The sequence below is a fragment of the Artemia sp. Qi Xiang Cuo genome, chromosome 14, assembly GCF_049724085.1.
Source record: "Artemia sp. Qi Xiang Cuo chromosome 14, ASM4972408v1, whole genome shotgun sequence".
NCBI lineage: Eukaryota > Metazoa > Arthropoda > Branchiopoda > Anostraca > Artemiidae > Artemia > Artemia sp. Qi Xiang Cuo.
The window spans coordinates 51,478,007-51,550,095 of NC_142807.1; the positions used below are offsets into that span (position 1 = coordinate 51,478,007).

Consider the following 72,089-nt stretch of genomic DNA (forward strand, 5'->3'; position numbering starts at 1 on the left):
GCCAACAACGAAAACCTAATACCGATTGCTTTCGTGATAGGAAATTTTCAGTACGAGAGTCAATAATAATATTGTCATAAAAATGATTTCTATTTTAGTAATATCCTTAAGATACTACTTTGATTACGACAAATTCGTCATCTTCTCAAATTCATCATCTTGATCAAAGTAGATCAAGGTCTGCTTTGATCTTGTGTCCCTTCTCTGAAGCACGACGTAATATTATTGAGGTTAAAATTTTTTGAAACTTTATATTATCGTAAACACATGAGCTCGTAATATCAATTATATTATGACACATACATTCTTTTAACATTTTTTAAAGTTCTAATCGAAACTAATGATATTGTCAGCGGCGTTGGCTGGGTTTAGTTCTTACTAAACTGATGTTAAAGCGGCAAAAATAAGGTTTATTTACAATAAATATGATTTATTGCTTAAATTAAGGTAATGCATTTGGTAACTGGAGGGTAATAACATAGTTTTGCTCAAAATAAAATTAATTGGACTTCTAGTTTAAGCAAATTCAAAATTATATACCACAATTGTAGTGTAAACATTGTACAATATGATCATTTGAATTCTTATGTAAGTAATATTTACATCGAATTTCAATTCGCAAAGTAGATGTCACTAGTGAGCAACCTACCGGCAACATAAAAAAGGCAGAAAACTTTCAGCAAAGAAAGTTTTTCAGCAGTGTTTTAGTAAAGAAAAGCCTGCCTTCTTGGTGGTAGGTGCAACGCTAACTATATAGTGCCGTTGGAGAGGTGGTGCCAAACGTCTGTAACGGTGACGTCCGCTTAGTTATTCTTCTTGTCTGTGCATTCTGAGATGATAAAAAGGATTTCCTCACCAGTAATTTTATTGCGAAAGGGCCTCTCTGGTGTATTTTTCGTAATCTTTGTTTGAAAGATGTAAAATAATAGTTCAGTTTTTAAAAAAAATATTATAACATATTCATGTCCTGTTCATTTGTTCATAAAATCTGTTATTGTAGAAGAGGGAATTTTCATATTAAAATGTGTTTTTCTTTACTTTTCATCATATTATATACGTTTTTAGGCATCTAGTATTTGTGGTGCAGGCTAAGTAATAGAGGTAAATAGTTTTAGTTGTTCCCAGTAAACAGTTGTTTTATTTTCAAAGAGAAAAATCTGAATTATAGATAAATCCCCTTTCTTTGGTTAGAATCCAACTATGAAACTGAGTTAAAGCTCGGGGGAAGAACTCTTAAATAAAACGTATGAATGTTTATAGTAAATGGAAACATATTCATTCTGCTGTCTAAAAAGCCATTTAAATAGTTGATTTATTGTTGAATGTAGCATTACGAGGTTGATTAATAAATTATTTGAATTGTGGTAACTAATTTGCGGATAAAGGAGCTTAACCGAGATCTGCTGAAAGCAGCCCCTTATCTGAACTCAGCTGAGAGTGTGTCTAAGGTGCAATTCTGTTTCAAACAATTGTAGAATCACTTTATATGTATAAGCCATTTGTGTAAAATATTGCAATTCTAACTCTTTAAATGAAAATAAATATTTATTAGCCATCCAGAAGAAGTGTAACTAAATATTTCGTGTGTTGAAAAAACTTGATTAGCCTTAGTAAAATTACCTTAAATTACGCTTGCATCAAGTTAAAGCTGGGCAGGATGTAGATCCCCTAGATCTTAAAAGAATAAAATTTTTATATTATTGAAAAAATGCCATCGTCCTCGTATATTCTAAAAAAATCCGTTTTTTGAATAATCATTTTAAAAAATGGACAAAATCCTTTCCCTCACTCAACATTTTCGTGCATTGGCACCGCTGTCAGCTTAATGTGCAATCGTCTTCTTGATTTTTTTCTGTAGCTGAAGATGTCTTGTAAACAATAGTCTGTGTGGTGCTTGTGTAATTTCAGATCACCGTCAACAAAGAAGTAGTAACCAGCTTGAGATAGCACACTGGTATTACTGACTTTTTTACCATGGTGAAGGACCTTATTCCTACTGGACTGAACTCCATACTCCAGTGTTAGCTAAAAGTTAAGGTTCCGTTAGGTATTTAGTAAATTTTACACGTTTCAATGGAGTGAGTGAGTTCAACCAGCTCCCAGTAGTTTGTATGAGAGGTCTTTTTTGTCATGACGTCAAAGGGGATTTCATTCATAAGGCAGATGAACAATATTGCTCAATATTGCTTGAGAAACACTGCAAAGCACAATTACTTCATGGGATGAGATTTGTTCTACATGCTCATTAAAAACAGATGCACTCTACTTTTGACCTAGAAAGAAATTAATCCAGCGTCAAGTTTTTTCATGGATTATTATACTCTGCAACTTCAAGCTTAATTTCCTGTGGTAAAGGTGAGCTTAACGTTGCTCAGTGACAGAGCTATAGGCATCAAGCACGCTTGTCAATTTAATCTGAAACCATGTTGAGATGGATGGGAGTTTATTCAGCTCCTGATTCCCATTAGTGTATTGTTAAATTGTTCTCTATGCAATTCACTTGGGGAATTTGAAGGCTCTTTGTGAAGCCACCATCCATTAGTATCTATAAACTTAGTTGGATGCGTTTACTTATTAAATTAATCGTATTTTAAAAAAAACAAAAAAACTGTCATACTGACATTTGGCTAGCGAATCCAGACCTTTTGATGTAGATTTTTTACTTGGTTTAGGAACTAATATCTCAGGGGCGTGATGACAGGGTACATAGGAGTGCTGAAATTGGTTTTAAAGACAAGGATCACCATCTGCTAGCGTCTAGGGTTAATCTAAAGATGCGGTTTCAGAAAGGTAACTATCTTCCGGGGAACTTATGACGCTGGTAGACTCCAGGGTAAGAATTTGAGAGAAACTTTCCAGGGACAGTTGAATATTAAACTAGATAGGTTACAATTTGGCAATGTAAAAGGTGAATGGAATAATTTAAGGAAAATAGTTTTTGAAGTGGCAAATAGTCTCCTAGGGAAGAAAGTTGGAAACACGGCTAGGGATATTAGTGAAAATACTTTAAGTCCAGTGGAGAGGACGAGGGGCTTGTACAAGAATTATTTGAAAGATAGATCAAATGAAAATAAGAGGAATGTAAGGAAAGTAGAGAAAGCATTAAAATATGAATTAAGGAGAAGTGAAGTGGCCATAAAGTGAAAGTGACAGTGGTCATGAATAAGAACGGGTTAAAAATAGGAACGGGACCGCAGTTATTTGTCAGGAAAGGGTCAAAGAGATGAGGGCAGAACGTTTTGAGGATGTGCTAAACTATCATAAAGCTACTGGAAATGATGTATAAAAAAAATTAAAAAGTTTGTGACACTTTGGAAGGGAAACATTACTAATGATTATGAATCAATTTTTGAATTTTCGAGATTGGAGAAGTACCCAGAGATTTTAAGAAATCTGTATTTAAACCTCTGTTTAAGAAAGGTCACAAGAGTGTGAAAATTATAGACCCATTAGCTTGGTTTCTTAGAAATGCAGTAGATAAACGATTAAGAGAAGAACTGTTGGACTTTAGGAAGGCGAGAGGAGGTATCGACCCAATGTTTACTGTTACATTAATGATTGAGAAGTACCAGAGCCGTCAGACCCCTTTAGTCCTAAGTTTTATAGATAATGAGGAATCCTTTATAGATAATGAGGATCCAGCCCATAGAAGAGCTATAGCGTAAATATTATCCTTGTATGGTATACCAGAGAAAGACAATAAAGTATTTAGTTCTATACACAAGAATAGTATTGCTGCAGTTAAGGCAGAAAATGAGGTCAGTAGCTGGTTTCGTATTGAACCAAGCGTTAAACAAGATTGCGTACCAAACCCATTTATATGGATTATTTTGATGGATATTTTCGTAAAAAACAAGGCAAAGCCCGCAGGAGAGCATGGAAATAAATAGGAAGTTAAACTCACCAATGCTTAGATTATACTTATGTTTGAAAATGTTAGCAAAATAAATGATTTTTTGGAGGTTTTGAGAACTCAGGGTGCAAGAATATGCCTGATAATTAATGTTAAGAAGACTGTGCCGCTTACACTGGGAAGAAGTAATGGTCAACAGATGATTTTGGGTGACGGGAAGATTGATCAAGTGGGTAGTCTCTTACCTAGTCATCATTGTTAGTAGAGATAGCAGATGCAGTAAAGATGCTAAATGCAGAATAGCCCAGCGCTGGGTGTTTTTTCACAGATGAAAAAAAGTCCGAAAGAGTTGGAAGATAAATCTGCAAACCCAGATTAGAATATTATATAGCTACAGTGATGACAGTGTTCAAGTATAATTCTGAAGTGTGGGCGGTCCCAAATAAAGAGGAGGATTTATTAGATGTTTTCCAGAGAAACTGTCCACGGATTGTGTTGCTTTGGGCACCCATCTGACTGACCGTATTTCGAACAGTTAACTGTATGAAAAAATTGATTCTATCCCGCTTTCTAGGACTACAATGGCTTAAGGGTTAAAATAGCTTGGACACGCTCTGCAAATGAAGGATGAAAGATTGCCAAAGATTATCCTTTTTGGATAAACGTCTGGGGCTTAAAAAAAAGCAGGTCATTTCCATATTGGGGGGGAGGAGAGATGAGGTCGTGAGGAGGGAATTAAGGGAAAATGGAACGTTTTCAGAGTATGTAAAGAAGAAGATTTTAAGTATATTGGGATAAAGGAGGAGTGTGCTTAGCTATGTTGGCCTTAGGTGACAGTGCTGCAGTGAAGTGGTAGCTGTAGTAGTGGTAGTAGTAGTAGTAGTATTTCTATGCAATATTAGGACTTATATTTGATATACCTAAAAAATATTATTCTTTTAAGCCTAACGTGAGATGAATATTATTAATTTTAACAAGTATTAAACTAACGTTCCATATCTTTTTGTCAGGATTTGTGTTGTTGTTTTTGCTCGAGCTTGAGTATCAACTTCTGTTTTTCGTGGGAAAAAGCATTAGGGTGAACGACAATCTTGTCTTCGATAGTCACTTCCCAACATCGAATCTTCAGTATTCTGAAGATCCCGAAGGCTTGATTTTTAAAAAGCGTATCATTTTATTGGCCGAAAAAAAATCCCAGTCAAAAATCCTTCAACCTTAAAAGCTTTATGGGTTTGTGGAACAAAAGTGTCTTTCTTCTTTAAATCAAAGAACTTATGAAATCCTTGGATTTCTTGGGGTTTCCCATCTTTTCACGAAACCAAGTTGGTCTTTCCGAGATCTCCTCAAAAATTATCGCTGACGAAAATTAATAGCTTATGTTTATTGCTATTGCGCAGGTATCTATTGACACTAATTTTCTAAGCAATATTGGAGAAGCGAATTTTCTTTCCGGGATGATGAAACCACTAAACTCCAAATATTGTTTTTGGTATTCATGCAATTCTCTAAAACTAATCTATAAAAATAAAGTACTGTATTTATTTTAATTAACCATATAATTTATTTTTCCTGGAGCAAACAATCTATTAAGCACTTCTTAATACTTCAAAATTCTTCGAAAATTAAGTGTAAAAACCAAACGTAAAGGTGATATACAAAAAGTTAAACACTGCTGTTAATCACTTTCTGGAACTCAACTAACATTCTTAAAAAATATTCAAGATTTACTATCCTCTTGAGAAGTTAAAGATAGAATTTTTTAACGCTTAAGCGTTTATTATAATTTAAAGTGCCTAATTTAAAGTGCTTAAACTACTGTTATAGCAACCATTAAGCATAAAGAAATTGAAATGACACCTGGCCTGCAAAACAACAATTTAGATGGCAGCAAAGTATTCAGACCAAACACAGAAGTAACAAAAAATAATAGGCAATTAATAATTTACGCCATTATTTTTAACCCCTACTCATGGCTGCAGCTAGGGGTGGAAAGGTAGTTTGTACCCCCTAAAGAAAATAATTCACTTCTTTAGAAAAAAACTTGAAACTTATTATTGAAGGTAGATTTTTCCTTCCTCCCAGATGGTCGGTTTCTCTGAAGTTCCTATATTCGAAACAAAATCCTTATAATCATGAGAGGGACACCCCTCCACAGCCACACACTTTTTACGCTAAATTGTCAAGTTTTAACCCCAATGTTTAAAAATGAATAGTCCAACACAAGGACAATAGAAGTTAGATAAAGTATTGTTCACAACGCGTGAAAAATAAAAGAACTTCAGAGGCGCATAAAGTTGAACAATAAAATTTTCATTTCAGATGTTTTAAATGGCGATTGGCTGTGAAGCAATTGCAGTTCCTTTTAATTAGTTTTTTAATTCATAAACGCCTTCAGTAATAAGCACATGTAAATGTTAGCGTTCGTTTTAAGTTTTAACTTCGCTCATAACTGCAAATTTCGACTATTTTGGATAAAATCGCTATCTAAATTTTTTTTTCGGGTGCCTTGGGCGGTTAAAGTGAGCCGGGTAGCAAAAAATGGTGCAGGAATGGAGCTGGTTGTCCTCCAATAGCTTTTTACTCTTAAAAAGGCGCTACAGCTGTCACTTTGCGATCGAAATAGGCCATCTAAAACTTTACGGCCACCCTTTCCATACGAAGTGGCTGAGGAAAAAAGTAATCCATAGAAGGCATTTAGCTATTTAATTAGTCAGCGTTAGAGCGCTAACTCTGATAAAAACTCATGTTCTTACTAAGTGGTTTTGCTTTACGTTATTCAACTTTTTGGTTTCTTCAAATTAATCTATTTGCTTTAATCGTTAATTTGGGTTCTTTCTTTTTTTTTTGCTAATTTAAGCTTTACTTTTTCATAAGTAAAACGTAAGATTTCTTCAAATATAGCCCCGATCCTTTTTTCTTTTTATATTATTGTAAGTAGTAGGTAGCCTACTATTAGTAGACCTACCTAGGTAACCTACTAGTAGTAGGTAACCCTAACAACACCCAGTCACAGTCTATGAAAAGAAAAAAAGAGAAAAAATTATACAAATAAAAAATTATAAAAATCACCTTGTAAAAATGAAAGATAATTCTAAGGACTTCTAGTATCTAAAAATATTATGGCATCTACAGCTCAAAATAGGTGCAAACCAAAGTAAAAAATCTTTTAGGTCGAAGCGAGCCTTAACTTTCCATATTCATGTCTAGACAGTCTAGATAAAATTTTTAGAAGAACCTGGGAGGTGGACTTTTATTAATCATGGTTGTAGAGAAGTCGAGCAAAAATAGGGAGGAGAAAACTGTCTAACGATAATGAGGAAAAATTGCCACTTGTAGCTGATCCATGAATGGTAACTATTATTTTCATAATCTAATAGTAAAAGTTGATTTCGAAAACAAATATATGTGAATTTCAAAAAAAGAGCCTAGAATTCTTCTACAGTGGCAACAAATCGAAATAAAAACTGCTACATCGGAATGAAACTATGAAGGGGGATTACAAGGGGTCCACCTTGAAGAACAACAAAAATCACTTTTTGCATGGGAAGCACTAATGTGCCTCCTTTTTTCTTGTTTACTTTTCTTTCATCTAAAATCCAATCGTATCAAACCAGTGGTCGTAAGTTAATAGGAGGAGGTTTATTTGAAATGAGTTACAAATGTCTAGCACCCTTTTTAAGTTAAAAAAAAAAAAGATAGATCGTGCTATATTCATTTTGTACTACTGAACATGAATCTTTGTCCAAAGAGGGTCAGAATTCCAAAAAATGAAAATTCGAAGCTAGATAACCTGATTTTCATGGTCCAATACCTTAAAGGGTGGTTTTGAGCCCCCAGTCTTGAAAAACTGCTTTAAACCATAACTTGAAGGCTGTAGTGAGCTCGAGGTTCATTTGTAAGTCCCCAGCTGATAATTACATGAATGCTGCAGTGAACACTATTTGTTTTTGATTAGTCATCAGAAGATGATGACTTTTTTAAGTAGGAAAAGAGATTGTGCCAGAATAAAGTGATATTTTCTGCCATTTCATGCAACGAATTATCAAGTTTTTCCCTAAGAGGGTCAAAATGCCAGGAAATATAATTCTAAGAAAGCCGATTAATTCCTTCATGGCTCAAAACACTAAACAGGAGGTTTTGAGTCCCCCATCTTAAAAAACTACTGTAAAGAGGTCTTTTCTGCCATTTTACGCCACAAAGCATCAATTTTTGCCCAAAGAGGGTCAAAACAACAAGCAATGCTAATTGTAATAGAATCGATCGCTTTTTTATGGTACGGAATATGAAACAGGAGTTTCTCACACCCCTCCCCCATGAAACAGCTCTAAAGTATGGCTTTATTGCAGCGGTGAGTTTCTTGTTCAAGTCGTCAACTGATGCCGACAGGAGTGGTGTTGTGATTACCCAGGTTTTCGATGATTTGTCAGCAAATGATTACTTTTCTAAGAAACTAAATAAAAAACACGTTATTTTTTAACTGAAAGTAAGATGCAACATTAAAAAATAAAACGAACAGAAATTATTACGTATATGAAGGGTTGTCCCCTTCTCAATACCGTGATCTTTACGCTAAAGCTCTTAGCACTTTTAAAAAAGCTTCCTGTTCTAATTAGACGAACCCGTGTTTCAGTAGCGGCTCTTAAAAAATGGGGCAAGCAGTGAAACTTTAGCGTAAAGTGCAAGGTAATGAGGATGGGGGAACCCTTCATATACGGAATAATTTCTGTTTGTTTTGACTTTTAATGCTGTTCCTTACCTTTAGTTAAAAAAACTTACTTTTTCTATTTAATTTCTTATCGTTTTTCAAATAAAGCCGGTAAATCTGGCTCACCCTCCAAGAAATATAACCCCCTCAAGGGAGGAAACTCCTGCGTGGAAATTTCATTCAACGTAAAGTGCACACCCCCCTGTAAAATTCCCTCCAGACAGTTAAATCCTCGCAGAAAATGCCCCCCCCCCCGTAAAATTACTTGCGGACGATTCAGCCTGAAAAATTATCCTTAGCATACTAGTGTCTCAATCGCTCTGGAAATGCCCCCTTGCGTGGAATTTTTTTCCGGAATCAACACACGCGGAAAATAGCCCCCAGACAATTCCCCCGTAGCATCTCCACATACAAAATTGAGTTGATAAAGAGAATGTAAGACGATTAAAAATAATTTCGTCTAGGAATTCTGTCAAATCCCCCCAGTGAAAAATTTCCCCTGAAATATTCACTCCCCCCGGAAAGATCCCTGCCCAAAGTAACCTAACCTGAACCTAACCTGAACTTAACCTGAACTTAACCTAACCTGAACCTAACTTAACCTAACCTAGTCTAACCTAACCTGGAAATCCACTCCAAGCTTTTAAATCCCCCCCAAAAAATGTATACTTCCCATTAACAAATACTATACGTAAACAATGGGCAAATTTCATAACTTATATGCCTCTTCTCACAGACTTTGGGGGTTCATTATACCCCTAACGACATAATTATTTGATCTTTCAACTATACCGAACAAATAGCTATCTCAAAATTTTGATCAGATACCTATGGGAAAAATGGGATGTGGAAGGGGGCCATTTGCCCTCCAATCTTTTTTGTCACTTAAATAGGGCACTCAAAGTTTTTATTTCTGTCCGGATGCATCCTCTCCCGGCCTTCTAGGGCCATTATTTAAATTTGATCTCCCCCGAAAAAAAACAAAAAAAAAAAACAAATAAACATGTGATTGATTTTCATCAAGATTCCTTGAATTTTAGGGGATGTTTCCTCCCTATCTCAAAAATCAGGCAAAGTTTCTCAGGCTCGTAGCTTTTGATAGGTAACACTAAACTTGATAAATTTTGTATATATGATTATTATATATTTTATATATTTGAACTTTATATTTTGAAATTTTATATAATTTAAAAAATCGAAGTTTTTCTAAGGGAAGTAAAGAGCGAGGTTAAAATTTAAAACAAATAAAAAGTATTGCTTCACAGTCTATCTAACATATATCGATAAAATTAGTTCAAATAAACCAACTGATGATATTTAAATATATAAAAATAGCTCTTTACTGAAAACAATCTCTTTTTGGTTGTGACAAAAAAATATATTTTATGATTAGTTTGTAGACAAAATTCGAAGTGAAGCCATCTTGATAGTATTAGGACTATGGACTAGTCTTAAATTTTTTATCACGACTTGATATTCTCCAGTGTATAGAGAGAAATAATTGGATTTCTGGAGCTCATATTATGGTTTATTTGTCCTTCATTTCGAGTAATACTAGAAAAAGTTTTCATAATTCAAAATTGCGTATTACTAACAATCGGTATTATGGCTGGTGAGACCATGATATTATCTGATAGATCAATCCATTATTTTGGTATGCTGTTCATTACCTTCGCGGTCATTAAAATAATAATTATTTTTTGATTAAGTTTTAAGTTAATTGTAATTGTATACTGAAGGGCACTGATACCAAGGCCGATGTAAGACTATGAAAAGCGTTATAGATTAGCTTGTCGTTTGTCAGGCTACGTACTCACTTTTGACTCCTAAATCAACGTTCTTGTTTTCTATACTTGGCTGGTTTTCTATAATTAAATATCATCAATAGGTTTACTTCAACTAATTTTATCGACACATGTTAGATAGATTGTGAAGCAGTAATTTTTGTTTTTCTTAAGTTTCAACTTCACTCTTTACTTCCCTAAGTAAAACTGTTAAACTTTTCCCTGGAAAGTATCCCCAAATTTTTTTCTTTTAATGGAAAACTCTTCCCGTGGAAAATCCGCCCCCCCCCCTTTGGCATTCATACCTGACCAAGCATATGGACAAGGCCCCTTTGGTCCCTTCCTAAACCAAAGAAAGGCAAATAACTTTCATAAATTGTTTTACTTTTTTTTCTCAATTTATTTCCAAATGTAAGCTTTCTGAAGTTTCATGCGTACGTGACTGATGAATCTATGAGTTAAAACTCATACTAAAAATAAGGGCGGCAATGACGAGACCTAATGACAAGGTGTTTTTATTGTGGAAAGCTCATTTAGATCTGGTGCAGATCTTAATCGTGATAAAACACAATTTTTCTTCCGATTATCCTTTATTTGAGGCTAAAACGCCTCTGGATTCTGAGTTCTTTCTAATCATCAATATTATAATTTTTCCAAAAAATTAATTATACATATTTAAATCACTGGGTGCAACTCCTAGGAGGACTGGGGCTGGGGCTAAATTGGAGGCGATCCTGAAAATCTGCTGAATGTAAATTTTTCGAATTTAATAAGTAAGAATTTTGCTATTGCGGTGTTTAGTTCAGAAGAGTGGATCAACAACACTTAATTTTTTAGAAATCAAAACTAATAAATATTCATAAAGCATTTAAAGGATATCTTACAGGAAGAGGGGAAGAGAATTGTTTTGCCTTGGGTCCTGTCATGGCCCTCGACGATCCTGTATGTATATACATGTTTATACGATTGAACTTGAGGCTGAGACTTAACTAAAATAATGATTCACAGGATATCCAGGGCCAAATCTAAGGACTCCTTAAGGATCAAATTATAAGGATCATTTTCCAAAGATCAAATCTAAGGATAACTCCAAGATCCGAAATCCCTTAATTTCGCATTTCAAGCAAAGATCAACTAGATTTTTGTTTTATTTTCCATGTACAATCTTCTAATACAGACATTCAAGGTTTGGTCTGAAAAAATAATGCAAATAACAGCATAATTGGAACTGTCCTCACTCAAAAGGCTTGGACTCCTCCAAAAAAGAATCACTGCCTTCCCGACTGGTCACTACTGACCATTCTTTATGAGGCTTAAATACTCTCTGAGTAATTATTTTGTACATTTTAAGATGGTAATTTAGAGCGTTATTCGACTAGAAGGGAAAGCTAAAAATCAAAAGAAATTTTCTCTTTTACAAAATGCGCAAAAGGAAAGCCTAATCATGGCTACAAAATAGAGCACGCACAACAACTTTTTTTGGGCCTTAACATCTCTATATAAAAAAAGAGACCGTTAGTATATATGGATCTTGTATATCCTTGAACTCAAAACCCTGTTTTAAGAACAGCCTTAAGGCAGACTTGACAAGTTTTTTTTCCTAGGGGTCATTGCCATTTTCTTTTGTTGCGTACTTGATTGAGGAAAAATTATGATGGGCCTTAGCACCATAACGCAAGGAAGTAGCAAGGGCTGCTCATTCTCACCGCCTGGTATACATCTTAAAATCTGGTGTTACGATTTCCGAATCCTGCTACCCAAATGCATTATTTAAAGCACAGGTATAAACGAATAGTTTGGATCAAGCAGCGTATATACAACTGAATTTCCCTGGATACTCCCCACCCCACAAAAAGTCTCCCGCGGATGTTTCCTACCAGAAAATTCCCTCCGAAAATATCCGTCGGTGAAGATTCCCCATGGAAAAAATTTTCCGACGGAAATTCCCCCTTGATTATCCCCCCCCCCCCGTGGAAAATTCTCCACATATTAAAATTGACCAGCCAAAGGGACATTAAGACAAATAAAATCAATCAAACAGTTCGTGGTAGCTAACTGTAAGTAAGGAGCAACGCGGCTCAATAGTAACCAAAACTGTAAAAAACAGAATTTTGATATATATAGAAATATCAAAAGAATCGTCTTATTGTACTGATTCCCAATATACAAGATTCATTAAGATTAGTGGTACCCATCAAATTTTACACGGCTGAGAAAATTTGCTAAATTTTCAAAAAAAGGGGTAAACAACCCCTAAGAGTCAAAGAAACTTAATGAAAGTCACACCTTCAAATTCAGAATATCACAGAGCCCTACTGTAGAGGTTTCAAGCTCCTATTTGCAAAAATGTAAAAAAATTTATTTTTTGCCAGGTCACGAGTCACGAATGCGTGTTAATTTGTTTTTTCCCCACAGTGATCGTATCAAACCAATGGTCCTAGAAAATCGGGAGAGGGCTCATTTGAATGGAAATTAAAAGTTCTATTGCTCTTTTCAAGCAACCAAACAGATTAGAGGGCAACTATCCCCCCTCCCAATCCTCTTTTGTCTCCAAAATCATTCAATCCTCATTTTTTCCAAAATCTTGAAATACCCATTTTATTCAGCATACTTGAAAGATACTGTGCTGGGGCTAAGATTTAGTTTGAGGTGTAATAAAGCAAGGTTCGACCACTTTCGTAGATCTACCTACAAAATTGGTATGATATAAAACATGGTGCTATGCGTCTCCTCCCCTCACCTAAATTATTTTCTTCTCTGAAAGTTCCAGGGAAAAATTCTCCCGACATGCAAAATTGATCTTCCCGTATGCAAAATTGAGCAGCCAAAATGAAAGTACGGCAAATAAAAATAATAAAGAAAAGGAGGAATTTTGGCGTATTCCAAAATATGGCGTATATGGCGTATATATTGGCGTATTCCTATATTCCAAAATATGCACAGGTATACAATTGAGAATATCATAATGCATTTATTTTTTCCTTTTATTTATTTTAATAATTTTTTTCGTGTTTTTGGGGGTTGAATTATCATAGCAGGGTAAGATAAAGGTTAAAGAAAATAATTTGAAAAGATGAAATTAGTGATAACTGCAGAAGAGTTGAACTATGATGAAAGTGTACAGAAAAAACAGGATGGAACTAAGAAGAACGAGTAATTACTTCCAGTGGGCTTGGTCTGCATGAATTATTCTTAAGGGCCTTCGATACCTTAAAAACATTTTGTTATTCTCGGCATCAGTTAACCGTATCAACGATCAAGGGCCAGTTATCAAATTGTCCCACCACAAAAGGGAACTCCTAAAGCAGCTTTAGCAAAAGTGAATCTTGAATATATAAACAATTCGAAAAGCTAACTAGAGTTTAATTTAAAATAAAGTAATCAAAGAGCTGTCGTTTCAATATACTTGCAGCATAAAATACGCTCCAAGCGTCGCGAAGGTTTTCAATCAAGAATAATAGTACAACAGGGAACTTCCAAGGCTTACAAATTACTCAAATGATACTTCCTTTGAGCTGATTTTTAACATTTTCTAAGCAAGTATGATAGAATCTTTTTAGGGACTGTCCTTTCTTTAACTTTAAAATGAAAATTTCTGCTCCGTTGAACCTGAAAAGAACAAAATTTACACTTTCTAATCAAGAATGTTTCATTAAATCTGAATATTTATAATTCTATTACAAAACGGGGGGAGCTAAGATGTTTTTCTAAGATTTCTATGAAAGTAAGCATCGGATATTAGTTTTTCTTTATTTATCTGGATCACTTATCCAAGCCCTACAAGCTATGGTAACACTACCCAATCAATTATTAATAATTTGGCCACACAAACTAAATTAAAGCTTATAATGGATGAAACAGGGTGATTTTTCAAGATGCTGCTTATTCTTAACTTATTGCATTCGATACGAACTGACAGATTCTAATTGACATCCGTTAGGACCATGGGAGTTATATAGCCTCGGAAAGAACTGATAGAGTCTAGTAGCCTACAGCACTATCGGACCCCCCTCTCCTATTTATTGAATCACGGAGCCTGATCATAAGAACGGGTAACGTAAGCAGACAAGTGCACATGACGTCCAAGACATGTCTGGTATACAGATAAAATCGGATGCGTACTTAAAGCCTCCATTACATATCCTCCTGTAAACAAGTCCTTTTATCTCCAAATTGTAACTATTTACAATGAAACACAAATGGCTTTATTAACTTTGTAGTTGAAGCAGAATTAAAAGAGCATAAGCACATCGCGTCCTTGCAACTGACCTTATAAGAAAAAGCTAGTTAGATTTTTTCTAGTTTCTAAATTGCGATTACTTCAACTAAATATTTCTATTTGCGATTGCGATTATAACTAGTAACTAGTTATATATTCTACTTGAAATATTCTTGAATTACTTATAACTTATAACATATAACTAGTTGCGATTGCGATTACATCATTTCTTGATATTTCTTAATGGACGAAAAGTGAGTAATAGCATTAGATTAGACTGATTTTCTTTGATTGGTTCTCTCTGGTCACGTTAAAATTTTTCTAGAATCTCTGGTTTTCACAAAAGCTTTCATGATTCAGGAATAAGAATATCAAATTTGAAACGAGTCAGAAATGGAAGATTAGAATTTTTCTCTCAGAAGCCTACCAAATTCTAAAAATGGCATTTGACAAAAGCAACGAACAATTAAATTAAACAAAATTATCTACCTTCGCAAACTAAACATTTATTATGTCAAAAGTGTGTGGGAGGGGTGGGGGCCTTGTGTTGGCCCAATTCTGGATGGTCCTTTGCTATTTTATCTATCTAAGTTTTTCAAGAAGTTTTGTTAACAGTTGTTTCTTTTTAATTAGAATCGAAATTTTGTCGTTCAAAACATGAAGTGATAAATGCAAAATTACTCTTCTATTTAGCGGTGCAAGATCAAATTCCGTAATGAACATTTTGTGCTCAACAGACCGTCAAAGTGCAGCCTGGTGTTATGGTCAATTAATGTATCTTCTTCTTTTAGGAAAGAAGTTTTCTATGAGGTTTGTGTTCGCACTGAAACAAGATATTTTGTGATAAGCCTGTAGCTGTAACTTGCAGTAAACAATTAGATTCATTGGTCTCAGGCCTGCCCATTCACCGAGTCCGAATTATGGTATTATTTATGCTTTTTCTTAGAAAAGGATCTAAACTTGCTTAAAAAATATGAAAATTGTCCTTTTATCAATAGTTTTCAGCCAATATTCATCGTTTTTTTTATATAAAGCACCTTGTGTACCAAATTTCAAAGATACATTTCGTTGGAAGGATAGAACAGAGTCTCAGCTATAGAATGATTGCAAGATTGACGTGTCTCGTTGATGTATTACAACAGTACAAGAGCGGAAAAATAACACACCAAAAATTGAATCATAAACCTAAAGTCAGCTGACATCCATTGATAACCTATATTGATAACCTTTACTAATACTTCGGTTTTATGGTACAATACATAAGATCGTACTTGCAACTTATTTAATTAATAAATTAGGGATTCACTTTCATATAAAAACAATAATATTTTTACAGTTTCAAATTAGCATGCAGGGAATCCAATATTCAATGGTGTGCATGTTATTAAGATAGTCTTGGTTGCCACCTGGGTGGTAATACTAGACACGGCGGTAAGTGTCTGAGTTACAGTGGATATTAGGCTCAGAAAACGTGCATCCTCTGGCTTAGCTTCTACTTCTGCTTCATTTTCTTCATCAGGCTGGGGGGCTCTAAAATAAGAAAAAAGCTGAAATCAAAGGTCTAAGGTCATTGAATTCCATGAAATTAGTTTAGATTAAATTAATTTTTGAGAGGAAAGACTTGAACCCACCTTTAAGTAGTTTTAGTATCCCCTCATTCACAGAAGGAGAAAAATATTTTACAAAAACATCATTATAAACAGCAATATAAGCTGCACACAGACCCTAATTGATGTGGCACAATAGGCTCAAACACTGTTAAAATTCAAATGAAAAAGACAAAAGGTTATCGCTATTTTTGTTGGTATTACACTATCTTATATTATCTACATTTTTGTACCATCCGGTTTGGCCAAAAGTATGTTTACAGAACACCCCTTGGCAAAACTTTATCTGAGTTTTGTCCAATTATATTTATTTTTCCAATACTAATTTACAAAGATATTGCTTTTGGAGAGAAAAAATGGCTAGGAAAAATATTCCAATAGTTGGCCAAGACCGAATCACCGGTTATACTTTGAGCTAAGTCTGGAATCATAGCCATTTTGATCATAGTTGAGCTATGGGTATTTGGAGTTATGCTATGCGATGGTTAATGGGTTTTAAACGTTTTTTTAAAGTCTTGTTTTGCTCGCTATCAAAGAAAGTATCATTTTGTTTTCTAATTTGTTTCCAAATTTATTTTCTACAAAACACATAATAATATAAGCACAATAATATATTTATTGTGATTACCTTTAGTATTTTTCTTGTGCTTGTTTCCTTTTTACATTGCGCCACTATAAAGTGGAGCATCTTTAAGGTGAGCAGTAAATTCATTCATTCATAAGGTATACGGAAAACGTTTGAAAGTACAACATACACTTGAAAGGAAAAACGGAAAATTTATGTCATTAGACATGCATTGGAAAACGAGAAAGACTTGCTATTTCCAAGATATTTGTTAATTATATGAACCTGTTCTTAGGGAGTCAGCGATATACTGCGATATCTGATTTCCGTAGTTAAACTATGATTGTGTACTGGACTAACGCAGTTTTTTTTTAGACTGTAGGCTACGAATGTGAATGGTAAGCTGACTCTAATATTTCTTTACTGGAAAAAGCGTTCATTGGTCATATTTGAAATTTGTAAAGCATGTATATTCAATGAAAATAATCAAACAGTTCGTGGTAACGAACTGTAAGTAAGGAACGACCCGGCTCAATGGTAACCGAAACTCTAGAAAACGGAATTTTGATACCAATAGATACATAAAAAAAAATCAAATTTTAATGTTGATTACAAATATGTAAGTTTCATCAAGTTTAGTCCTACCTATCAAAAGTTACGCGCCTGAGAAAATTTGGCTGATTTTCAAAAAAAGGGGGAAAGACCACCTAAAAGTTATAGAAACTTAATGAAAATCACACCATCATATTCAGCGTATCAGAGAACCCTACTGCGGAGGTTTCAAGCTCCTATCTACAAAAATGTGGAATTTTGCATTTTTTTTGCCAGAAGAGAGATCACTGAAATGTGTTTATTTGTTTGTTTGTTTGTTTTTTTTTTTTTTTTTTTTTTTTTCCCAGGGGTTATAGTATCGACCCAGTGGTCCTAGAATATCGTTGGAGGGCTAATTCGAAAGGAAATTAAAAGTTATAGTGCCCTTTTTAAGTGACCAAAAACAATGGAGGGCAACTAGGCCCCCTCCCACGCTCATTTTTTTCCCGAAGTCACCCGATCAAAATTTTGAGATAGCCATTTTGTTGAACAAAGTCGAAAATCTAATAATTATGTCTTTTAGGATGACTTAATTCCCAACAGTTCCCAGGGGAAGGGCTTCAAGTTATGAACTTTGGCCATTGCTTACATATTGCATTGGTTATTGGGAAGTATACAGACATTTTCAGGAAGGATTTTTTTCTGGTTGGGGGGGGGGGCTGGAGGAGGGGGTTACTCGGGAGGATCTTTCCGTGGAGGATGTTTCTTTGGAATAAGGGACATTTCTATGAAGGGGGGGCCGGATTTCCAAGCATTATTTAAAAAACGATCAGAAATTAAATTAAAAAAAAAATAAGTTTTTTCAACTGAAAGTAAGAAGCAACATTAGAACTTAAAACGAACAGAAATTATTACGTATATAAGGGGGCTCTCCCCCAAGTCAATACCTAACTCTTTACGCTACAGTTTTTTTTAGTGCTTTCAAAAGAGCTATCTATTCTAATTAAACGGCCTTTGTGATTCAGGGGTTTGTGAATTAAAATTTTTTTTAACTTTTAACGTAAAGAGCGTGGTATTGACTAAGGGGAGAACCCCCCTCATATACGTAATAATATATACGTAATAAAAAAAACAATAAAGAAAAAACAAGCGATACGGCTCAATAGTAATCGAAACTTTTAAAAACTTTTTTCAATAAATTTATCAAAAGAATGGGCTTATAATGCTGATTCTAAATATGTAAATTTTATTAAGTATAGTATTACTCATCAAAGGCTACGAGCCTGAGAAACTTTACCGGATTTTTTAAAGAGGGAGGAAACATCCCCTACAAGTCAAAGAATTTTAATGAAAATCACACCGTCAGATTCAGCGTATCAGAAAACCCTATTACATAGGTTTCAAGCTCATATCTGCAAATATCTGCAACTTTGTATTTTTTGCCAGAAGAAAAATATACGAATATAGAAGTTCGTTACGTAAGTTAATTTGTAAATTACGTCAGAACCAAATTTGGAGACAGCCATTTAGCAAAAGAAAAGTAAAATTTTTATGCAAATTTGGTTTACTTATTCAATGACGGTGAGCCAAAATAAAAGCTGAATTAATTAAAAAACGATCAGAACATAAATAAAAAAACAAGTTTTTTAAACTGAAAGTAAGGAGCGACATTAAAACTTAAAACGAACAGAAATTATTCTGTATACGAAAAGGGGATGTCCACTCCTCAACGCCTCGCTCTTTACGCTAAAGTTTTTTATTGTTTAACAAAAATAGAGTGGTGAGAAAGTAAAACTTTACCGTAAAGAGCGAGGCGTTGAGGAGGGGACAGCCCCTTTCATATACAGAATAATTTCTGTTCGTTTTAAGTTTTAATGTCGCTCCTTACTTTCAATTTAAAAAACTTGTTTTTTTTATTTAATTATTAGTAAGGGCTATGACGTAAGTTAGAAAAATCGGTTTATTGCAAGTAATATCAGTGTTTCCAACGTAATTTCAAAGTCAGAGATTCAGCATAAGAACACACACGGCTTATGCGGGTATATCCCCTCACCTTTATCGTATCTTTTTTTTTCCTTCATTATATTTTCATCTTGTCGTTTCGCCCTCTGTTACTCCATCTTTATCTTTTTCTTATTACATTGGTCATAAACTAATTAATTAATAAATCAGTTATTAATTTCTCTGTAAGTAAGTAAAGCAATCGGATTAATGACGCTTCTTAACTACTAAGGTTCCTTCGTCGACCCTGCAGTTATTTTTTTTTTTTTTTTTATCAAATATTCTGCATTTTTGTGTGATGCCGCTATTTCTTAAACTGCGTATAACAAAATATTTCCCCGTCAAACTATAGTTCTGAGGTGGAATTTTTCGCAAATCTTTTTTATACATAATTATTTAGTATATATAAATCGATGGAATTCAATAGAAATATTATAGTAATGGCCGTCTAATGTTTTGTTTGACAAGTTATATCCTTTGGGTCCTGCAAAACAAATCCTTTATATTGTGGTTTTTCCTGTAGGTGCAGATATGAGATTGATTTTTGAGATGTTTCGTTTGTCTTTGATTGTTTGGTCCCGATTCTTTTGAGAGTAAAATGATCATGAAAGAAATTCACTAAATATTTGACAGTGTGGAGTCTTTTTTAAATTTGGAGTCTTCAAGATTTATGCCTTTTGCTGTCAAAGTTTAGCAGCTTTGATCTCAGAACAGAATTTTTGTTATTATAAGAAGAGCTTACACTGGGACTGGATCATTTTCTGCTTCAGCATCAGCTTCTTTTTCTTTTTGGATAGATGCTTCTTGGATCACAGCAGCTTTAATCTTTTCACCACCCTCAATTGAAGAAATCGCTCCATCAACAGGATGTTCGAAAGCCCAGCGCCTCTTTCTACAATTTGAAATGGAGCCAATCGTAGTTTCAAGACCTGGGTCAGCTGGATCGGCCTCAACTGTTTGGGTATATGTTCCAATATTTGGTATCTTGACGAGCTGGGCAACTATTGAGAAGCAGAAAGTTGATGCGGCGACACTAACTGTTGTTGTTGTCAGTACCAAGTTTGTTACAGTTTTTGTGTTGAATAGAAATCGTTGTTCATTAGCTGGCTCACTGAGAGAAGAGTCCAACTCTGCGCTGACCAAAGCAGCAAACAAGAGGAATGTAACCAATTTAAGCATCTACAAAAAAAAACTATTAAAACTTCATCAGCACAAACCTCAAGCTATTTCGCTGCTGGGTACTTATGTGTTAGCCAGTACACACTGGAGAATTTGGATCTATAAAATCAGACAATAACCGGTTTATTGCTATTTATATACGGAGACAATTAGCTTCGGCTCAGAGGAAAACTACATTGTAGCTATATTTCGATAAATATTTAGTTGGTATTCTGGTTAGGTTAGGTTACATTTTGCCCGCAGCCCCGCTGTATTTATCCTCCCTCCCCCTAATGTGCAAATATAGAGCCCAAATTATCTATATCCTGTCTATCTCCAAAGCGTCTCAGTTGTTTCAACCCCGTACCTGTAGATCCAAATTCTCGAGTGTGTACTGGCTAATAGGTAAGTACCCTCTGCTGATTTCCCTCAGTTCCAAGACCAAACGAATACTCTTTTAGCTTTGAGAGACATCAGCTTAAGCAAACACCTTCTCAATTTAAGTGAAAACTAACATTATAAATGAAACATTCCTGGCCTAGAGAAATTTTTAATAATATTTAGATCGGTTCGGATTCTTTTTTTTCTTAGATATTAGATGTTCCCTCCCCCGGAAAACTCCCCTCCAGAAAATTTATGCCGTGAAAATTTACCCAGGCGGAAATTTAACCCAGGACAATTCCCCTCCCGTGGAACATCCTCCCCGGAAATTCCCCCGTGAATAATTTTCCCCCGCGGAAAATTCCCACTCGGATAATCTCCCCCACGGAGAATTCCCCCAGATGCAAAAATTGAGCAGCCACAGAAACAGTACACAATGGGTACCTCGAAGTGTCAATAAGATGCCCTAAAGGGTAACAAAATGACCAGATGTCTGATTTTTAATGAAATTGAATTAAAAAAGACAAGTTTTTTTAAACAAAAAGTAAGGGTCAACATTAAAAAGCAAAACGAACACAAATTATTCCGTATATGAAGGGGTTAACCCCTCATCAACACCTTGCTGTTCATGCTAAAATTTATAGCGCTTTTGAAAAAGCTTCCTATTCTAATCAAAAGGTCCTTGTGTTTCATGAGCCGTCCTTAAAAATTTGGAACAAACAGTCAAACTTTAACGTTTTTCGTTTTGAGTTTCAGTATTGCTCCTTACTTTCAGTTAAAAAAATTGTTTTTGTTTATCTAATTTCCGATCGTTTTTCAAGTAATGCCGTAAATCTGGCTCACCCTCTATGAAAAATTCTCTCCCCTCACGGGAAACTCCTCCGTCGAGATTTACTCCCACGTAAAATAACCCCCCCCCCTTAAAATACCCTCCGAGCAATTCCATCTTCGCAGAAAATCCTTTCCCCGTAGAATTTCTTGCGGACAATTCAGCCTGAAAAATTCTCCTTAGCATACTTTCATTTGAAAAAGACTTTAATTTCTAATCATTTTCCCCATCACTCTGGAAATCCCCCTTTTCGTAGAAATTTTCCCCGGAAATCCAAACACGATCAAAACAGCCCCTGGACAATTTCCCCCTGAATATCTTCACATGCAAAATTGAGGTGGCAAAGAGAAAGTAAGATAAATAATAAAAAATTATATAGGAATTCTGTCAAATCCCCCCAGTGTAAAATTTCAGCTGGAAAGTTCACCCACGGAAATTTCTCTCCCCACGGGAAATTCTACCTATTTAAACCCACCCCGAACACAATATCCCCTTACCCAAAAAATGTATGTAAGCTTCCCAATAACAAATACTATACGTAAACAATGGGCAATTTTTATAACTTATAGGCCTCTCCCCACGGGCTGTGGGGTGTCATGTTACCCCTAAAAGCATAGCTATTGGACCTTTCAACTATGCTGAACAAAATAGATATCTCAAAATTTTGATCGGACGACTTTGTAAGAAAAGGGAACATGGGAGTGGGGCTAGTGGTTCCAATCTTTTTGGTCGCTTAAAAAGAGCACTAGAACTTTTAATTTCCGTTCGAATGCACCCTCTCCCGTTCTTCTGGGGCGATCATTTTGATACGATCACCGTTGGAAAAAACAACAAATAAAAACGCATCCGCGATCTTTCTTCTGTAAAACAAAATGCAAAATTCCCCATTTTTGTATATAGGAGCTTTAAACTTCTACAGTAGGGTTCTCTGATACGCAGAATTTTATGGTGTAATTTTCAGTTGACTTTTATGGTGTAATTTTCAGTTGACTTTCAGTTGACGATTCCTTGACTTTTAGGAGGTTTTCCTCCTTTTTTTTATAAATCAGACAAATTTTCCCAGGCTCGTGACTTTTGATGGGTGACACTAAACTTGATGATTCTTATTTATACTGGATCAGCATAATAAGCTGATTCTTTTGATATATCTATTGATATCAAAATTCTGTTTTTTTTACAGTTTCAGTTTATATTGAGCCAAGTCGCTCCTTACTTACAGTTCGCTACCACGAACTGTTTGATCTAACTAGCCTTTTTCATTAACAAAATTGAAAAAAAAAGCTTGAAAGAAATCAAACAGTTCGTCATATTTCTGAGCAAAAATGAGAAAATGGACAGAACTCTATCTTCCAAATAAGCAAGCAATAGTTTAAGTAAACCAAGAATAAAAATCAAATAAAGGAAAACCAAGAATGGAGTTTTTATAAGACGAACAAAATACGGGACAAAGCAAGACCAATATTTCGTGAGGACAACCGCTTCCCTTCTTAACGAGGGGGAGGTGCCTCAAAGGGTGCATTTTAATGCCAAAACATCCTAAATTTCATTTTAGCCATCAGATAAATACAAAATAATTTCTAAGGAAGGGGGGTAGGGGGTAGAAATTGATATATAATACATATTTACTTCCGGGAATATTTCTATTCTACGGAGTTATTATGAAAGTAAAGAGTACGTTAAATCTCCAGACGAGCAGAATTTACTCAGGATAAGACGGAGTTTGTCCTATTCTCATCCCAAAACTACCCCTAATGGTCGTGAAACTTCGGAGTATGTTCATTCGATCGAAAATTGGAAGTTTTAACTTTTTTTTAAAGTTGAAAGTGACTGGAGACCAACCAGCCCCTGTCCCAGAACAATTTTTTTTTTTTTTACCTGGTCCTTTTGTTACCCCTAAGGACATCTGAAAAAAAATAATAAAAAAAAAGAAAAAAAAAGAAGGACATCTGATCGATATTTTGAAGCACCTATTTTCTTACTTTCTCTGAGGCTGCTCAATTTTGCGTATGGTGGAATTTTCCTTCGGGGGGGGGGGGCATTTACCTGGGGAACACCAGCCCCTCTTTTCTTGCTATCAGCCTTCATTCAGTTGAGTATCAAATTGAGCAAACTGAACTTTAAGCCTTACAATAAGAAAGACGGGAATAATTTCCAAGCTACAGTCCAAAAACAAAAAGAGCCATAAGTATCCCTGGTGTGGCGACTTAAGTCTAAGAACACCTGTATATGCTTGAGATCTTTTTGGTTGATTTGGTATGCAGAGCTTTTCTAGTTTTCACAAAACGTAGATGTTTTTTAGAAGCCCTCCCTTCCCACCGAACATCTTTGCAACAAAAGGTTCTTCGATCCGTGCGAACCAAAATCTCAAGATTTTTTATGTATTTTTTTTTTTTTTAATATCTTATTCTTTCCATAAAACATGTCAATTTTTGTGTTTCACCTAATTCCAGCTCCTCTCACCGCCTTTATGAGCAATAAAATGTTCAGGATTGTTTTAGTAGGTGAAGTGTAATTTTAAGATGTCCTCTTCCTCCTGGCGATTCTGTTCACCATAACCATAAACATAGGTGCAAACATGGGTTCACATACCCTAAACATAGGTGCATACTACCAAAAGTTATTTTTTCAAGTTCATAAAATTGTTTATCGAGAGTATAATTGTTTCATATGGTGTTAATTATCAACCCTTTGACGACAATAAGTTTTCTATCCAATTCTGTTGTTTTTCCAGTTTTTCCGCATTTTCTTCGGGTCTGTTTAATTTTTCTATCTATTATCTGTCAAAACTAATCTTCACTCTAATCAGTTTGAAAAGGATCAGTATTCAAGAAATAACAATAGACTAAGGTATCGAATGATATATCAAATTATTTTTTTTATATATTTTGGATGGTAGGCAGTAATTAGTTTTTCAAAATGAATCTTAGTTAAAAATGTCTTTGCTGAGAAACACAATTTTTTGTATTGCTGATTCAAATAATTATTATCCTTTACTATCCTTTTAAGCCATTCACTATCTATTTTGCCGGCCAATATTTTTTATCAAATGGAAATTGTTTCAGTTTTTACTAATTTCATTTTGTACAGTGAATAGGAAATACCGAACTATTAGGGAGACATATTATAAAGTAGAATTTTTTTAGACACAATTTTCAAAATTGGAAGTATTTCATACCCCCCCACCACCATTTTAAGTTTAATTCATTGATGATTGTTAGTTTAAAAAAAATGTCAATCGTTTTTGGGTAATCACGAAGACGTAAAAGAACCAAGATATTTTGGCTTTGACTTGTATTGTTTTTTCCGTGTCAGGTCACTAAACATGGGCAATGCCTCTGACACGCTCCTAAATTTTTAGCAGCGATACAAGGAAATATTAAACTACCGTACGTGAAATTGATTTTTCATGAAGGGAGAAAATTGAAAAATTATCCAACGGATTTTAGCGGCTGTTAATGACCGGTTATCTTGGAAATTTTCAGAGGCAAAAAGGCAAGTTTCATATCAAAAGTTCAAACATATGATAGTTTAGTCAAGCAAGTAAAGATATCCAAGGCAGAATTAAATAAAAATTTAGCCTGAGAGCCAGAAGAATTAATTCAGCAAATCAGACCATAAATCAAAGGATGGGACCGAAATCCCAAAATATATGACATAACAACTATTAATTTACCTTAATCATGGACACACCAATGACGGCTACCAATTCTCCTACACACTAATAATTTTCAAATTTGAGACATCAACTGCCCTCCCAAAATTAAATTCTTACCTTCGGTTGAGGCACAGAACAACTGATGTTCTTTGAAAAAAAAGAGACTAATATATGTTGCCTAAGAACTAATATATCCCTATAATGACGTCAAAACCTGAAACTTAACATACTATCACTAATTTTTTATAACCTGTTTTATTTGCTAGAGATAGTGTGTATGTGTAGTTATTAATAGGTGCGCATCTTCTGATCTTAAACCCGTAGATTTGAGTTCGTCTCATTTTGGTGTAAAAGAAAATAGGCGGCAATCCTGATCATTTCCTGCACAAGTTTTACTTGTACAAGTTTTCAACCACTTAATTTCAACAAATTTCAAAGTTTCCTCTACAAAATTTCAACCCCTTAATTTGGTATCTATTTAGAATCAGCAAGCAAAATTTTGGTTTGTTAGCTTTTTTAGGGTGGGGGGATGCTTCTATCAATCAGGTATAAACATTCAAAACTCCAAATAGAATTGCTCTGATAATTCAACACAAACAACGCAGCACCCTAAATTGCTTATGGCAAGGTAGTTGCAAATTAAATAAAGAGAAAAAGTTTCTGATAAAAGGGAATAGAGTTTCAAGTTATTAAAAATTGTTGCTTCTTTGTTTATTTAGCACATATCTGTAAAAGTGGCAAACTAACGCGTGATATTTCCTTGTACCTATAAAATTTTGAAAACAAGCGCTCTACTGAAAATGAAAAGTCTACATAACAAAACAGAAACGTCCTTTTACATAAACCGTGAAGCAATAATTTTTTTTTGTTTCATTTGTACTTCGCTTTATACTTGAATCAGAAAGACTTCGCTCTTAAAAGTAATTTCTGTTTATTTTTATGTTTCTTAATTATACATAAAACTTTACAAAAAGATCTTTGTCTAACTAAGGCGAAGACAATAAATGAGCTAACATGAGTTTTTTTTAGAATGCGAACTCATCATTAAAATCGTATTATTATGAAGAATATAAGGCTGAAACATGAAAATTGTACAAATTCGTGGGGGTCTTCGTTTTCCCCCTGCCCCAAATGCTGGGACAGTATGTGACGTCAAAGCCATTGACTAATTCTGGATGGGGGAAAGAAAACCCTAAGTGCCAAAAAAATCGCTTGGTCACATGTTTTGATGTTACTATAATGTCCAAGTGGTGCACATCAGAATTTCAAGCTCTTTTTCAAAATTCATGAATAGCTGTTTTTGTAATTTATTTTTAAAGTTAGGATCAACCTAAATAGTATTTATCATTATTTCTGAATAAGTGCATTTGAGTTAAAATGCTTTTTCATTAGGTGTTTTTTTTTGTTTTCAAAAGGTGGTTTTTAGTTATCACCCAATTACGGGACTTGGAAGGGGAGTATACGAAAGGGGCAGCTGTGAACCTTTAGGGAAGGTTTTTCATCTCAATAAATGGCCCCAAGAATTTTTATTTTTGTTGCCATATGGCACTTGCCATCAGGCATGTTATCTAGAGGAATTTGCAAATAGCATGTATATATTATCAAGAGCTTTGAAACGAACCATTAAACATCTCTCTACAATGCTGCAGTCGCCTGTTAGTTCTGCTAGTCAGCATACGATTTATGAAACTTGCTAAGGTCAGGGAGGGCAGTTATGCAAAAAGCAAGATTCGAAGCCTTCTGTTAATGGATTTCAATCTTGAAAATGAGAATGGCACCCTTTTCATGACGCCCAGTCCTTCTACTCGAGAAAATCCGAAAATTTTTCGATTTGTGGTCCTCTGTAACACTTAAAGATGGTGTTATCGGCACTAATATATAAAAGACACGTAGATTCTAAATGAGTCATCAAACATGTCTGTAAGATACGTTTATTCCTGCCAGCTAGCATTCAATTCTTATTAGAAAAAAGTAGACAGATCAGTACTGCCCATCCAAATAAATGATTTTCCTTGTAGTTCAAGCTGGGGAAGGTTCTTCCCCTCTATGGTGTTCTTAACCATTATGATTCCAATGGAGCACTTCTTATTTTGATCTGCCGCAGCTTTTTTGAGGTTCCAAGCTCTTTATCGAGATTTAAATTTGTTTTCACAGTTAACTTTTAACCAAAATAATAGGTACCATTCCTGCCTGAATCAGCTGAAGATGGTGTTTTTTTCGATAGAGTTTTTTTTTCAAAACGCTGATTTAAAGTCTATGGGCTGTGATTTACTCTATACTAGTTTGCAGCTATTGCTGCAACCATGAACATCCTATCGAACTCTTGCACAGACCGGGACAACGCACCCATTCCTTTCCTATTGACATCTTGTTTGGATTATAGAAATTGTTCTCGATTAATGTATGTGCTTAGTCGAACTAAATTGGGGAGGCTTAAAATTTTTGATATAGTAGTATTCTTCTTAATTACTTTTGATAGAGAACACTATTTAAGATTTCAAGATACCTCCCTTGCCCGTAAAGAAAGGGAGAGGGTTTCAAAAGACACAAGAAAACAGAAGAGTTCTGCCATGTTAATTTCTAATCCTCAGGTATTAAAAACACTTTTTATCACAGGCTGCGCAATAAAGCCACCTAAGTTGAGCAAATTGGGCTCAACGAATTATTTTTTTATGGCACTTTGTATGGAAGGAGTCATCGTAGAAACTTCAGAAGGAGCTCATTTGATTGCAAAATGAAAGATATAGCGCCATTATAAGACTGAAGAGTTATTGGTGCGTAGATATCCCCCTCCCAACCACATTTACTCCCAAAGGCATCCAATCAAAATTTTCAGATAACCATTTTATTCAACATAGTTGAAAAATGGAGTAGCTATTTTTCTGCGAACGTCAACCACCCACCCCTCCCCCACAACTCTTGTTATAAGGGTTATAAGTTCTGCCATTAATATATTGTACTACTACTAACGACTCACCGCAGCACCAAGCTACCTGAGGCCGACACGGCTTCGCACGCTCCTCTTCTATTCCAATCTAAACAAAGCCTTCCTCTTTACACCCTCATAGAAAGTTCCCATTTCCCTCAAATCTTTCTTTAAGAAATCCTCCCACCTCAACCGCGGAGGACCTGCTTTCAGTTAGCCCAAGACGGTTGGTCAAAAAGAGCAATTTTCTGAAATCTGTCATCATTCCTCCACAGAATACCCCATAGCCATCTGAACTTCTCTCATTATAGCCCTAGAAAGCGGGATTGAGCCACACTTTTTGTACAGTCTACTGTTTGAAATGTGGTAAGCCAGTCAGGTACCCAAGACAATCCGTAGGCAATTTCTCTGGAAAACCACTGTCATAACTACAGCTTCCAATATTCTAATCTTTGTTCGCAGACTTATCTTCCTATTCCTGTACACCTTTTTCAACTGTGAAATAACACCCTAAGCCTTGGCTATTCTACTTATAACATCCTGAGGGCACCCTCCGTCTTTACTAATAATAATACCAAGGTAAGTCAAGCTGTCCCAATTAACTTCATTACCCATCATCACCTATTCATTTTGACTTGTTCCTAGCCTTAGCAACTTAGTCTTCCTAACATTCGAAGACTGAGTCTTTCTAACAATAATTTCTAACCTAGTCTATCCCCCTGAACTCGCAAAAACCTCTAAAAGTTCATTCACCTTGCCCATACTTTCATCTAGTATGCTTAAATCATCAGCTTAATCTAAGTCCAAGGAAGTTTTTTTTTCCTCATTTGATTCCGTATTTTCCATATGCATTTCTTGCGTTCCTTTGGACAAAGTATATCAAAATGATCCATATCAATGGAGAAAGAACAAAACCTTGCTTAACTCCTGATTCAATACGAAACCAGCTACTAACCTCATTTCCTACCTTAACCACAGCAGTGTTATTCTCGTACATAGCACTAATCACTTTAATGTATTTGTCGGGTATACCTTAGAAGGAAAAGACCTTCGATAAAGTTCTTCTATCAGCTGAATCTAACACTTGCTCATAATCTATAGAAGTGAGGATTAAAGGTGTTTGATGACTCAGGCACTTCTCAATTATGTTTGACAAAGAAAGAAAAAATAATAAATGAATAAAAATTTAAATAACCTCCACCAAGCCATCTTCAGTGCTCAAAAAAGAAGAAAAACTAACCATTTCAAGAATATCTGAACAGAGAAGAAGAAGTGTTTGAGTGTTTATTCTACTGTGTTGGTACTTACTTGAAAAGGTTACGTTAATTAAAACACCCACCAAAACAGACCAAGCCCAGAAAAATTATCCGTTGATCAGTATCCCGTGGGAACACTGTGTCGTTTACTGAGCTGTAATTTCCTCGAGGGGCTCCACTCCTCAAGTGGGAATAGAGTTGATCGCAAGGTCCCCGTCTTGCGGGTACCCCGACAGGGTTGAGATAGCCCTTTGTAGAGGCCGTTGTTCATAATTAAGGATCTTACATCCTGCTGGAGTTGTGTTCCTATAGAGAATCCTCCCACGATGGTGTTCTGTGTCACCATGCAATTTAACCCATGGTTGATAGAAGGTTTGTAATTCACGGGACATGTCCACACACCGGTGGGCCCTGCTAAGTGTACATTCGGGGGGCCTTCTTCCACCTCCGTCTTTTTTTACGGCCACCGGGAGAGGGCTCCCCAGTTTCTGGTATGAATTCCCAGGGAAAAGCTCCCCCATGGTCCAAACCTTCTATGGAGGTACCCTACATATCTGTATTGTGTTCCCCTACCCGCCAACTGGGGATGCTCTGACTGGCTTGGGGGAGGCCATTGTCTACATACAGTATGTGCTATCAGGGGCATCTTCGACCCTTGGTGTTCAAAAAGACCAAAGGCAGTCTGGTAAATCTGGTAAATTATTCAGTGAATATCGAGGAGAAAGTTGAACTAAATCAAAACCAAAAAGTTTGGTGTTGAACACCAAAAGCCAAAATGTGCATGTACTACTAATACTACTACTGCTACTACAACTACCATCCCTGCTACCACTGCTACTACAACTCCTACTTCTATTGCGAATACCACTAATGCTGAGAACATTACGGTGAAAATTTCCAGAAATATTGAGGAGGAATTGGAGCAAAATCAAAACAAAATGTCCATACAGACTGCCAAAATGGTGTTTTAGCTATATATTAGGAACGGGTAAGAGTATCAAGATGAAACTAGATGAGGAGTATCTAGGTGGATCTCTATCAGTTAACACTAAGACCTGAACCCGAAGACCTTTTAGCTGAAACTAAAAGTGTATGTGTCATTACATGCCATATTCGACCCATTCAAGATGAATAGTTGTAGCAGAAGAATTCTTTTTATTTGCCACGACATGAATTGTTATATTGCTGCTCTGAGCCCCCATCAAATAGTTCAAGGATTGGATTATTACAAGGAGAGTACTACAATGTCTGGTTATGGTCTTGGTAGTTCATTTTCTGAGCTGTTTCATTCTGCCCTATCCCTTGCCAATAAATATATTGTACCAGCTGCAACAGAATTTTCTGCCTCAACTCTACAAGACTGGTGCTCAGGTAAAAATTTCAACGAGTGTCTTAAGAAAAATGTTAGGTCTTCAGCAAGACCTGTTGGTGAACAATTAAAATCTTGTCAGGACTCAAGGGTTTAAAAATGGCAAATGGTCGTTGTTTACTCATTAGCCTCAACCCAGGTGAGAAGCAAAGGACATCATCTTCAACAACAACTCTGAAAAAAGTAACAAGAAAAAGAAGAACAATAGGAAAAGATTGTCAAATAAAGGAAAGATTTCTTTGAATAAGATGACTTATCTCCCTAAAAAGATTCACATCCATCGATTACTTCATCATTAAGTCTATTCAATGCTGAAGATGTTGATGTCATTGTCGAACCTGGCTACTCTGAACAATTTCATCCTCAATAAGTCCTGTCGAAAATATACACTTTCAAATATATACCAATAAAGATTATTTCATTTATTTATCTCCAACATTTATTAAGTCAAATGTTATAGTGAAGAAGAAGTCCGACAGTTAAACTCCTATCGTTGTCGAAGGCCTATCCCATGAAAATTGTATCCTACACAATTTGCTTGAACAAATTAATGTGAACATTAATGGAACATTGGTGAACACTAGCAACAATTTATAAAACTATACAAGCTACATTCATTTTATGTTGATGACTCTGAATTCATACAATGAATTGAGAGGTTTGGTGATGGACTTTGAATATAAACCAGATTTGAACATTGATGTTCAGCTAATTGAGGCAATGACCAAAGAATATCATTTGGTTGGTAAATTAAATCATGAATACTTAATATATACCAATGGTTGCCTCTCAACGTTAAATAAAAGTTATCACTTGCCTCAAGTAATTCCATTTTGAGAAAATAAATGTTGCAGCAACTAATGCAGCAGTCACTCTCACCTCAGCAATAATGTGAATTAATTAAAGTGAAATAAATTTCACAGACATAATTCATGTCTGAAAACAACAGGTTATGATCTCCATCGTTTCGGCAGTGGAAAAACTGAGATCCAACGGTAACAGTATCAAATTTTTGGTTCGTAACACAATCGCCAATCACTGTCACATTGCCACTGATTCTCGTAGTCATACTGATCCATCATTTATCAATGGAACAATTCCCTCAAAACTCGTCTTGGCGAGTGCTAGAAGCACCTGGTGAGGGCTGAAGAGTACTATTGCCGTTGGATTCTGGACCACCTCCCCCCACATTTCCAAATTTTGCAGTTATCCAATCTTGTGTGCAAGGTGAATGGCATTTCCTTGTACAGTTGATCTTTTTTTTTTAATCCTACACAACCCTGTGTGAATTGAAAATGCAATCGCTTGATCATGATTCACTACTCTTTTAAAATGAAATAACCGATTAAATGTTTTCAAAAACTTATGGTATCATTGTATTGGACTCGTCGGGTAGGACTCAAGATATCAGTGTTTTTAGAACTGGGAACGTGTGCCTAGAGTCCACACGCCTTGCCAACGCCTTGACCGAACGCATTACTTTAGCATAACTAATTTAATTTGAAACCTGCTGGGAGATCACCCCTAATGGCAGTATTCTACTAGACTTTGGGCCATGAACACAAATCAAAAATCAATGAATTTAAATTGATTCCATTCAGATCCAAATATAAATCCTATTGTGTACCCTCGGATTTCCTAAGTTATAACCATACCATTATCATTGTTAATAACAGTCCGTAGAACATAAATACTGGTCACTGGCTGTGTATCTTTCAAACAATGAAAGCTTGTTAGGTTGTCGACAAAATGTAAGATTAGATTGCAAGAGTGCAAGATACGTCGACACAACACTGTGGTTTTCATGCACTGTTGTATTTGTTTTCAGATATCCTAGCTATACTTACAAAGAATTTCTCATCATTGACGTGGAAAACCCTTGCCTGAACGATTTCATGGTTGAAAATAAATTATCCTACCTGTATAATATTGATCTCAGTGTCCTAAGAATAAAGTGTTCTAATAATATTTTAAATTAGTTTATTAAAAAAATTGTATATACAAAAAAATGTCTTTTTTGTTTTCTTGAATAGATTTTATTTAGATTTCTTCTTCTATGTGTAATGTTTATCATCATCGTCGAAAACAACTAAAAGTGGTAGATGACCTAGATTGACTTTGTATTGATCTTTTAGCAAAAAGTCGGGATCACATTTCCTACAATATAGTGTAACTTCACCTTTATGGTGTCTCTTTGTGAAGTCAATGATACTATTTCCATTAATATTGTAAAACTCACGTGTTTAATTTGCTTATTTACTTCAATATCACACGAAAAAATTTCAATTATAGAATCACTCTCCATAACTGCCAAATAAAAACCTGTAGGCTTATAATAATAACACCCATTGTCTTCAAAACGATGACGTAAAACCCATACTCTCTTGTTGTTCCAACAGTTAAAGTATCGACCAAATTCTTCCTCCCAAAAAAATTTAAAGCCACGAAGATACCAGCCTCTTAAAAATAGACTAAAAGTCCGTGTAGAGTTTTTTTCCTAATCACATCAGGATAGGTATTTTCCCACTGATCACACTTATCATAGTGACAGTTGGAATATTGGGTTCCTGTGATATGAGGACCACAAACTTCTTCAATACAGGAATTACATCCCTAACTGCATATCTTCAGTGTAGCTTAAATGGATTGCATACTTTACACTTCTCATTATATTCCTTTGCAATAATGAAGCCCTCACTGGACGACTAGCTGCCCAATATGTACAACGATAGAGAACATGTGTGGTAAATTTTTTTTCTATTGAAGCTAACGCTGCTAATTACAAACTAACTAGCATCAAAGGAAGAATATTCTTTTACTCCGAGTACCCGCTTAAGGTGATCGTCTATTGGTTCCCTAGAGGGATGGAGGAGGAATAAACGAGTGAAAACCAGCTAAAATAATCTAACCAGAAAAAAAATCTATTCTAAACATAAATTTTATTCGAAAAACAATATATATATATATATATATATATATATATATATATATATATATATATATATATATATATATATATATATATATATATATATATATATATGGTAAAGCTTCTAATTAAGTCAATTTGGAATCAATCTTAATTAAACCTTGTATCAGTATATGCTAACTGAATAAAAGTCTTGTGTTATAGCCAACCTCTCTTCAATCTACATTTAGTCCCTCGAAAATACCCAGCTGGTACGCCTCATTAGTTCGGTCATAGCCTAAGGCACGCTACCAAAGTTTAAATACCTTAGGGTCAGAGTTTATCTCCCTTATAAAGGGAGAATAAAGGCATCTAGCACTACACCACTTAAATGCCAGAGAAACAACATTACCACAACTGGTGGCATTGCGGATAAACTGGGTCAAGAGGGCTAGATAAAAATAATAGATTGAAATAAATTGGCTTAGCCAGAGGAAAAAATGACTTCCCTGTCAACGGTACTTCAAATTGTAAAAATTATACCCGAATACGCGGGAAATTCAGATGTAGATGAACTTATCGAAAAGTTGAAAAGTTTCGACGAACTAACTGAATCGTTTGAGGATAAGGCTAAAGAAAAATGCGTTGCAGCCAGATTAACGGGAAGCGCCCTTAACCATTTTGAGGCAATTAAGGAAAAAGAGCCCAAAAATATCAGTACTCTAATTGAATCTTTTAAAACAAGGTTCATAGAAACAAGCATCTCCGAGAGGCTAAGAACAGAGGTAGTGACATTCAATACCTTAACTAGTATCAGGGAATATGCCGACAAAATTTGTAGATCTGTATGCTTACAATTAGAGAAAGGCAGAAATGACGAGACAGTAGAGAAAGTACAATTACATACTTTTACCCAAGCGTTACCAAAAAAGCTATTAAGACTAATATTGTCACGGAAACCTGAAAATTTAGAGCAGGCTATAATCCTAGTAAAAACAGAAGTAAAAATTGACAAGGCTATGAAAGAGTTTGATCAGATGTCAATAAATAACACAGGAACCCAAGAAATTATAAAATATGAAAGGGGACAGAAGCGGGTGAACTTTGAGGAGCCAAATCGGGAACCAGAAAGGCGCAACGGAGGCCGAGGGTCGCCGTCTAGGGAAATAGCTGACAGATTCCACGACCTCGAAAGATTAGCAGCCAATAACTATAGAAAATATGGGCACCCTTCCATACCAAAGACAGATAGTTGGGGAACCAACAATGACAGATCAAAAATATTTAGAAGTAACCAGGAAACAAACAAACAATTTAAGAGAAAATTTAATTGCTATTATTGTGGCAAACCAAACCACTATGCAGCAGATTGCTGGCATAGAATACGCAAAGAAGGCCAGACGTACAAGACAAGACCCCAGTTCAGAACGCAGGGGGGGAGGGGGGAAATTTAGGAAGGCAGGGAACAAATAATACTTGGCAAACACCTAATAATATTCCTGAATTTAGGCCTAGAAGGCAAACGGTTAACAATACCCAGGGTTAGAGTAGCAAAGCTGAAGAAAACTTGGATAACCCCAGAAACTTTTGGCCAAACAGTAGACATTTAAAAGGAGAAACCAACCTCTAAGGGTCAACAGAGCTTTTTCCTTTCAAAGACCCCTACATAGTTTAGGATGTCGCGATACAAAAACAAATAATAATAGTCTACCGATTTTGAGTTGTTTTAAAATTGAGTGTTTTCAAAATTTACCATGTTTACTAGATACAGGTGCATCTAAATAGTTAATTCGAGAGGAAGTTTTTAAAAGGTTTCCTCCTAGTGTCAAAAATCGCGTAAGCATATGCCAGAATACTCTGACATCAGTGACAGGGCACAGGCTGACAATTTTAGGGGAATGTCCATTAAAATTTAGCAAAGGGGATAAACAAATAACAGTAACGGTGATAATATGCAAGCAGCTATCATTTCTTTGTATTCTAGGAGTAGATGCTATCAGGAAATATGGGATCGTATGGGAACCCATAACTGATACAATAACCATAAGCCAGGCAAATGGAACTAATAGGCAAATTTGCGTAACAACAGATAAAGAGAGTCACGATTCGAATTATAACCTGAAAATAAGCGAAAAAATCACAATAGAAGGGGGAACAACAGCTCAGGTTCTAGCGACATTAAATACAAAAGAAGGAAAGGTTAAAACAATGGACGCCATGATAGGAGGATACACCCTAAGAGAATACCCCATGATTTTCTTGGAAAATCAAGTTATTAAAATTGAAAATGGTATCACATACTTAAAACTGTCAAATTGAAGTTATAATAAAGTACAACTGAACCAAATAGAACTTGGGTCAGTGGAAAAGATTTCAAATTCAGAAATAAAATCTATAAAAAGTTCAAAATTAAGCATAAATTTCACTAGCTATGAACAAATATCCTCATTAAAACCGCAACCACAAGAAAAATATGGAATGGCGAAAACTGATTTTTTGCAACAATTTGATTTAAAACATTTACCGGAAAACTTAAAAACTCGGATAGAAAATATTATTTGGGATTTTAAATGGACGTTTGCAAGACACAAAGCAAATTATGGATTAACTCACTTAATCACGCACAAATATCAACACAGGGCCCTCCAATTAAAAAGTCACCGTATAAGACACCTTATCATTTAAAACCATGGCTGGAAAGCCAAATAGAGGAAATGGAAGATCAGGGAATAATTAAAGAAAGTGTTAGCTATTGGTGTTTTCCACTAGTAATAGTCAGAAAGAAAGATAACACCTGGAGATAATGTATAGATTTTAGAGCACTAAATGCTGTCACAGTAAAAGACGTCATGAAACTACCAAGAATTGATACGATTTTAGATTCGTTGGGAGGTAAAAAATATTACACTAGTTTTGACTTAATAGCAGGATATTGGCAAATCGCTTTAGATGTAGAAACAAAGCATAAGGCAACAGTAATCTTAGATGATGGAAGAACGTTCACATTTGAACGTATGCCTTTTGGCTTATCATTTAGTCCAAATTGTTTTAGTTGACTAATGAATTTTGTGTTAAAGGATAACAAACAAGGAAGGAAAAGAGACACCTTGGCTTATTTAGATGATGTAATTTTGTTTAATGAAAACCTGGAAGACCACTTGGTCGGACTCAGGAAAATACTGGAAAAGTTTGAAAAAGCAGGCTTAAAATTAAAACCAGAAAATTTAAAAATAGTAGTGCCAAAACTAGTTTTTCTTGGACACCTGATAAACCAAGGTACTATTTCACCAAATCCAGAAAAGTTTACAGTCATAGAAAATTTACAGCCTCCTAAAGATAAAAAAATCCGGAGATCAGTTTGTAGTTTCTTAAGCAATTTCAGACGATATATTAAATATTACGCAACCATAGCGCAACCTTTGACAAACCTTTTGAAAAAATCAGGTAAATTCGAATGTCCAGCGGACACAAAACAAGCGCTGGCTGAAATAAAAAGGCAATTATTACAGGCGCCAATACTTAAACTACTAGATTTGTCACAAGACTTCTGTTTACAAACAGATGCTTCGGGGTACGGTATTGGAGCCATATTATTAAACATAAATTCTGAAGGAGCAGAATCAATACTCCAATACGCCAGCAGGTCACTGTCTGAGACAGAAAGAAAATATTCAACAGTTGAAAGGGAATGCTTAGCAGTTGTCGTTTTTACAGAATATTTTCGACAATTTTTACTTGGAAAAAATTCATTTTACGCGTAGATCAAAAATCCCTAATTTGGCTATATACGATGCAAAATACTTCAGCGCGGCTGACACTGTGGATACTGCGTGTACAAGCATATTCGTATACCCCAATATATATATAAAAGGCCGTATAAACATTTTACCCGACTATTTGCCATGAAATCCAGATACGGAAGGAAATTTGATAACAAGTATCCAAAACGAACTGGAAGGACTCGAAATACTATCTAACGGAAATATTTCGAATCATCAGGATAAAGATGATTTGTGTTTAGCAATGAAATCCGTTTTATCAAAAGGAACGGAACTGCACTTTAAACATTTTTTGAAGGACTTAGATAATTTTGATCTTGATGAAAGTAAAAATCTTTTGGTAAGATATCACAGACTATCGCAAGAATATAAAAAAAAATGACTTAAAAATTATTCCAGTAGTTCCAAAATCACTGTAAGGAGAAGTTTTACAGATGGCATACGCAGCGATTGGCTGTCACATGGGAGAAGCGAAAACTATTGGGAGGATAAAATAAAATTTTTATTTTCCAAAAATGTACTCAAAAGTAAAAGCTTTCATACAAAGCTGCTAAGTATGTGCCAAACAAAAGTTGCCACCAAAAACCCATAGGGCTGAATTAGGTCTCTACCCCACCTCTTCAGGGTTAGGAGAATTAGTGTCAATAGACATTTGGGGAACAGGAGGAAGTTTACTAGTTTCCAGGAAAGGAAACAGGTGTGTACTAACCGTAGTTGACCACTTTAACTCATACTTATACGCTTTTCCAATTAAAGACGAAAAGACAAAAACAGTTTTAGTCAACCGCCTCTTTTTGGAACACGGAATTTTTCTTAGAGTTTTGCTTAGTGATAATGGGCCATGTTTTAGAGCCAAACATTAGACGAAATTACGGAATATCTGGAGGTAAAACGACGGTTTACCTCGTCTTATATGGCAGCCACTAATGGAAAGGTTGAACGCAAACATAGGGAGTTAGCTTACATGCTGGAGATACATGCAAGAGAGGAAAGTAAAAATTGGGATGAACCTTTACCATTCCTAGTCTTTGCAATAAATACGGCTTTTTCGCGTTCTTTAAAAGAAACGCCGTTTTTTTACAACATCTAAGAGATCCCAGAATTTGTTTAGATGAAATACAAAATAATAAGATATATTACAACCTAGACCAATATAAGCAAGAAATGGTGTTGCGAATGAAAAAAGCTATGGAACAAGTTAAACACAATCTGGAAGATGCAAAAACAGAACAAAAAGAAAAATATGACAGAACAGGCAAAAATAAAACAAATTACTGTTTAGGAGACTTGGTTTACGTATACAAAACCAACCTGGAAGGGACAGAAAAGTTAAAACCGAAATGGGATGGGCCCTACAGGATTGTAAAAATTCTACCAAATAACTTAACATATGCTCTAAAGAATTAGTATAATGAAAAGGAAGAAGTAGTACACTATAATAGAATGAAAAAAGGATTTTTCTTTTCCAAACCTTGGAAATCAGAGCCTATTCCTTTAGACGAAGAAATAGAGGAAACAATTTCACAAGTATATATCAGAAGACCATGTGAATTTTATGACCTTTTTAACGACCACAAAGGTTGGCAGGAGTGGAGGGAGTATTTAGCCCAGTCTTGGCTACAAACTCTCCACAACAAACAAGAGAAAAAGGGAAATAATTGATGCTCGTTAGAAACTAGCGATGAAGAGCCTCAAACACAACATTATGGTTTAAAACATTATAAATCAAAGGTGAAATCCAAAGAGGAAGAAAAATTGGAAGGAACCAATGAATTATTCGATTTTCATACATTAGACTCACCTACAGTCTTAACACAAAAATGGCTTTTGGAACAAACGCCATCTACCAGACGCGAGCTAACAGAATGAGACACCAATAATTTTTCTACAGAAACAGATGTAACTAAACCTGGGCCATCGTTAAGAAAACCGTCCTTAAGAGAGAAACTATAGAGAAAAGTAAAGAAACCAGAAGGAAAGCCACAAGTTCCTTCTTCAGCAGCACAAGTAGCTAAATCATTAGTGAAAAAGTCCAAACATCATGAGAAACAAAGACTAAAGATATTTGACGAGGCAAAAAAACCACGCTCGAATTCCAAATCTTGCGAACCAAACTATAGAGATCACGGAAAAACTTGCAAATATTATAATGAAGACAAACAAAAATTTTGAACCCAAAATTCAGACCAGGAAGCGGAGAAAGGGAGGACAAGCGTGGCCCCCAGCCGATTAATATTTGAATAAAATAATGATAACGGAAAAAAATAAATAAAAATAAAACGAGTAACGAGCCTCTAAAGAAATATTTATATTTTAATAATTTCAAAATTTCTTTCATTATATATCAAATAAATACGGCCTGATAGTAGAAATCAAATAGAGTAAAGCCAATAGTCTCTTATATCCCAATTAGTTGACAAATAGATTGTGCCTAGAAAGCCAACAGAAACCTTATCACGGAAACAATTACACAGGGCGTTAATAGGTGACTCGTAGCTTTTAATGGGTGTAGTGAAACTAATTTGATTATATGTCTTTAGAATCAGTATCCAAAAGCAATTCTTTTTATATTTATATTGAAAAAAAATACTCTTGGAGATAATTTAAAAAAAAAACGAAAGAGGTTAGTCTACTGAAACAGGGTCATTGGAACCTAGCAAATTGGGAATGAGCTATATCACTGCTGGTCTCTCGTTGTTAAGTAAATGCGAAGCATCTACTGACCTTTGACTCTCTGAGGTGGCACTTTCAGTCGAATTTGGAAAAAAAAATTGTTTTTGAAGAATTTTAAAATAAATATAATGGGAAAGACAGCAAGAGTTTAAATTAAGTACGCACTAGATGTACAAGCTAGCTGTAATCTTATTAGAATTAGTTATAGCGGGATATAATAAAAAAATTATTATTAGTTACACAAGGTGAAAAGGAATAAAAAATTTAAAAACAATAAATAAGCGCAATAAAGATTTAAGCAAAACTTAGAACAAGCTTAGAAAGCCAAAAAAGTGCTAGGTAAAAGAAACGGAAAGCAATACAACAATAAATTATAACCTAAAAACTTACCAAGAGGTGAAAGCCAACGACAAGTTCATTCGAAATAACCAAAAATAAATCACATCTTCACAAGCAAACCACAGTAGTTCAAGGTAATAATTTTAACTCTAGCGATGTATTGGATCTGAGAAAACGAATTGGCACAGAAAATCCCTAGTTTAAACAATTGGCTTTCACCTGTGCCAACCCAAACACCCAAATCCCAATCCGTTGAACCCTAACACAAACTAAACCTATCCGCTTTTTCTTTGAAAATAAAATATAACATTACAAAACAAACAAAAACTTGCAGTAATGAACAGAAATTCATTCATACAACGTTCCCAGATTTAAGCTTATCAATAAACCACAGATAGTGGAAATTGCATTCAAAGCTATGTAGCCTTGCAAAGAGAATTGTTGTCTCTCTTTGGCAAATAAAATAAGATCGTAATTAAAATTAAAATAAAATCTGTAACCAGTATGTTGTAAAAATTGCATTTTTATGAAGAAATGAGAACTACAATTTCGGGACAAAACTTAATTAAAAGTGTTCTAAAAATCAGCTGAAAAAAATACAGTACTTTTCAAACAAGAACACTTTTGGACGAAGAAATTTAAATAATGTCACAAAAGTACAGGTTGCGAAATTAGAGACACCCCCCACCTCCTAAAAATAAGGAGATAATGAATTTGACCATAGATGGGCAATCAGCATAAAAACTTGTTAGAGTTATTGAAAAAACATGAAACATATAAATATAGGCTTAAAAAAGACCTATTTTACTGAAAAAGCGGAAAAAGACTTGAAAAAAACCCTTAGGCTTCTTTGAAGTAAAGAATCAAAAAAAAGAGAAGGGTTCAAGTTGAAAATATAACCAGACAAAATTAAAGGAGAAGAAACTGAATAGAGACAGTTAAACTCTGTTATATGCACATATTGAACTGACCGAACGAGACTAGTGTGAAAATTGGACTAAATAGGTACAAAATAAGTAGCATTAATACTACGGAGCCACCGTTACAGTGGTTAACTCGGGCAGAGATTAATAGAAATATTGGAGAAATGCTCCGAGTAGACGGGAAAAAAAATTTGCTGTTTTATGTGGGAGTCGTTTTCGAAAAAAAGCTAGCAAGGCATAGAAAATTAAAAGTAAGGCACATTATAGCCTTAAGAACCTAAGTTGAAGTCGAAACCTAAGACAAGACCACTAAAAGTTGGGAAGTTAAAGTGAAAATAATCATTGTCCCTTGTATATCTAAAAATAAATTACAGTGACCCATGAAGTCACGGGTGGGCTGAACTCTATCTATGATAATTTATTAAAATCTGACAGAGTAAAGCTCAATTCACCCAATGTAGTTGACCATTGTCCAAATGTTATATCATTGAACGCTAATGAACCGAATCTAAAAAGGTCAAAGAGGCTAGCTTCCGCCTTTGCTTTGAAAAGAATTAGAGATTTAAACAATATATAGTTTTATTTGATTTAGTATATAAACTTTTGATATAAATTGTTCTAGTTTAGTTTTACTACTGATGACGGTCACTGTATATGTGACAGAAATATCTGGTATTTTTTGTGAAATTTATTATAGACTGTCTATTAAAAAGGATTTTATCCCTATATTGGACTTTTATTTTATCGTCATGGAAAGGCAGTGTGGTCTCCGAAATTATCTACGTCATAAGACGCAAATACAAAGTTTCGAAATATCACTTTTTATTAAGATAAGGAACATATCCTATTAAGTTTTCTGCTTAAAGGGAAATTGAGAAACCACCACTTCCTAGCTAATTGTTTTGGTTGGTTCAAGGAGGGTGTGGTTGGTACAAATATATTAGAGGTACATTTTATGGGAAGGGGGAGACCGATACTAACTTTATGCCGGACTGACCTTTGGTCCGTTGTTTTAGAAATACTTTTAAATCTTGTCGGATCATTTCAAGTGTCTAAGTATCTTATTATATATTATTCTAGTTCTCTGAGACTTTTGGTCTACTTGGGACAACCCATCTCAGAAAAAAAAATATTTATTATCAAACCTTTTATCAGTATATATTAACTGAATAAAACTATTTTGTTATAGCAAACGTCTCTTCAATCTATATGTAGTCCCTCGAAAACAACCAGGTGGTACGCCTCATTAGTTTGATCATAGCCTAATACACGTTATCAAAGTTTAAATACCTCAGGGCCATAGTTTATCTCCCCTGTAAAGGGAAAATAAAGGCATCTACCACTACACCACTTAAATACCAGAAAAACAACATTACCATATATATATATATATATATATATATATATATATATATATATATATATATATATATATACTGTATATATATATATATATATATATATATATATATATATATATATATATATATAACTAGTTTTAAATTGGGATTAATGCTTTTTAAAAGAATAGTTAGATCTTAACTGTAATTCAATTTGAAAGGTTTCGGTATTTCGGTGTCCATCGTAAAAAATCTAGGAATGGACGAACTTATGGTGGAGGAGCAATTTTTGTATCTGAGAAATTTCTGTCTAAGCATAAAGTCAGACGGCTGAAGAGCGTTTCTTGTAATTTCAAATGGATAAGAGTCGAAGCCCATGGAAGGTTTATTAAGTTTTTGTGCGGTTTATATCCCTCCAGAGTCAAGCTCGTATAACGAGGAAGAAACGTGGTGTATATTAGAGGAGGAAAAATGTAAATTTTCTATTAATTTTTCTTCCGATTCCTTTTGTCTTATGGGAGACTTTAATGGTTATGTTTGGGTTGCTCCTAAAGTTTTGATGTAACCTCATGCCTGTACGGACGAAGCTGCTTGGGAGGTTTGGGATGATTTCGTAATCCATCTTCCTCCGAGGTCAAGTAAGGACCATCTTAGACGGAAGAATAATTGGGGTCGTAAAATTTTGAATTTCTGCGGAAGGGAAAATATCGTTATTTTGAACGGAAGAGTTGGAAAGGATGGAGGTGTGGGATTTTTACATGTTTTTAAGGGGCTTCTCCAAGTATTTTTGATCATATTTTAGTGGATGTTCCTCTTTGGCGTTTCTGTATGGATTTCGAGGCGATGGCAGTGGTAGGTTTGGATCACTTGCCTGTTAAGGCTACTTTTAAATGGGTTAGTTCTAAGAAACTAGCGGCTAAAAATGATAGGAAGAAAAAACGCAGGGAAAATGAAGATATAGGGATTAGAAAGGCACTGAAAGTTACAGGAGAGAAAGAGAAAGATTTTCAGAGTATGATGATGACTGAAGAAGTTCAACAGGAATTAGAGAAATGTCTGGTTTTATTAGGTGATGGAAAAATAGGAGTCGTTAGCATTATCTTATGATGTTGTATATGAGGTAGGTTAAAAGTTAGATTGCAGAGTTAAGAATGATATTAAGAATGGATATTTTGATGGTGATTGTGAAAGGAAACGCCAGGACGTTTTAGAGGCACTGCAGAAAGCGAGAGATAGCATAGGTAATACGGAAAATACTAGATTATATATGATTATAAGTTGATTCGGAAAAAGCATAAGAAAATGTTGAAGATTAAGAAAAAAAAGCATGAAATTAGGACAGGAAAACAACTGAAGAGAGAGTATAGAGAAGGGGATATTGGGACCTTTTGGCGTATAGTTAAGAAATCTATAGGAGGAGTAGAGGTTTATGATGGTATATCAGCGGTAGATTCTTGGCCTACATATTTAGAGGAGAGAGAAAGTGAAGTGATTAGGGACCGAGGAGGAACTAGTTTGAGTGTAGATCTGGTATCTGCAGTAAGTGATGTAGTAGATAGGCCAATGAAAGAATGTGATTATGATTTGGTTACTCCCATCTATGTAAGCGTAGTTTGGGAGACAATGAAAGGAATGAGAGGCTGGTCTGCTCCATTTATAGATGGAATACCAGTTAAACTTTGGAAGTGGGGACGGGTGTCAGTGCTGCATGTTATAGCAGGGACATTTTCCGGTACATTGAATAGTGCAAAATGGCGCTTGTCTTGGGCTACGCCTTTTCTAGTTCCATTATTTAAAAAGGGGTATAGATTAGACCATGGGAATTATACAGGTATAAGACTAAGTAATGTGCTTGGTAAGGTTTTTGCAAAGCTATTATGTCATAGGATAAATAGTTGGATGGACAAAAATACAACTCTATCAGATTCGCAGGCAGGGTTCAGAAAAGGCTATAGACTTATAGATTAGATTGTTATTTTATTAGGGATGGTTAGGAAGCAAGTTAGGATAAAAGAGGGCAGGCTATTTGTTGCATTTTTGGATTAAAAAGGGCTGTTTGATGGAGTGGATAAATGTTTAATGATAGAGTCGTTGTTAGCGCTAGGGCTACCAAGCACATTTGTTAAGATTAGAGCATCTATGTATAGTATAGTTAAGACTGTAGTTCGGGTAGGTAAGGATTTCTCCAGGGTCATTAGGAGTAGACTTGGTGTTAAGCAGGGACGTACAATTTCCTCAAGGCAATTTTCGTTTTATATTAACGATTTTGAAGAACATTAGATAGGCAGAGGTGCCCCAATAATTAAGCTTTTAAGAGCAACTGTTATTACATTACTTTTTGTGGACTGCATAGCATTAGTAGCAGAAAGTAAAGAACGTTTGCAGCAACTGTTTTATGTAGCATCTTCTTATTTTAGGAACAAAAAACTAGTACTAAATAGAAAGAAGTCATTGGTTAGGGTTTTTGGGAAAAGTGGAGAACAAATAGATTCTCAGTGTCAGTTTACGCATGAAGATAAGGACACTAGACCGTGTAGATGAATTTCAGCATCTTAGGTTGTAGGCTATTGTCAGATGGGAAATGGAAGAAACATCTTAGAATTGTAGAAAGTAAGGGGAATAGTCTACTAGGAACGTTAAGTAAAAGTAGTTTTAAGGAAATTAGGGACGTATGATTGCTAAAGTGTATTTTTAGTACTAGGTTATATCAGCTTTGCATCACGGGGCGGAGCTTTGGTGGTTTGATAGGGGAGTAACCTTAGAAAGAATACAGTTGAAGTTTTTTAAGCCTATCTTAGGCCTTTATAATAAGTTTAATGGGTTAGTGCTGATAGGAGATTGAGGAATAAAGTGTATGAGACAGAGTAGGTTAATTAGTATGGTTAAGTATTGGGGAAGGGTTTCATTGATAGATGATAATAGGCTAGTTAAAAAGCATTCTTAATGACGCTTCAAGATAGAGGGTCCGATTCGTGGTCAAATAGGTGAAGATTATATTAGACCATGCAGGGCTAGGTAATTTTTGGAATGAGGAAAAGGGGATAGGAGGGAAAGTAGGGACTGTATCTAGGTTAGTTGCTACTAGGCTAGAGTCTCAGGAAGTTCATGCAAAGCTGAGAAAGCCACCTCGCCGTCCCTTAGGCTATATGCGAAGATCAAGGAGAACTGGGGCGACGAAATTTACTTAAAAATGGGATTGGCTTTGGAAGAATTGGGTAATATTTTTAAGGTGGAATTTTACGCCTACTGGAGAATAAATGAAGTATTAAGAGAGGTACATATTGAGGAATGCTCCTTGGAGGTTCCCTGTTCGGAGATATGGATGAGTCTTTGTGTCATGTTCTAGGGGAATGGGGGGAGTTGAGGGACTTGCGCTTTAAAATATTTGTTAGGGAGGTCGGAGGCAGGGATTGGATTTTGGAGATTTTGAGAAGTAAATGCTACTTAAATATAAATAATATTGTAAAGTTTTTCCGAGTAGGTATAGGGTATTGCGATGATTTTCTGAATTAATCACTTTTAGTGTCTTCTCAGTCTATGCTTTGTTGCTGTATTGTTTCGCCTATTTTGTGTATGTCACCATGGCCAAATTGGGATTTTCGTGTAAATAAATTTATCTATCAATGTATCTATATATATATATATATATATATATATATATATATATATATATATATATATATATATATATATATATATATATATATATATATATATATATATATATATATATATATATATATATATATATATATATATATATATATATATATATATATATATATATATATATATATATATATATAAATAATTTCTGAGACCACACTGGCTAATCATGATAAACAAAAAATCGCGAAGAAAGGAAACGAGGACAATTAACAGCCAGTGAAAAAATTGAAAAATTATGCAAATATTTCGGTCAAGACCTCCGCTTGACCGTCCTCAGTGCAGAATAAAACTGATAAAAATATAAAAACCAAACCTTAAAATAAAAACACGAAACTAAAATTGGACGACCCTTTCCTAGTAACGGTGAAAGGGTAACTGAATAAAAAACACAAGTCTAAATGGCATTTCAGAATTTCATTTTGCGTAAAGCACTTTTAAAGGCTGATCGCTTTCCAGTTTGATTGTTATCGGAGACTCTATTCGATTGCACAATATAACTTTGTGGATGTATGTAAAAACGATCAGAATTAATAATTTTGTCATAAATGGGACTTAGAAAAATTTCTCCAGTGTCTCTATTGAGAGCTACCTTTTCGTGAATGTGCTTTTTTATTTCAACTGCCTCCCTGAAAACTTGCGTGAGACCCTTAACGGGGGCAACGATAGAGGCCTCGTCAAACAAAATGAAATGGTGTGGATTCTCGTACACATGTTGCGCCAAGGCGGAATCAAAAACCTCAGGCCTTTGGCGTAACCTCATTGCCTTGTCAATTGAGGACTTGTGCTCAGATAACCTCTCCCCCAATTGCTGTTGGGTTCTACCAACATAAAAACAGCCACAAGAACAAGGAATTCTATAAACACCACTACCCAGAATGGGGCTGGTTTTATCTTTGCCGTTGTTAAAAAATTTCTGTGTAATATTTGAATTTTTAAAGGCGACGCTAAGTTTATGTTTTTTAAGGATTCTTTTCAATTTGTCACTCAATTTAGGAATGTAGGGTAGAACAGTGAAAAGTTTCTTATCATCCACCAATGGGACGGTATCTGTTGGGGCTTGTGGACCTGATGCCCTCCCCTCTGCCTTTTTTCGTCTTCTGTCTATAATGGTCTCAAGTAATTTTATAGGGTAGCCATTGCAAAATAAAATGTCCTTAATATAGTTCAATTCTGAGACTATGTGAGGCTCCGAGCATATTCTTATTACTCGGTCAACCAAAGAAATAACAACTCCTCTTTTTATGCAGGGAGAGTGGTTGGAGGAAAAATGCAAATACCTATCGTTATGCGTAGGCTTTCTATAAATAGAAAATTCAAGGTCAGGAGACTTATTGAAAATTAAAACATCTAGGAAAGGAAGTTTGTGGTTATGTTCTAGTTCTAAAGTGAACTGAAGGTTAGAGTCCAAAGTGTTTAGATGAGTTAAGAAGGAGTTAAGTGACTCTCCTCCGTGCTCACACAGAGAAATAACATCATCGACAAACCTACCCCAGAAACGTTTTTTTATCTGAAAATTTTCCAGAGCAGAGATTTCTATGAATTCCATATAAAAAGTTGCCAAAAATGGTGAAAGACTTGTACCCATGGGTAAACCCCTAATTTGGGTGAAAAATTGATTATTATATCGGAAATATGAGGAGGAACTATTGCAAAGACGGACGAGACGCATAATAGTTTCTATGTCCAGTGTTTTGTAGTCTATTTGATCAATATTATCTTCTAATTTCCTTTGAAGAGCTAGTTCACATTTTTTAATGTCGCAAGACGTATACATAGAAATGGCATCGAACCTGGCCAAAATTGTATCTTTTTTTATTTCAATGTCTTTTAGTTTTTCAACAAGGTGAACTGAGTTTCTTATGTATGAAGTTTGTGTTTGCATAAGGGGGCGAAAAAGGGTTGACAACCATTTCCCCAATCTGGCAGTCGGAGAGCTATAAGAAGCCACAATTGGGCGTAGAGGGACTCCATCTTTGTGGATTTTTGGGAGCCCGTAGAATTTAGGAGCTGAACAACCTTTAGGGTAAAATAATTTATACATTTGTGGAGTAATAAGTCTTCCAGTTTGCAAAATTCCTAGCTCCTTTCGTACTAAACGTGTGAACTTATAGGTGGGGTCTGAATCTATGGGCTTGTAAGTATTGGTGTCGGATAAAATATCTGTAACTTTTGTATTATATGAATTTTTATCAATGATAAAAATTTTATTTCCTTTATCAGCACTGGTTATAATGATTTGTGGGTCTTTTTTTAATTTTTTGAGAATTTGTGTTTCCTGATTTGTTAACCTTTGGGAATATGGAATGAAATCAAGAATATTCTTAACCACCTCTCCTTGAAGTAAATCTGGATTTTCCACAGCACCACGTGAACCAAATATACCCGCCTCCACATTGGAGACTATCTCTGAAACATTCACTTGTGTTTGAGGTAGGCAAAATTTAGGTCCCTTGGACAAAACATGGGTTTCTTCCGGAGTAAGAATTTTAGAAGAGAGGTTCTCAATGGCCGGACCAGGACAAAGTCTCGGAAGAAAATATCGGGAATTCTGAAATTTTTCGTACTCTAATTTTTCAAACTTTTCTGATAAACGAGCCTTAGCCACACACAAGTCGTGGCGGAAAGTATTCTGAGCTATTCTAGATATCTGCTGAAAATCCGTCGGTGAAAGGTTTTGCTGTAGAAATTGTCGAGTTTTTGAAATTGTATTACTTAGGATCTAACGATCAGAATTATTAATTCTGATCGTTTTTACATACATCCACAAAGTTATATTGTGCAATCGAATAGAGTCTCCGATAACAATCAAACTGGAAAGCGATCAGCCTTTAAAAGTGCTTTACGCAAAATGAAATTCTGAAATGCCATTTAGACTTGTGTTTTTTATTCAGTTACCCTTTCACCGTTACTAGGAAAGGGTCGTCCAATTTTAGTTTCGTGTTTTTATTTTAAGGTTTGGTTTTTATATTTTTATCAGTTTTATTCTGCACTGAGGACGGTCAAGCGGAGGTCTTGACCGAAATATTTGCATAATTTTTCAATTTTTTCACTGGCTGTTAATTGTCCTCGTTTCCTTTCTTCGCGATTTTTTGTTTATCATATATATATATATATATATATATATATATATATATATATATATATATATATATATATATATATATATATATATATATATATATATATATATATATATATATATATATATATATATATATATATATATATATATATATATATATATATATATAGATACATTGATAGATAAATTTATTTACACGAAAATCCCAATTTGGCCATGGTGACATACACAAAATAGGAGAAACAATACAGCAACAAAGCATAGACTGAAAAGACACTAAAAGTGATTAATTCAGAAAATCATCGCAATACCCTATACCTACTCGGAAAAACTTTACAATATTATTTATATTTAAGTAGCATTTACTTCTCAAAATCTCCAAAATCCAATCTCTTCCCCCGACCTCCCTACCAAATATTTTAAAGTGCAACTCCCTCAACTCCCTACATTCCCCTAAAAAATGATGCAAAGACTCATCCATCTCTCCACACATAGGGCAACTGTAAGGACCATCCCTCAATCTATCCCTCCCTAAATATTTCCTAAGTTCTCCAAGAGGCATAAAATTCCCCCTTAAAAATATTACCCAATTCTTCCAAAGCCAATCCCATTTTTAAGTAAATTTCGTCGCCCCAGTTCTCCTTGATCTTCGCATATAGCCTAAGGGACGGCGAGGTGGCTTTCTCAGCTTTGCATGAACTTCCTGAGACTCTAGCCTAGTAGCAACTAACCTAGATACAGTCCCTACTTTCCCTCCTATCCCCTTTTCCTCATTCCAAAAATTACCTAGCCCTGCATGGTCTAATATAATCTTCACCTATTTGACCACGAATCGGACCCTCTATCTTGAAGCGTCATTAAGAATGCTTTTTAACTAGCCTATTATCATCTATCGATGAAACCCTTCCCCAATACTTAACCATACTAATTAACTTACTCTGTCTCATACACTTTATTCCTCAATCTCCTATCAGCACTAACCCATTAAACTTATTATAAAGGCCTAAGATAGGCTTAAAAAACTTCAACTGTATTCTTTCTAAGGTTACTCCCCTATCAAACCACCAAAGCTCCGCCCCGTGATGCAAAGCTGATATAACCTAGTACTAAAAATACACTTTAGCATTCATACCTCCCTAATTTCCTTAATACTACTTTTACTTAACATTCCTAGTAGTCTATTTCCCTTACTTTCTCCCATTCTAAGATGTTTCTTCCATTTCCCATCTGACGATAGCCTACAACCTAAGTACTGAAATTCATCTACACGGTCTAATGTCCTTATCTTCACGGGAAAACTGACACTGAAAATCTTTCTGTTCTCCACTTTTCCTAAAAACCATAACCAACGAGTTCTTTATATTTAGTACTGGTTTTTTTATTCCTAAAATAAGAAGATGCAAGATCTAGCAGTTGTTGCAAATGTTGTTTACTTTCTGGTACTAATGCTATGCAGTCCGCAAAAAGTAATGCAATAACACTTGCTCTTAAAAGCTTAATTATTGGGGAACCTCTGCCTATCTAATGTTCTTCAAAATCGTTAATATAAAACGAAAATTGCCTTGAGGAAATTGTACGTCCCTGCTTAACACCAAGTCTACTCCTAATGACCCTGGAGAAATCCTTACCTACCCGAACTACAGTATTAACTATAATATACATAGATGATATAATATTAACAAATGTGCTTGGTAGCCATAGCGCTAACAACGACTCTATCATTAAACATTTATCCACTCCATCAAACAGCCCTTTTTAATCCAAAAATGCAACAAATAGCCTGCCCTCTTTTATCCTAACTTGCTTCCTAACCATCCCTAATAAAATAACAATCTAATCTATAAGTCTATAGCCTTTTCTGAACCCTGCCTGCGAATCTGATAAAGTTCTATTTTTGTCTATCCAACTATGTAACCTACGACATAATATCTTAGCAAAAACCTTGCTAAGTACATTACTTAGGCTTATACCTCTATAATGCCCATGGTCTAATCTATCCCCCTTTTTAAATAACGGCCTTAAATTAAACGTAGACCAAGACAAGGGCCATTCTACACTATTCAATATACCGGAAAATGTCCCTGCTATAACATGCAGCACTGACACCCGCTCCCACTTCTAAAGTTTAACTGGTATTCCATCTATAAATGGAGCAGACCAGCCTCTCATTCCTTTCATTGTCTCCCAAACTACGCTTACCTTGATGGGAGTAACCAAATCATAATCACATTCTTTCATTGGCCTATCTACTACATCACTTACTGCAGATACCAGATCTACACTCAAACTAGTTCCTCCTAGGTCCCTATTCAGTTCACTTTCTCTCTCCTCTTAATATGTAGGCCAAGAATCTACTGATGGTATACCATCATAAACCTCTACTCCTCCTATAGATTTCTTAACTATACGCCAAAAGGTCCCAATATCCCCTTCTCTATACTCTCTCTTCAGTTGTTTTCCTGTCCTAATTTCATGCTTTTTTTTCTTAATCTTCAACATTTTCTTATGCTTTTTCCGAATCAACTTATAATCATATATAATCTAGTATTTTCCGTATTACCTATGCTATCTCTCGCTTTCTGCAGTGCCTCTAAAACGTCCTGGCGTTTCCTTTCACAATCACCATCAAAATATCCATTCTTAATATCCATTCTTAATATTCTTAACTCTGCAATAACTTTTAACCTACCTCATATACAACATCATAAGATAATGCTAACGACTCCTCTATTCTTCTATCACCTAATAAAACCAAACATTTATCTAATTCCTGCTGAAATTCTTCACTCATCATTATACTCTGAAAATCTTTCTCTCCTGTTACTTTCAGTGCCTTTCTAATCCCTAAATCTTCATTTTCCCTGCGTTTGTTCTTCCTATCATTTTTATCCGCTAGTTTCTTAGAACTAACCCACTCAAAAGTAGCCTTAACAGGCAAGTGATCCGAACCTACCGCTGCCATCACCTCGAAATCCACACAGAGACGCCAAAGAGGAACGTCCACTAAAACATAATCAATCACACTTGAAGAAGCCCTTGAAAAACATGTAAAAATCCCACACCTCCATCCTTTCCAACTCTTCCGTTCAAAATAACGATATTTTCCCTTCCGCAGAAATTCAAAATTTTACGACCCCAATTATTCTTCCGTCTAAGATGGTCCTTACTTGACCTCGGAGGAAGATGGATTACGAAATCATCCCAAACCTCCCAAGTAGCTTCTTCCGTACAGGCATGAGGTGACATCAAAACTTTAGGAGCAACCCAAACATAACCATTAAAGTCTCCCATAAGACAAAAGGAATCGGAAGAAAAATTAATAGAAAATTTACATTTTTCCTCCTCTAATATACACCACGTTTCTTCCTCGTTATACGAGCTTGACTCTGGAGGGATATAAACCGCACAAAAACTTAATAAACCTTCCATGGGCTTCGACTCTTATCCATTTGAAATTACAAGAAACGCTCTTCAGCCGTCTGACTTTATGCTTAGACAGAAATTTCTCAGATACAAAAATTGCTCCTCCACCATAAGTTCGTCCATTCCTAGATTTTTTACGATGGACACCGAAATACCGAAACCTTTCAAATTGAATTACATTTTCCAACCAAGTTTCAGATAATGCTACAATATCAAACATGCACTGTGATACCAATAGACTATTAATTTTCATTTCACTCTATCCTTGAATGTTCCAATGCACTATATTCATTCTTTCCTGCACAACGCCATGTTTATTCTTCTGGCACTTTGATCTTGGAAAGATGGTTTACGAGGTGCGACCTGCCTTTCATTTATTGCGGCCCTATCTCAAAGAAAAGGTGGCTGTGCCTCGCACCATCATTTGGGCTAATAATTTCAGAATTTCCTCTCTTTGGAGTGCCCCTTTCAACTTGTGGTGCAGCAAAAGAAATGGGTCTTTTATGCACTTCGATTACATTTTGCAGTTGTACAGGATCACTAAATGCGCTACCGAATGACTGCATAGATGTGGCGCTTGAGTTCGATAACTGCAAATCCGCCCTTGGTCTTCCGTCATCTATCAACGTCACGTTTTAACCTCCAGCAGCCAATATCTGGTGTACAACTGGACACTAGCAACTCGCCTTCTATATTCACCACCAGGTACTGTGCGCTCCTTAAAAGCATCAGTTGCGAAATTGTATATATAAATCTTATTCTCTACAAACAGTTTCATACCACGCAACTTAGCCTCTTTTCCCGCTGATTTTGCTGCCTCATGGGTATTTTTCATTTTCTTTCCCGCAAGCAATTCTATTTCTGGGTAGTCAGGCGTGATCCAAATTTTTGCCTGTCTAAAATGTGGACCTGATTACAGAACAAAATCACGGCAAAAAGCGCTCGTAAATTTAACCAAAATTGGGCGGTTTTTTATTACATTTAATACGGAAAACATCTTTTATGTTGCTAAGGTGTAACGAGGCGTTCGGAATAAAGTGGTTACAAGTGGCAACTACATCTTCAACTAATGTCTGTGCTCGTCTTGACGGATCGAAATTGAACAAAATCATATTTGTCCTGTTTAAATCAACCTCCATATTATTCATTTTAAGTCGCGTTTTCTCCAATTTTATTCTCAGAGAATCCACTTCTCGCTGCGTATTTATGTTTTCTGCCTCTACTTCAGCAATCGCTCCCTCCAGCTTAGTTGTTAACTGTGCCAGTCCCCCGTTTATTGCCGCTATTTCTGATGAAATTGAGTCTATTATTGCTAACTAACCATTCTTTAGAGTGAACATCGCCATTATTCGAGATTCCACATCATTTGAGATATGTTTATCCCCTGGATTCTGGTCTTTTGTAAACATTCCTTGGAATAAAATGAACAAATTCAAAGTTCTGCTTATCACAGGTCTTGCCAATATGAATGCAATTATGTGCCACTATAATATTCATTATTGCCAAACCGGCAAGCCGCACTTGGATATCGTATGAAATTATCTCAGTTTAAGAAAGCCAAAAGTTCAATCAGTGCATTAGACGGAAATTCCAGTCAATTCAATTTCTCCAGTGACGTCGCATATTCCACTAGGTTACAGATACTAAATAAATATTTTAAATAGTTTATAAGACGAAAAAGTGTTCTCACTATTTCGTAAGTTCTGAAAGAATTCAGTATCCAATTAAATCAGAACAAAATCCTCTACCAACAACTAGTTTTAAATTGGGATTAATGCTTTTTAAAAGAATAGTTAGATCTTAACTGTAATTCAATTTGAAAGGTTTCGGTATTTCGGTGTCCATCGTAAAAAATCTAGGAATGGACCAACTTATGGTGGAGGAGCAATTTTTGTATCTGAGAAATTTCTGTCTAAGCATAAAGTCCAACGGCTGAAGAGCGTTTCTTGTAATTTCAAATGGATAAGAGTCGAAGCCCATGGAAGTTTTATTAGTTTTTGTGCGGTTTATATCCCTCCAGAGTCAAGCTCGTATAACGAGGAAGAAACGTGATGTATATTAGAGGAGGAAAAATGTAAATTTTCTATTAATTTTTCTTCCGATTCCTTTTGTCTTATGAGAGACTTTAATGGTTATGTTTGGGTTGCTCCTAAAGTTTTGATGTCACCTCATGCCTGTACGGACGAAGCTGCTTGGGAGGTTTGGGATGATTTCGTAATCCATCTTCCTCCGAGGTCAAGTAAGGACCATCGTAGACGGAAGAATAATTGGGGTCGTAAAATTTTGAATTTCTGCGGAAGGGAAAATATCGTTATTTTGAACGGAGGAGTTGGAAAGGATGGAGGTGTGGGATTTTTACATGTTTTTAAGGGGCTTCTCCAAGTATGATTGATCATATTTTGGTGGATGTTCCTCTTTGGCGTTTCTGTATGGATTTCGAGGCGATGGCAGTGGTAGGTTTGGATCACTTGCCTGTTAAGGCTACTTTTGAGTGGGTTAATTCTAAGAAACTAGCGGCTAAAAATGATAGGAAGAATAAACGCAGGGAAAATGAAGATTTAGGTATTGGAATTACTAAATATCAGTATATGCATATTAAACTGACAATGCACATTCATTTGTGTTTTTTTCAGTAAAGTGCAAATTATGTTCTGGCCTTGGGAAGGCTTAGGGGTTTTGAGCGCAACTTACGTTAATTTCTGCTCGTTTTGAGTTTGACTCGGTTGTTTATTGTAATTTCTGTTCGTTTTGAGTTTCATTTATTTATCGATGCTGATTTGTGGTAGTTTCACGCTTTGTAGATTATTTGAGTTTATTTTTGCCCATTTTCGGTTTAATGGAGTTCTTTACTTTTCTTTAAAAAACTTATTTTGTGGAAAGAGTTTTTTTTAATTAATTTCTGTTCGTTGTATATTGACGTAGTCTTTTCAGAGAAAAAGAAATTACTGCTTTAAATCTTTTCGTTTTTTTTAAAGATTAATAGTTTGGCCTGCTATTTGTATGCTGGAGAAAAATTTTCAGCAATTTTTAACAACATACACCCTCTTAAAAATGTGGACACAAATAGAAGTATTTAATTTAGTTTCATACCTCGTCTAGTTGACCTGAAATGGAAAACTTGATACCATTCACAAAAAAAACTGTTTACTTTCTTTGATAGCTTGGATACCCTTATGCTATTTTGATTTGGTTAAATTTTAAGAGCAGAAGAGACCCCGAAAGTTTGAACATAAAACCCTCAGTCGTTCCTGGGATACTGCTGAGATACCTTATTGGGAATTAGCATTAATACAGTGCATTTTAATTTAATCTTATGGCAACATTTAGTTTTTAAACGTAAAGTCAAATGGGAGAGTGGGCGTGGGAGGGGGATTACGTTTCCTCCAATCACTTTCGAATATTAAAAAGGGCATCAGCCCTTTCTATTTTCAATCGAATGAGCCCTTTTCGAAGTTCCTACGAAAACTCCTTCGATACAAAGTGCTCTGGTCTGAACAACAACAACAAAATAATACATTATACCCACATCGATCTTTACTATAAAAATGTCAAGGCTTCCAATCACTTTCGACTATTAAAAAGGGCACTAGGCATTTCTATTTCCAATTGAATGAGCCCTTTTTGAGTTTCTACGACAATACTTCCTATAAACACCTCATATGCCCCCAGGGTATAAATTACAACTCTTACCCTAAGGGCTGTGAGGGTGGTTGTCATCCTCTAAGACCTAATTTCCAGAATTTTCAACTACGTTAAACAAAATGGCTATCTCAAAATTTTGATTGGATGTGTCTGGGAAAATGATGGGCGTGAGAGGGGCGTTTGTCGTTCTCCAATCACTTTCAACTATTAAAAAAGGCACTAGCCCTTTCAATTTCCGGTCAAATGAGCCCTTTTGAAGTTTCTACCACAACGCTTACAATAAAAACCTTATATGCCCCCCGGGAATAACTTACAACCCTCGGCCTGAGGGCTGGGGGGGGGGGTTTCATTCTCACAGACCTGATGTCGAGAATTTTCTACTGCGGTGAACAAAAAGGTGATTTGAAAATTTTTATCGGATGTGTTTGGGGGAATGGTGGGCGTGAGAGATGGGTTAGTTATCGTCCAATCACTTTCAACTATTAAAAAGGGCACTAGCCCTCTCAATTTCCAATTGAATGAGCCCCTTTTGAAGTTTTTACGACAACTCTATCATTAAAAACCTTATAAGCCCCCAGGGCATAACTTACAACCTTCGCCCTGCCTTAAATACATAAGTTCCAGAACTTTCAACTACGTTGAACAAAATGTCAATCTCTAAACTTTGATTGAATTCGTTTGGGGAAATGGAGGGCGTAAGAGGGGGGTTAATTACTCTCCCCTCATTTTCGACTATTAAAAAGGGCAATTTCAGTTTTCCAATCAAATGAGTCCCTTTTGAAATTTCTACAGCAACTTTCTATAAACCTTATATGCCCCCAGGGCATAACTTACAACCCTTGTACTGAAAGCTCTGATGGGGTTATCATCCTGAAAAATCTAATTTCAAGAACTTTCGAATACGTTGAACAAAATGGATATCTCAAAATTTTGATTGGATGTGTTTGGGGTAATGGTGGGCGTGAGAGGGATGTTAGTTGCGCTTCAATCACTTTCGACTATTATAAAGAGCACTAGCCCTTTCAATTTCCAATCGAATGAGCCCTTTTGGATGTTTTTACAACATCAATTTCAATAATAACCTTACATGTTTCTAGGGCATAAATTAAAACCCTTGCCCTGAGGGTTGTGGGGGAATGGATTGTCATCCTTAAAGACCGAATTTCCTAAACTTTCAACTACATTAAATAAAATGGCTATCTAAAAATTTTGATTGGCTGTGTTTGGGGAAACGGTGGCAGTGAGAGGGGGGTTAGTTGCCGTCAAATCATTTTGACTATTAAAAGGGCACTAGCCCTTTGAATTTCCAATTGAATGAGCCCTTTTTGAGTTTCTACGACAAAGATTTCAATAAAAACCTTATATGCCCCAGGGCATAACATATGGCCCTTGCCCTGAAGACTGTGGGGGGAGTACCCTGCTCAAAGGTATAATTTCCTGAACTTTAAACTGCGTGGAACAAAGGGCTATCTAAAATGTTTTATTGGATATGTTTGGGAAAATGGTGGGCGTGGAAGGGGTGTTAGTTACCTTCCAATCACTTTCGACTATTAAAAAGGGCACTAGCCATTTCAATTTCCAATCGAATGAGCCCTTTTTGAAGTTTCTACGACGACGCGTTCAGTAAAAACCGTATATGCCCCCAGGGCAAAACTTACAACCCTTGCCCTGAGGGCTGTGGGGGAGTGTCCTCCTCAAAAACATAATTTCTATCTGGAAATCAACAACACTGAACAAAATGGCTATCAACAAATTTTGATTGGATGTGTTTGGGGAAAAGGTGGGCGAGAGAGGGTGGTTAGTTGCCCTCAAATAACTTTCGACCATTAAAAAGAGCACTAGACCTTTGAATTTCCAATCGAATGAGCCCTTATTCAAGTTTTTACGACAGATATTTCAATAACAACTTATATGCCCCCAGGGCATAACTTATAACCCTTGCCCTGAATACTGTGAGGGGAGTGTCCTGTTCAAAGGTATAATATCCTGAACTTTAACTGCATGGAACAAAATGGATATCTCAAAATTTTGATTGGATGTGTTTGGGGAAATGGTGGGCGTGGAAGGGATGTTAGTTGCCTTCCAATTACTTTCGACTATTAAAAAGGGCACAAGCCACTAAAATTTCTAATCGAATGAGCCCTTTTTGAAGTTTCTACGACAACGCTTTCTATAAAAACCTTATATGCCCCCATGGCATAACTTACAATCCTTGCCCTGAGGGCTGTGAGGGGATTGTCATCCTCAAAGACCAAATTTCGAGAACTTTAAACTACGTTGAACAAAAAGGCTATCTCAAAATTTTGATTGGATGTGTTTGGGGAAAAGGTAAGCGTGAGAAGGGAGTTAGTTACCGTCCAATCACTTTCAACTACTAAAAAGGACACTAGCCCTTTGAATTTCCAATCGAATGAGCCTTTCTTGTAGTTTCTACGACAACACCTTCTATAAAAACCTTATATGCCCCCAGGGCATAACTTAAACCCCTTGCCCTGAGGGTTGTGGGGAAGTGTCCTCCTCAAAAATATGTTTTCGGTCCGGAAATTAACTACGGTGAACAAAATGGCTCGCTCAAAATTTTGATTGGATGTGTTTGGGGGAATGATGGGCGTGGGGGTCTAGTTGCCCTACAGTCACTTTTGACTATTTCAAAGGGCACAAGCCCTTTGAATTTCCAATTGAATGAGCCTTTTTTGAGGTTTCTACGACAACGCGTTCTATCAAAACCTTATATGCCCCCAGGGCATAACTTAAAACCCTTGCCCCGAGGGTTGTGGGGGAGTGTTCTCCTCAAAAAGATATTTTCTATCTGGAAATCAACTACGCTGAACAAAATGGCTATCTCAAAATTTTTATCGGATGTGTTTGCGGAAATGATGGGCGTGGGAGGGGGGCTAGTTGCCCCCCAATCCCTTTCGACTATTAAAAAGGGCACTACCCACTCCAATTAAAAATCATTAAGTTTGATGCTTCATTTCAAAAAGGGGGCAAAAATCTCCTAAGGGCTATGTGCTTTTGATTAAAATCAGACCATTAAATTCAGCATATCACTGAAACCGTATTGTAGAGGTGCTGTGCGGTGGTGCACTAATTCTTAAGGAGTCACAAAGTCCACTTTAGCGGCTAACATAGACATTTATTCTAAAAAGCTCCATTTAACTACTTTGACTCATTTGAGGCTTGATAAAATTGTAAACTATTATATATGCTTGTTCATCCGCCGCTATTGTTGAGGATCTTTGGGTTGGATAGGGACGTGTGCCTGGATAATCAACGTACACATCATTACACCCAGATTTTCTAACGCTGAGTGAACCTCCTGGTAGATACAGAAAGATTTCCGATGGGGAGGAGTAAAGGGGTAGGAATTAATGTTTAATCTCTATTCATTCTTGGGAATAACATCTTTGGATAAGTCCTATATGGGTGTTTCGGGATGATAGTCCCCCTCTCAGATTTTTTTTTCTTTGTGATATAAAATATTACATTCTTATGCTTATCGATGCAAAAGGGTTAGATACGAGGGGAGGGAAGAGACAAGTGGCGTGAATTCGTCAAAATTCGGGTTGCAGGGGGGGGGGGAGAAGTTGGAGCCAATTTTTCCAAGTCCATGGACAATGACAGTGAAAAAAGAAAAATGAGCCTTATTGTACCATAAAGGCAAAGGTATACTAAGCAAAACTTATCTGTTTCTGTGGATGCTTGAATTATGTAGGTCTTTCTTTGTTTTGACAAAATTTTGAGGACGGCAAATTTCAGCTGGGGAGGAAAACTGGGGTCTGGTGGGCAGTTGAGAGGAGGTATCTAGCGGTCAAATGTTTACTTCAGTCTTACGAAAAAAAATATTTTGCTGGAGTGGTGCTCTCGTGCAAGAAACGCGTGATTTTGGCTCGGTTAGAGATAGCTCATTGTGGCTAATCATCTCATATTCCCGCTTGACCAATTGCATATTAGCCATTGTGATTATTGAAGCAAAATAATCAAATTAGTGTGTGGCTAAATAATTTTGTAGACCAAACTGCTTTTTCCTTTACAAATGTAATCAAATGAAAAAAAATGGAAAAAGGGGCGTAATATTTTAAATTAAACAGTGGACAAACAAAAAGAAAACAAACTTTAAGTAATAGAAAATCTTCAGTATTCTATAAATATTTTTCTTACTTTTATTCCATTTTTTTTCAAAACTAACCCGCCTCGATTCACAGAAAACTTATATATATATATATTTTTTTTTTTTTTTTTTTAAGAATTCCAAGTTTTTATGTAAGAAATGCTCTGATGCAATAGAGGTGTAAGTGATCTTGCCAACCATTTTCAATCTTTTCCGTTAATGATTTGGAGGTGGCTTGAGGTGATTTTTGATAAGCCGTATATTCTTCGGCACACCGACCATTTCGGAAAGAACTTATAGTACATCCTCTGTGTAATATTTCCTTTGCTTTTAAGATCAGCTATATCCTATCTGAATTTTGCTTTACACGATTCAGTTGGGTCTATTAGGAGTTTTTTATAAGCCAAGCTATCATTTCGAATTGTTTTACCTATTATTGTATTAGCCTACATTTATCACCTTTATCCGTGTTAAAGTGGTAGCTAGCAACCTAGTAAGAGACGATCACATCCCTTAGTAAAAACTACAATAACCCATAACTCCTAAAAATAGAATCAGATCAAAACAAGATGTAGCCTACACTATTAAAACCGCCTTGTCCGAAACCCTATTTAGGAAACTTATCCTCTCTTGGCTTGAACAATAGGGAAAATATATCAGCTTGAAAATAAACCAAAGTGGCTGAAACCACAATATTCTGCATATACGGCATTTTATTTTTAATCTTTCTCCTCATATAGCTTGGCACTGGGACATCGTAGAGAGCTGTTTAATGGCTCATTCTAAAGTAAATTAATTTAGTAAAAAACTTTTTGTAATGAAAAAATTAATTTTTAAAACATGATCAATTTTTTACAAAAACTGCATTTTCATGTACAAGATTGATCAACGACGTCATAATCATAGGATGTAACCATGTCGTCTTTTACTATTCCAATTAAGAAAAAGCCATAGGAGTTTTCCTGTGTGTAATTTCACAGTATCTAGTAAATTATATAAATGATCAATTAACTATAACTGGGATGACATGAAGGATCGATATAGCCCATTATTGATGGAGACTATGTAAGTTTCATCGGATATAGCTGAAGCCTAGTAAAAAGCAAACCACGACAGAGCGTAACTAAAAGTTAAGATAATACAAGCATCTTTTGAAAAGTTACTTGTCTGGGGTATAGTGCTGTACTAAAGTTTGTCTCTTACTAATCCAACTAAATAAAAAGACATAGGCTTTCTTGTGTTTGTAATTTATATCTACAACTGAACACTGGTGCATTTACTATAGCTCACAGCGACTGACTTTCGATACTTCCTTGATTATAGTTATTAAGTTTAAGGTCTCCCTTAACCTTACTTCCCCAAGGCTTACAGAACGAATCCTTAACCTAGTCCATGTTCAAGGAAATACCGATGGCAACGTATCTCTTATAAAATAGTAAGGGAAAAAAAGAAGAAAGAACAAGAAATAATCGAGGTTGCTGCGTTAGCGGCAATCTGTTAGGAGACGATATCGCCCCAAAGTAAGAAATACAGTAATCTATAACTGATACAAATGGTGTCAGATCAAAAAAGTACACCATTAGAATCGCCTTGTCCGATTACTACTTTTCTATTATACGGACCACATTCCAAGTACATGAAACACGTGAAAATTTCACCTTGAAATAGGTTGTGTGCTTGGAATCTTGCCAGGGCTGTCATAGAAATTCAAGTAACCTGACCTAACCATTGAACTCTTGCTTGGGCGGGAATGTCGCCTAGAACCGTATTGTACAGGTGTGTCACGTGACGTCAGAGGGCATGTCCTAGAAATCCTATGGAAAAAGGGATATGTATGTTGTAGAAAAACAAAGGGAGTGATTCCCCTAACATTTGAGCTCTTGCCAAGGACGGTAATGTCGCCTAGAAACAGGGATGCCGTGACGCCAGAGGGCGTGCCGTAGAAATTCAATGGAAAAGGGAGGGCATATCCTAGAAACTGGGGAGGGCATACCCTAGAAATCTTATGGAAAAAGTGATATGTATGTTGTAGAAAAGCAAAGGGGGTGAGTCACCTAACCTTTGAACTCTTGCCAATGGCAGGAATGTCGCCTAGAAACAGGGATGACGTGACGTCAGAGGACATGTCACAGGAATTCTATGGGAAAAGGGAGGGTATGTCACAGAACCTCAATGCTAATTTCCCTAGGGATGTCACAGAAAGCAGTGAGGCCCCATTACTTTCCGCAAACTCAAAAACAAAATATTTCCCAGGAGATTTTGTTTGGATATGGTAAGATTCTATTTTTAGGTCTCAGATTAAAGGTCACATGTGCGGATAAAGTTTGACTCTCAGATTACGAGGTAAAAGGTCGGATAGTGGCTAAAGTTTACCTCTCTGATAATGAGGTTAAAGGTCAGAAGACATATGCTTGCATGTTGGACTATTCTGTTTATATACAAGAAAATGCCGTGGGAAATAGCCTACACAATGTCGCAGTATGCCACATAGGAATAAGCCGTATAATACCCTGCCTACGATTGCTAAGAATAAATTGGAATCACAGGATAGGGCTTGCCGTGTTAACTACTATAAGGGATCCTACTTTCATTTGTATAAATTTGTACATGGAAAGGAAGAGTGATCTAAGAAATTATTTACGTTTAGCTTACGGTTGGATTAAGAGCAATTATATTTTATTAGTTTTGAGTTTAGCAAAAAAAACAAAAAACCTGTAATATGATTACACAACATTTTTTTAAATTGTAAAATAAATAGATTAATACCAAAATTGTTCTGATTCACTCATCATTTAGACACTTCTAATCAGGCCAATAACAAAAAAGTTAAATTTACTAAATTTTGTACTATGTGTTGAAGTATAAACATCCTTAGAGATCTCAAACTGTAAAAGAAAGCCAGTTTTTACAAAGTGAGCCCATTTTTGCTCCTAATAACTATGATTTTAATGAAATTATATCAATTTTCAAATGATATTGAGCATGATTTAAGATTATCTAGACAAAGAATAAACTTAAAGTTCTTCATATCTACACGTAAAGCTACAAATTTGCCGGGTCCTAATGTGATTAATTAAGTTGAAAGGGTTTAACAGCAAAACAAAAGGGATACTAGAGAAAAGTGTAAAATTTGGACTAAGTCTTATAAAAATATCAATCCAAGAAACAATTTCAAAGGTTGAGACTGGGGTTCGCAAGTTTACAAGATATTAACAATGTAGATGAGTTAAGACTCGGGATAGTAAACATTAAAAAAAAAAAATTATAATATTCAAGAAAATTCAGAAGATAAAAGTATAATTTTTTTTAAAGATTTAAAATAGATGATTCTTTACTAATAAAATAAGGAAAAAGCCTATGGCCTTTTATTATTTGGAAGAGGAAGAGGTGACCTTCAGAGAATCAGGCAGCAAACTAAGTCCAATAAGTGCCAAGGTCTATTCTGTGATAGGTTTTAGCTATCTCTGCAGCCACGATACCGCCAATCTCTGAAGTTACTCTTTATATTAGACATTTCGGTTAGTATAGCCTAGAGATCATTCTTTATTATATATTCCTGAAAAAAATGTTACTTCATCTCTCAGTTCAAAGTTATAATTGTGTCCTGGAACCAAACTTATTTGGCTTAACTCATAAGTGAGCATCTTTATACCGTTACAATATATTTCTACAGAAATATACCGAGGACCGTAAGTTTTCTACATAGGGGTTACGGAAAAGGCGGTTTTAATAGTGTACTTCTTGTTTTGCCCTGACTCTATTTTTAGGAGTTATGGGCTATTTTATTTTTAACTATGAGACGAGATCGTCTCTTACTGTGTTGCTAGCTACCGCTGCAACCCGGATATTTCAGTTACTATAGGCTAGAATTCGTTCTTTATTGTAATTTACTATAATCTAGAGTTTGTTCTGTACTGTAATAACCTATGGTTATGACGACATTCATCATCATGTATAAGAAAATTCCGTTTTTTTTTTTTTTAAGAATGTTGATTTTATTTTTTATTTTTTAAGATACCAAAGCAATTAGATGTGGCAGATTCTTTAAACTGAATCGTTTAGCATCTCTCTGTGGTGGTCCAGTGCCAGGCTAGCTTGGTAGAATTAAAAAGAAAAAAAATTATGTCAATGCAGAATTTCTTGGTTAGAACCACTTTCCTTTTTTTCAGTTCAACGGATTTTCTTTGCTGACATGCCAAGGGGCTGTAATTCTGCTTTATAGGAGTTTCGGACAAGGTGATTCTAATGGTGTACTTTTTTGATCTGACACCATTTGTATCAGTTATAGATTACTGTATTTCTTACTTTGGGGCTAGATCGTCTCCTAACAGATTGCCGCTAACGCAGCAACCTCGATTATTTCTTGTTCTTTCTTCTTTTTTTCCCTTACTATTTTATAAGAGATACGTTGCCATCGGTATTTCCTTGAACATGGACTAGGTTAAGGATTCGTTCTGTAAGCCTTGGGGAAGTAAGGTTAAGGGAGACCTTCAACTTAATAACTATAAGCAAGGAAGTATCGAAAGTCAGTCGCTGTGAGCTATAGTAAATGCACCAGTGTTCAGTTGTAGATATAAATTACAAACACAAGAAAGCCTATGTCTTTTTATTTAGTTGGATTAGTAAGAGACAAACTTTAGTACAGCACTATACCCCAGACAAGTAACTTTTCAAAAGATGCTTGTATTATCTTAACTTTTAGTTACGCTCTGTCGTGGTTTGCTTTTTACTAGGCTTCAGCTATATCCGATGAAACTTACATAGTCTCCATCAATAATGGGCTATATCGATCCTTCATGTCATCCCAGTTATACTTAATTGATCATTTATGTAATTTACTAGATACTGTGAAATTACAAACAGGAAAACCCCTATGGCTTTTTCTTAATTGGAATAGTAAAAGACGACATGGTTACATCCTATGATTATGACGTCGTTGATCAATCTTGTACATGAAAATGCAGTTTTTGTAAAAAATGGATAATGTTTTAAAAATTAATTTTTTCATTACAAAAAGTTTTTTACTAAATTAATTTACTTTAGAATGAGCCATTAAACAGCTCTCTACGATGTCCCAGTGCCAAGCTATATGAGGAGAAAGATTAAAAATAAAATGCCGTATATGCAGAATATTGTGGTTTCAGCCACTTTTGTTTATTTTCAAGCTGATATATTTTCCCTATTGTTCAAGCCAAGAGAGGATAAGTTTCCTAAATAGGGTTTCGGACAAGGCGGTTTTAATAGTGTAGGCTACATCTTGTTTTGATCTGATTCTATTTTTAGGAGTTATGGGTTATTGTAGTTTTTACTAAGGGATGTGATCGTCTCTTACTAGGTTGCTAGCTACCACTTTAACACGGATAAAGGTGATAAATGTAGGCTAATACAATAATAGGTAAAACAATTCGAAATGATAGCTTGGCTTATAAAAAACTCCTAATAGACCCAACTGAATCGTGTAAAGCAAAATTCAGATAGGATGAAGCTGATCTTAAAAGCAAAGGAAATATTACACAGAGGATGTACTATAAGTTCTTTCCGAAATGGTCGGGGTGCCGAAGAATATACGGCTTATCAAAAATCACCTCAAGCCACCTCCAAATCATTAACGGAAAAGATTGAAAATGGTTGGCAAGATCACTTACACCTCTATTGCATCAGAGCATTTCTTACATAAAAACTTGGAATTCTTAAAAAAAAAAAAAAAAAAAAAAAAATATATATATATATATAAGTTTTCTGTGAATCGAGGCGGGTTAGTTTTGAAAAAAAATGGAATAAAAGTAATAAAAATATTTCTAGAATACTGCAGATTTTCTATTACTTAAAGTTTGTTTTCTTTTTGTTTGTCCACTGTTTAATTTAAAATATTACGCCCCTTTTTCCATTTTTTTTCATTTGATTACATTTGTAAAGGAAAAAGCAGTTTGGTCTACAAAATTATTTAGCCACACACTAATTTGATTATTTTGCTTCAATAATCACAATGGCTATTATGCAATTGGTCAAGCGGGAAGATGAGATGATTAGCCACAATGAGCTATCTCTAACCGAGCCAAAATCACGCGTTTTTCGCACGAGAGCACCACTCCAGCAAAATATTTTTTTTCGTAAGACTGAAGTAAACATTTGACCGCTAGATACCTCCTCTCAACTGCCCACCAGACCCCAGTTTTCCTCCCCAGCTGAAATTTGCCGTCCTCAAAATTTTGTCAAAACAAAGAAAGACCTACATAATTCAAGCATCCACAGAAACAGATAAGTTTTGCTTAGTATACCTTTGCCTTTATGGTACAATAAGGCTCATTTTTCTTTTTTCACTGTCATTTTCCCTTGACTTGGAAAAATTGGCTCCAACTTCTGCCCCCCCCCCCCCTGCAACCCGAATTTTGACGAATTCACGCCACTGGTCTCTTCCCTCCCCTCGTATCTAACCCTTTTGCATCGATAATCATAAGAATGTAATATTTTATATCACACAGAAAAAAAATCTGAGAGGGGGACTATCATCCCGAAACACCCATATAGGACTTATCCAAAGATGTTATTCCCAAGAATGAATAGAGATTAAACATAATTTCCTACCCCTTTACTCCTCCCCATCGGAAATCTTCTGTATCTACCAGGAGGTTCACTCAGCGTTAGAAAATCTGGGTGTAATGATGTGTACGTTAATTATTCAGGCACACGTCCCTATCCAACCCAAAGATCCTCAACAATAGCGGCGGATGAACAAGCATATATAATAGTTTACAATTTTATCAAGCCTCAAATGAGTCAAAGTAGTTAAATGGAGCTTTTTAGAATAAATGTCTATGTTAGCCGCTAAAGTGGACTTTGTGACTCCTTAGGAATTAGTGCACCACCGCACAGCACCTCTACAATACGGTTTCAGTGATATGCTGAATTTAATGGTCTGATTTTAATCAAAAGCACATAGCCCTTAGGAGATTTTTGCCCCCTTTTTGAAATGAAGCATCAAACTTAATGATTTTTAATTGGAGTGGGTAGTGCCCTTTTTAATAGTCGAAAGTGATTGGAGGGCAACTAGCCCCCCCCCACGCCCATCATTCCCCCAAACACATCCAATCAAAATTTTGAGATAGCCATTTTGTTCAGCGTAGTTGATTTCCAGATAGAAAATATGTTTTTGAGGAGAAGACTCCCTCACAAACCTCGGGGCAAGGGTTTTAAGTTATGCACTGGGGGAATATACGGTTTTTATAGAAGGCGTTATCATAGAAACATAAAAAAGGCTCATTCGATCGGAAATTCAAAGGGCTAGTGCCCCTTTTAATAGTCAAAAGTGATTGGAGGGCAACTAGACCCCCCCCCCACGCCCGTCCTTCCCCCAAACACATCCAATAAAAATTTTGAGATAGTTATTTTGTTCAGCGTAGTTGATTTCCAGATAGAAAATATGTTTTTGAGGAGGACACTTCCCTACAAACCTCGGGGCAAGGGTTTTAAGTTATGCCCTGGGGGCATATAAGGTTTTTAAAGAAGGTGTTGTCATAGAAACTACAAGAAAGGCTCATTCGATTAGAAATTTTAGTGGCTTGTGCTCTTTTTAATAGTCGAAAGTGATTGGAAGGCAACTAACATCCCTTCCACGCCCACCATTTCCCCAAACACATCCAATCAAAATTTTGAAAGAGCCATTTTTTTCCATGCATTTAAAGTTCACGAAATTATATATTTGAGAAGGACACTTCGTTCAGAGTCTTCAAGGCAATGGTTATAAGTTATGCCCTAGGGGCATATAAGCTTTTATTGAAAGCTCTGTCGTAGAAACTTGAAAAATGGCTCATTTGATTGGAAATTCAAAGGTCTGTTGCCCTTTTTAATAGTCGAAAGTTATTTGAGGGCAACTAACCACCCTCTCTCGCCCACCTTTTCCTCAAACACATAAAATCAAAATTTTTAATAGCCATTTTGTTCAGTGTTGTCGATTTCCAGATAGAAATTATGTTTTTGAGGAGGACACTCCCCCACAGCCCTCAGGGCAAGGGTTGTAAGTTTTTCCCTGGGGGCATATAAGGTTTTTACTGGACGCGTCGTCGTAGAAACTTCAAAAAGGGCTCATTCGAATGGAAATTGAAATTTCTAGTGCCCTTTTTAATAGTCGAAAGTGATTGGAAGGTAACTAACACCCCTTCCACGCTCACCATATCCCCAAACATATTCAATAAAAATTTTTAGATAGCCCTTTGTTCCGTGCAGTTTAAAGTTCAGGAAATTAAACCTTTGAGCAGGGCACTCCCCCCACAGTCTTCAGGGCAAGGGCCATAAGTTATGCCCTGGGGCATATAAGGTTTTTATTGAAATGTTTGTCGTAGAAAATTGAAAAAGGGCTCATTCGATTGGAAATTCAAAGGGCTAGTGCCCTTTTTAATAGTCGGAAGTGATTGGAGGGCAACTAACCCCCCCTCACGCCCATCATTTCCCCAAACACGTACAAACAGAATTTTGAGATAACCATGTTGTTTAACGTAGTTGAAAGTTTTGGAAATTAGGTGTTTAAGGATGACAACCCATCCCTCCCACAACCCTCCGGGCAAGGGTTTTAAGTTATGCCCTAGAAACATGTAAGGTTATTATTGAAATTGATGTTGTAAAAACATCCAAAAGGGCTCATTCAATTGAAAATTGAAAGGGCTATTGCCCTTTTAATAGTCGAAAGTGATTGAAGGGCAACTAACATCCCTCTCACGCCCACCATTTCCCCAAACACATCCAATCAAAATTTTGAGATATCCATTTTGTTCAACGTATTCGAAAGTTCTTGAAATTAGATTTTTCAGGATGATAACCCCATCAGAGCTTTCAGTGCAAGGGTTGTAAGTTATGTCCTGGGGGCATATAAGGTTTATATAGAAAGTTGCTGTAGAAATTTCAAAAGGGGTTCATTTGATTGAGAACAGAAATTGCCCTTTTTATTAGTTGAAAGTGATTGGAGAGTAATTAACCCCCCTCTTATGCCCTCCATTTCCCCAAACGAATTCAATCAAAGTTTAGAGATTGCCATTTTGTTCAACGTAGTTGAAATTTATTGAAATTATGTATTGCAGAATGAAAGACCTCCAACAATTCCCAGGGCGAAGGTTGTAAGTTATACCCTGGGGGCTTATGAGGTTTTTAATTAGAGAGATGTCGCAAAAAATTCAAAAGGGTCTCATTCAATTGGAAATTGAGAGGGCTAGTGCCCTTTTTCATAGTTGAAAGTGATTGGAGAGTAATTAACCCCCCTCTTATGCCCTCCATTTCCCCAAACGAATTCAATCAAAGTTTAGAGATTGACATTTTGTTCAACGTAGTTGAAAGTTCTGGAAATTATGTATTTAAGGATGACAAACCCCCCAGAATCCCCAGGGCGAAGGTTGTAAGTTATGAACTGGGGGCATATAAGGTTTTTAATTATAGAGTTGTCGTAAAAACTTCAAAAGGGGCTCATTCAATTGGAAATTGAGAGGGCTAGTGCCCTTTTTAATAGTCGAAAGTGAGTGGAGAGTAATTAACCCCCCTCTTATGCCCTCCATTTCCCCAAACGAATTCAATCAAAGTTTAGAGATTGACATTTTGTTCAACGTAGTTGAAAGTTCTGGAAATTATGTATTTAAGGATGACAAACCCCCCAGAGTCCGCAGGGCGAAGGTTGTAAGTTATGCCCTGGGGGCATATAAGGTTTTTAATGATAGAGTGGTCGTAAAAACTTCAAAAGGGGCTCATTCAATTGTAAATTGGGAGGACTAGTGCCCTTTTTAATAGTCGAAAGTTATTGGAGGGTAACTAATTCCTCTCTCACACCCACAATTCCCCCAAAGACATCCAATCAAATTTTTAGATAGCCATTTTGTTCAACGTAGTAGAAAGTTCTGGAAATTAGGTCTCTGAGGATGACACCCCCCTCCATCTCTCAGGGCGAGGGTTATAAGTTATCCCCTGGGGGCATATAAGGTTTTTATTGAAAGCGCTCTCGTAGATACTTCAAAAGGGCTCATTTGACCGGAAATTGAAAGGGCTAGTGCCTTTTTTAATAGTTGAAAGTGATTGGAGAACGATAAACGCCCCTCTCACGCTTGGGGGCATAAAAGGTGTTTATAGGAATTGTTGTCGTAGAAACTCAAAAGGGCTCATTCGATTGGAAATCGAAAGGCCTAGTGCCCTTTTTAATGGTCGAAAGTGATAAGAAGGCTTGACATTTTTATAGTAAAGATCGATGTGGGTATAATGTATTATTTTGTTGTTGTTGTTTAGACCAAAGCACTTTGTATCGAAGGAGTTTTCGTAGGAACTTCGAAAAGGGCTCATTCGATTGAAAATAGAAAGGGCTGATGCCCTTTTTAATAGTCGAAAGTGATTGGAGGAAACGTAATCCCCCTTCCACGCCCACTCTCCCATTTGACTTTACGTTTAAAAACTAAATGTTGCCATAAGATTAAATCAAAATGCACTGTATTAATGCTAATTCCCAATAAGGTATCTCAGCAGTATCCCAGGAACGACTGAGAGTTTTATGTTCAAACTTTCGGGGCCTCTTCTGCTCTTAAAATTTAACCAAATCAAAATAGCATAAGGGTATCCAAGCTATCAAAGAAAGTAAAGAGATTTTTTTGTGAATGGTATCAAGTTTTCCATTTCAGGTCAACTAGACGAGGTATGAAACTAAATTAAACACTTCTATTTGTGTCCAGATTTTTAAGAGGGTGTATGTTGTTAAAAATTGCTGAAATTTTTTCTCCAGCATACAAATAGCAGGCTAAACTATAAATCTTTAAAAAAAACGGAAACATTTAAAGTATTATTTTCTTTGTCTCTGAAAAGACTATGTCAATATAAAACGAACAGAAATTAATTAAAAAAAACTTTTTCCACAAAAAAAGTTTTTCAAAGAAAAGTAAAGAACTCCATTAAACAGAAAATGAGCAAAAATAAACTCAAATAATCTACCAAGAGTGAAACTACCACAAATCAGCATTGATAAATAAATGAAACCCAAAATGAATAGAAATTACAATAAATAACCGAGTCAAACTCAAAACGAGCAGAAATTAACATAAGTTGGGCTCTAAGCCCCCATGCCTTCCCAATAGCAGAACATAACTTGCACTTTACTAAAAAAACCACAAATGAATGTACATTGTCAGTTTAATATACATACACTGAAATTTAGTGATCAAAATCCTAATATCAGTTGATTAATTAAAGTCATAAAAGTAAAAACATTTGTATTTTTTTTCAGTAAAGTGCAAATTTTGTTCGGGCCTTGGGAAGGCATAGGGGTTTTGAGCCCAACTTATGTTAATTTCTGCTCGTTTTGGGTCCGAATCGACAACTTTTTCTTATTTCTGTTCGTTTTGG

At 35.7% G+C, this 72,089-nt stretch overlaps 1 protein-coding gene across 1 annotated transcript; it reads right to left on the minus strand.

The window, feature by feature from the left end:
* Positions 1–15,829: 15,829 nt before the first annotated feature.
* LOC148944592 (uncharacterized) lies at positions 15,830–25,422 on the minus strand. Its single transcript, XM_089100755.1, has 3 exons — positions 25,307–25,422; positions 20,008–20,444; positions 15,830–16,091 (listed from the first exon to the last, which is right to left on the minus strand). The coding sequence occupies exons 1-3, from the start codon at positions 25,313–25,315 to the stop codon at positions 15,905–15,907; spliced, it is 633 nt and encodes a 210-aa protein (XP_088956881.1). The 5' UTR covers positions 25,316–25,422; the 3' UTR covers positions 15,830–15,904.
* Positions 25,423–72,089: the final 46,667 nt, after the last annotated feature.

What these genes read in the sequence shown, in the direction of transcription:
- LOC148944592 (XM_089100755.1), bottom strand. An exon ending in GAAAATGATCCAGTCCCAGT is followed by an intron (nt 16,092 to 20,007) that starts GTAAGCTCTTCT and finishes TTCTTATTTTAG; the next exon opens with AGCCCCCCAGCCTGATGAAG.